This window comes from Strigops habroptila, chromosome Z, assembly GCF_004027225.2.
Source record: "Strigops habroptila isolate Jane chromosome Z, bStrHab1.2.pri, whole genome shotgun sequence".
Classification (NCBI taxonomy): domain Eukaryota; kingdom Metazoa; phylum Chordata; class Aves; order Psittaciformes; family Psittacidae; genus Strigops; species Strigops habroptila.
Genome location: NC_044302.2, coordinates 22,735,069 through 22,804,985, shown reverse-complemented (window position 1 = coordinate 22,804,985; position 69,917 = coordinate 22,735,069). Strand labels below are relative to the sequence as shown.

General features: G+C 42.4%; 4 protein-coding genes and 3 long non-coding RNA genes across 8 annotated transcripts; 4 read left to right on the top strand and 3 right to left on the bottom strand.

The window, feature by feature from the left end:
- Nucleotides 1-3,884: 3,884 nt before the first annotated feature.
- TOMM5 (translocase of outer mitochondrial membrane 5) lies at nt 3,885-5,264 on the top strand. The gene is made up of 2 exons (XM_030511646.1): nt 3,885-4,254; nt 4,778-5,264. The coding sequence occupies exons 1-2, from the start codon at nt 4,134-4,136 to the stop codon at nt 4,810-4,812; spliced, it is 156 nt and encodes a 51-aa protein (XP_030367506.1). The 5' UTR covers nt 3,885-4,133; the 3' UTR covers nt 4,813-5,264.
- A 7,782-nt stretch (nt 5,265-13,046) lies between these two features.
- EMC4 (ER membrane protein complex subunit 4) lies at nt 13,047-14,931 on the bottom strand. Its single transcript, XM_030512084.1, has 5 exons — nt 14,720-14,931; nt 14,530-14,629; nt 14,245-14,398; nt 13,239-13,399; nt 13,047-13,126 (listed from the first exon to the last, which is right to left on the bottom strand). Exons 1-5 carry the CDS (start codon nt 14,887-14,889, stop codon nt 13,091-13,093), a joined length of 621 nt encoding a protein of 206 aa, XP_030367944.1. The 5' UTR covers nt 14,890-14,931; the 3' UTR covers nt 13,047-13,090.
- A 3,778-nt stretch (nt 14,932-18,709) lies between these two features.
- On the bottom strand, nt 18,710-30,870 carry RIOK2 (RIO kinase 2). The gene is made up of 10 exons (XM_030512083.1): nt 30,693-30,870; nt 29,908-30,046; nt 29,157-29,273; nt 26,674-26,849; nt 25,685-25,773; nt 21,947-22,138; nt 21,439-21,531; nt 19,953-20,489; nt 19,475-19,571; nt 18,710-19,018 (listed from the first exon to the last, which is right to left on the bottom strand). Exons 1-10 carry the CDS (start codon nt 30,756-30,758, stop codon nt 18,857-18,859), a joined length of 1,668 nt encoding a protein of 555 aa, XP_030367943.1. The 5' UTR covers nt 30,759-30,870; the 3' UTR covers nt 18,710-18,856.
- LOC115619592 lies at nt 24,171-24,895 on the top strand. Its single transcript, XR_003995059.1, has 2 exons — nt 24,171-24,569; nt 24,805-24,895. It is a non-coding gene; the product is annotated as an uncharacterized LOC115619592 (long non-coding RNA).
- Nucleotides 30,871-30,884: 14 nt separating the features above from the next.
- Nucleotides 30,885-41,677, top strand: LOC115619589. Its single transcript, XR_003995056.1, has 4 exons — nt 30,885-31,106; nt 31,602-31,715; nt 34,465-34,523; nt 36,829-41,677. It is a non-coding gene; the product is annotated as an uncharacterized LOC115619589 (long non-coding RNA).
- On the bottom strand, nt 40,901-48,920 carry LOC115619590. Its single transcript, XR_003995057.1, has 2 exons — nt 48,761-48,920; nt 40,901-45,553 (listed from the first exon to the last, which is right to left on the bottom strand). It is a non-coding gene; the product is annotated as an uncharacterized LOC115619590 (long non-coding RNA).
- Nucleotides 48,921-49,142: 222 nt separating this feature from the next.
- Nucleotides 49,143-66,932, top strand: RGMB (repulsive guidance molecule BMP co-receptor b). 2 transcript variants are annotated; one of them, XM_030470365.1, is made up of 3 exons: nt 49,143-49,567; nt 52,087-52,598; nt 61,085-66,932. In XM_030470365.1, exons 1-3 carry the CDS (start codon nt 49,462-49,464, stop codon nt 61,751-61,753), a joined length of 1,287 nt encoding a protein of 428 aa, XP_030326225.1. In that variant the 5' UTR covers nt 49,143-49,461; the 3' UTR covers nt 61,754-66,932. The 2 variants fall into 2 exon arrangements, with proteins under 2 accessions (XP_030326225.1, XP_030326226.1); XM_030470366.1 differs by lacking the exon at nt 49,143-49,567 and adding an exon at nt 51,108-51,247 and having other exon boundaries at nt 61,085-64,280.
- Nucleotides 66,933-69,917: the final 2,985 nt, after the last annotated feature.

The following is a 69,917-nucleotide window of genomic DNA, read 5'->3' as shown; positions in this document are numbered from 1 at the left end:
ATGAACTATCGTCATTATACTCTCATTATAATACTAAAAAACACACCCACAGATCAAGAAGACCCTTGCCCAGGTGAAGACCCTTCCACACAAGCGTAGTAGCAGAAGAGAATGACACAGCAGATGCTATAATTATGTGCAAATCACTAATCAATCATTGTAACTGGAGTGTACTACCTTGTAATTTTTGTGTATAAATGTAATGATGAGATCAGCATGGGGTGTTCTTGATTTGTGGAAATCCCACCTAGCACCCAGCACTGCAATAAAGAAGTGCCTGCTTCTTAATGCTACATTGGTATTAAGGAGTTTTATTCTCCCAGCTTTTGGTGACAGCACTGAAAGGCAGGAAAGCTCTCCCAGACACTGACACAATGAAAGCAGCTGCTCTGTAACTGGCTTTGCCTCAGATCATAGGCAGTTTAGCTGAGAGAAATCCATTTTTTGAATTATCTGCCTACAGTGCATTGCCTGATCCCAAGAAGCATAGGCAGAGCAGGGTGGGCTAAGGAACCCAGACATTGTGTCGGGGTGGTGTGTAGAGCCACAAGACTCTGAGTGCTTGCTTCATTGCCTCCAGGCATTAATAGCACCTGTGGCCATCTCTGACAGTATTTCTGGCATGTGAGGAGGAGTTCTGAAAGTGTTGCTTCTTCTGAAAGTATTGCTGGCTGCCTGCCACGGGAAGGAAGTAAAGGGCTTGGCTGGCTGAAACCTGTCTGCTACGGATGGAGCTCAGAGGGAGGTAATTCGAGTCAGCATTCAGGGTGATCCATTATCCTGACTGAAACTCACACACAGCTCAGCTTCCCATGACCTTTTGCTCCCAGAGAGGATGCTCTGTGGTTCGTAAGGGGCGCCTCCAAAATCAAGATCTCTGTCCCTCTTTGTCTCTTTGTACCTGTTGAGTATTACTGCCCTTGGATGGTCTCCCTGCACTTGTTTGGGAACAGGGGTTGCCTTTGCACAAGCCCTTGCACGAAGGGGTTCTGTGCTGAGGTGAAGGCTCCTCTGTCCTAAATGAAGCAGCACAGATAGTCAGTTAGTAGCTGAAGCAGTAACAAACTCTATAGATCAGCAGTGGTACCAAAGACAGTGGTGTGTAATTCAGGAGACAGTGCACGACTCAGGAAAGCTAGCACAGCCAGATGCACATTGACTCACAGCCACATTAATTCTTTATTGCAATTAGAGAAAAAACAGGTATCTATGAAGTCCTATTGTTAATAGATTACTCAGAATGAAGACACTTGGAAGAGTTCAGAGAGGCCAGCAAGGCAACCTCCACTCCTGCCTGGTGCACTATAACCCTCTCCCCCCAGTGATCAAGCACATTGAGACTAGTCTGCTCTTCAGGACTGTGTCCTCATGCACACAGAGTAGTGCCACAGAGACTGGGAAGCCAGTGGGGTTTGCAGCAGGGGATGCGATAACACGGCCAGAGCTGCTGAGTTTGAGGCTGTCGTGCTGTGACATGCTTTGAAGTGTCATGAGGCATAATCCACAAAGGAGGCTCTGCTCTATCTGTGTCCATCACTTCTAGACAGAGCCATATAATGCATTCCCATCCCCAAGGCAAGCTCAGACATAATACCAGCTCCTTGGGACCATTATCCATTACAGACCTTGTTGGTAACAGACATCCCAAGAACTATTAATTGCAACAGAGTTACAGAATCACAGAACTATTAGGGGTGGAAGGCACCTCTGGACATCATCCAGTCCAACCCCCTGTCAAGGCAGGGCCACCCAGAGCAGGTTACACAGGAACACATCTAGGTGGGTTTTGAATGTCTCCAGACAGGGAGACTTCACAACTCCCCTGGGCAGCCTGTTCCAGGGCTCTGCCCACCTCAATGTAAAGAAGTTCTTCCTCATGTTGAAATGAAACTTGTGTTTTAGTTTATGGCCATTGCTCCTTGTGCTGTCGCTGGGCACCGCTGAAGAGTCTGGCACTATCCTGCTGGCACCCACCTTTGAGATATTAATCTGCATTAATGAGATCCCCTCTCAGTTTGCTCTTCTCTAGACTAAACAGGCCCAGCTTCCATAATCTCTCCTCCTAAGAAAGGTGCTCCAAACCCTTGATCATCCTTGTGGCCCTCCCCTGGACCCTTTCCAGTAGCTCCTTGCCTTTCTTGTACCAAAAGGCCCAGAACTGGGTGCAGTGCTCCAGATGTGGCCTCACCAGGATCAAGTAGTGAGGGAGGATCACCTCCCTCGACCTGCTGCCACACTCCTCCCAATGAACCCCAGGACACTCTTGTCCCTCCTGGCTCAAGGGCTAGCTCAAAGTCAATTTGTCATCCACCAACACTCCCAGGTCCTTCTCAGCTGAACTGCTCTCTTGTAGGTCAGCCCCCAGCCTGTGCTGGAACTTGGGGTTCTTCCCCCCCAAGTGTTCCCCTCCCTACACTTGCCCTTGTTGAACCTCATTAGGTTTCTCTCTGCCCAATTCTCCAGCCTATCAAGGTCCTGCTGAATTGCAGCACAGCTTCAGGTGTATCAGACAGTCTCCCCAGTTCCGTACCATCAGCAAACTTGCTAAGGGGACACTCTAACCTTTCATCCAGGTCACTGAACAGCACTGTACAATTTCTGTGTGCCTTATTATGGAGGGCTGTTTTATGTCTATTCCCTATTCTCTGCCATCTAAGAGAAAGCATTGGGCTGAGAGAGGTTCGTTATATATACATGACTCTCCTCCACGACAGCTACACCTATCCAGAACTTCTGTTCCATGCCCCCCATGCAAGTATACTGTGCCACAGCTCCCCAGGTTCACACCCAGAGGTCAACCAGACCGGGCAGCTTCTACACTGCTCTGCTGTAGTCTTAACCCCAGAGTGGAGAGAGCTGCCTTCCAGCCCTTGAGGAGCAGAAACTCACGTGGCACTGATTCTGTATTTGCAGCAGGAAGACTTACACCAGAAGAAACTGTGTAAATATGTGTCAAGGTTTAGACGAAGAACTGTCTTGTTCTCAGTAGATGACAGAATGAACAAAGGCCAAAGGGCACTAGAGGAAGAGGAGAACATCCTTGGACCAAGAACATTTATCTCGTTAGCAAGAAGTTGGCAATGAAATTAACTTTTATGGTGTCCTGAAGTGGACTGCCTTCATTGATATTAAAAAATCACACCCCTTTGAGATGAGACCCTTGCCCACAGTGACCCTTACTCACAGAACACGCATGGTGAAATAAATCAATACCATGCCTTTACATAGAGACGGGAAAACAGAAGAGCCAATGATTGTAGATTACTGACCAATCATTGTAACTGGAGTGTACTTCCTTATAACTTTTGTGTAACCTAGAAGCCGGCATTGGGTGTGCCTGATTTGTGGAAATGCAGCAAGCACCCTGCGCAGAATGAACGATGTCTCCTCTCTGAACAGACCTGGAGTGTGTTTTGAGACTTCACTTTCAAACAGGCAGCAGCACAGATCCTCTGTAGAGAGGAGCACAGAGACCCATCTCTGCCGTAAGAAACAGCACGCTACTGTCTGCAACCTGGCAGGAGCAAAAGAAACACGCACTGCTCGTAGCAGGACCATGGAATCACCGACTGGTTTGGGTTGGAAGGGGCCCTACAGACCACACAGTTCCAACCAGCGGAACCCACCCTGCGGAGACCTCTTGAGTTCGCTCCCCCTCCCTACTGGGACCCCGTTTCCCAGCTTTCAGCCTGGCACGAGAGGAGGAACCACGGCCCCGGAAGAGGCAGGACGCGAGCGCACACGAAGCGGAACCAGGGCACCCATAAGAGGCAGAACGCGAGCGCAGAGGAGGCGGAAGCATGGCTCCGGAAGAGGCAGGACGCGAGCGCAGGAGAGGCGGAAGCACGGCCCCGGAAGAGGCAGGACGCGAGCGCACGAGAGGCGGAAGCACGGCCCCGGAAGAGGCAGGACGCGAGCGCACGAAAGGCGGAAGCACGGCCCCGGAAGAGGCAGGACGCGAGCGCGCGGCGCGCTCCGGGCCCCGCGGGGGGCAGCTCCCACACCGCACCTTCCTTCCGGCCCATCCCCGCGCCTCTTCGCGCGCGCGCTGCCGCCCGCCCTGGTCACGTGAGGGTGCTGCGCGTGGATTTTCGCGCCAGCCGCAGCGGCGCGTGGGGACGCCGGTGGTGGGCATGTTTCGCATCGAGGGCCTGGGGCCCAAAATGGACCCGGAGGAGCTGAAGCGGAAGATGCGCCGCGACGTCCTCACCTCCGTCCGCAACTTCCTCATCTACGTCGCGCTGCTGCGGATCAGTGAGTGCGCGGTGGGGTCGGGTCGGGTGGCAGCCGGGGGCCTGCGTGTGCCGGTGGCTGGGCACGTTCCCGGGGGAGCGGGAGAGGCTCAGCATGCCGGTGGGGCCTGGGCGAACGCATTGCTTCTGGACTTCCCTAGAGCATGAAACAACATGGCCATGCTGCCTGTCTTGCAGGCAGTGCTGTAACGTGTTGCATCAGAGGCTCGCAGCTTTCCTTCAGGGTGCCCTTCACTCCGTTTGGGTGATTTCACCCCGCGCCTGGTGGTGTCGAGCGCAGGCCCAAGGCGCTGACCTGCAGCACAAGCGGGCATACCCTGTTCCCCCTTGAATCACGCTGCCTCACCCGTTAAAGCAGTCATGCAGAGAGAGAAGGGACGATATGGGAGGCGGAGGGTGATATCTCACCCAGAGTCTTAATATTTTAGATGCTACATAAACGTGTTGTAGTTTCATCACAGACTGCAGACTTCATGTTATCTTCAGCTGAGTTAAGTTCATGCGGCTTTATTTTCTTTTTTCAGCTCCTTTCATCCTGAAGAAGCTGGACAGTATATGAACATTTAAGACTCAGTATATGAAAACATAAAATGGACTGTAGCTGCTTTTCTGTTTGCTAATTAAGCATTGTGCTAGAGGCAGACATCCAATACTAAATGGTTCTAAAATGTTTCACTTAAGCATATCTGACCTGAGAACGATAGCCTATTTGGGAGTATGGGGAAGATGCCTGTTGTTCCTGCAGGTGAATTCTGGTCACAGAATACTCCCTAGTATCATCAAACAACGACTTGTCATGGAACATTTCTTGTACTGTTTTAAAGAACCCTCCACCTCCATTTTGTATGAAGTGTTAAGTGTTAGCAAGTTCTTTTTATTATGCAGCTACCTCTAAATTGCCACATGCTATCAATCTTACTGAACCTGTCTGTATGAAAAATGAAGTCGTTAATGAATCCAGCTCACAGCAGCTTGATTTGAAATAAATGGAAGAGCAATTGTGTAACTTAACTCTGGTAGTGATTTGTTTTTAATAATAATCACTTAAACTAGAGGTCATCTGGTATTATTTCTCTGGCTCTTACCTTAACTTTGCTCTCTCCTCCACCTTAAAAATCAATTTGTATTGAGGAAAAGCAAGAGAGAGTGAGAAAGACAAGGTAATGGTGTGTTGTTCAGGTTGCTAAATGTGTAGCAACTTGGCTGAGAAATATGAACATATAGTCAAGATTCAGAGAAGTAAAAGGGTGAAAGGTGCTTCAGCTTTATCGAGCAGGTCTGTGCCAGTTTTCCCTTCAATTAGAACCTTCTGGATCTTGAATTTACACAAAGAAAAGCAGGAACAACACCGTATTTCTTCTTTGAAAGGTAACTGAATTTTAGTCACAGCAGTCTTTTTACAATGCCTGTTACTGCCTCTTGCCAGTACTTGAAGTAGTTTGGGTGTTTTGTTGGTTTTTTGGTTTTTTTGTTTGGTTGGTTGTGTTTTTTTGTCATGAATCAAGCTCATTTTACCGTGAGAAATTGCTGTATTCTGGTAGTTCAAGAGTGTTGCTTTTCTCCAAGGCTGCCTGCAGTATTCTTGCCTTGCGCTGCTTACGCTGATGTCAAAATGGGGGGTATTTCCTGAGAGAAGGAGCTTGCTTTACGAAGACGGTTGTGATTGTCCTCTCTGAAAGGGGTTAAGTAAACTCTGGGCTGATGCTTATTAGTATTGACCCTGTACTGAGTTGCTAAAGCAGGAGTTGGATTTTCAGCTGTTTTGGTTTGCCTAAGTCTTAAAAGATACATTTAGGATTTGACTTGATATCCTTAGATCAGCTGCACACTAAATCTCCAGAGAGGCTTAAATGCTTCTCAGACTTGCACTTAATGCCTGGAAATAACTTAAGGGAGTGCCGGCAAAGCCACTTGTAAAAAGGCACCCTGAGTACTTGCCCCTGAGACCGGTAGGGGTTGAAAGTGCAGTTCATGAATGGCAGGCTTGGAAACTGGGTATTAATTTGGAAGCATAACAAATTAATTTGGAGACTTCTAACCAGAGCTAATGCATGGCCCTGAAGCCTTGGATGCCCACTGCAGTAAAATAATACAGTCTTATTTAATTCTCTGGATTTTTGTGAGAAACAAAAGCAAGGATATTCCTGAGCTCATTGTTCTGATATCTTTGTAAAATGGAGCAAGCAAAACTGAATAAATTGTGGGATTATATTATCCAGTTAATAATTAAAATTAAGTTAATGCAGCAGGTAACTGCATTGGAGTTACAATGTTGATGGTGGGAGTAATGAGATACATTAAAGAGTTTGGCTCTGCCTGTGGTGGCCAGAATCTTCAGGCACCCTATCCTCTTCCCAGCTATGGAGAATGAAACACTGGAATCCCTTTTGGTCTTGGGTCTTCATGCAAGGTCAAGAGGTTGAGGAGTGGAGTCCTCAAGCAGTGTAAGGATGTGAAGGTTTCTAGCAAGCCACTTCACTTTATCCCTAAAATCACGTGTATGGCACTTCATCCACTTGCAAGCACGTTTCAAGGCATAACACATCTGTCATGTGAGCAGTTCTTCAAACTGGCTGTTGGGAACTATTAAAGACTTTTCTAGGAAGTTGCTTTCAGGCACATTGAGAGATGAAGCCATCTCTTTATTAAAATAGGAGAAAATAAATGGCTGGTATTTTTCTGATGACTCTGGTTTTCTGCAATCTCTCATATGCCAGGCAATTGCGTTATCAGCAACCTCCTCTCCCAGAAAGAGAGAGATCTGCAGCAGGAGGGTGAGTGGGGTGTCAGACTGAAGTCTGGCTGATGACTCTCATTTGTTGCCTTTTCACTTCTATGGCCTGTTCTGCTAAAGTGTAAGATGTGCTGCTGTGCGGTCTCAGATCCTACAGAAACATCTCATCACAAGCAGAGCGCCTATGTCAAGTATAGGATTGGGATAGCAAGACAAGTAAAACATAAGGCCTTGTGAAGCTCAGAGCTCAGGTTATCCTGTAGGTACCTTTTTTCAGGTGATGTTATGACTGTTGGCAGTAGGAGGAAAACATTCTGGTTTTTCCTCACATCCTACACTTTAGTAACAGAATTTTCTTTCTGCTGTGTCTCAGGGACCTCTATCACCCACCTGTGATGGAAGTCCTAGTGATGAATCCTCCACTCTTAGTGTGGAGTCCTCATCTGTTTGACTACAGTTAACTTGATGCAAGCAGGTTGCAAGCTTACCTTAGATAAAGGACGTAAGACTGAAAGCACAGATGTTCCTAAGTCCAGCATGAGACCATATCAACATGACATTTCCATGCACTTATGCTTCTCAGAGCAGCTTTTTTGGCATTTTCTAAAATAACCTTACCATCATAATACTTTTGGACCTGAAGATCTGTGCATCACCCATTGTGTGAAAGGATAACACTAGTGATCTATGCTACTCAGTATTCAAATAACAGTTCTAAAGCAGAACATTAAATAGCTTAATTCAGCTAACTACAGCTTTGCATCTGAAACTGAATAGTCTGTGTGGCTCTCACGCATGAAGACCTTTTGCATTTTTTACAAAGTGGTATTCTGGGCCTCCGTTAATTACTAAATGTGTCACAAACATGAAGCAACATGCAGCTAGAGAAGTCCTTTCTCCAATGCTTTCCCCATTTACAACCAGCCTTTTCAATGACAAGGTGGTGTAGCAGGCTTTTTCTGGGGCTGCTTGGTTCAGAATCCGAAGAAATTGGTAATATTTTTTGTCTGAACAGAGCTGATATATTTACTGACAAGAACCTATTAGGCATGTGCAAGTATTCATTTAAATTGCATTAATCTTCTGCTTGGGGTTATCTGATGCAGGCACAGAGGACAGAGGCATCCTGGGATGGGCTGTGTTCAGCAATTAACAAGTTACTGTCCTGGTGCTTGTGAGAAAATAATTCCCAAATAAATAGCAACTGTCTCTAGTTGGCCCCCTCCCTGAGAAAGACAGATGCTATTCAGTAGAGATAAAAGTGCTTCTCTCTTTACATGCTGTCAGAATACCTCTCTTCACTTGTGTTTCTCCAGCACACAGCTCTACACCTCAGGTACGTGGCTCTGACCATGTGCTTTGGAGTGAAATCATCCAGCCATGACACAGCAGCTGGAGAAGACATAGGCAGGTGACCTAGCAGCCAGCATATTGGGAAGTACTGCCCAGCCTACCCTGGGTGCAGACAGTCTCACTGTCATCTCAGTTAGCTGGTAACCTGCTGAGGGCTGCTGACATAAATGGTACAACAATCCAGGCAAATTGAAGGATTTACAATTTTAAATTTACAGTTTACTGCAGTGCAGTTGACAACGGCTGACACTTCCAGAGCTGACTGCCACAAGCAGGAAAAATCACCTTGTGTGTTTTTTTCGTTGGTGGAACCTGGTAGGAAATAGTAATATTCCTGACTTTTAAGCACTACCCTTACAGCATTGCCCTCTAGTTTATGTGTGGCTTTTGCTCACTGTGGTGGGATATCAAGGGCTTGATCCAGTTGCTCACTGGTGGTTGCCAAAGTCTCTTGCAGCTGCTTTGAGGGGGCAGGTCTCCATGTGTCCTTTGTCATACTTGCAGACAATATTCCAGCCCCTCAGGCTCAACGTCAAACTACAGAGAAGTACAGAAAGAAACAAACCCCTCTATTTCTTTAAAGTTTTTTATAACTCCACCAACTTGAATACATCACACAAGGTCACTGCTGCTGCTCTGCTGTCACAGTAGCAAAACCTTAATGCAGTTTTCTGCTCTTGGCAACCAGTGCAAGGTGTGACAAACAAAGGAAGAGCTCCTATGCTACGGCCACTGATTAAGACTTCCAAACTGAAGGGCCTAGGCTTTACAGCAGGACTGTGTTTACATGCAGTGCTCTGCTTTAGGTTTTAGCCCTGTCTTTTGGAGGTATCCCCATCCTGGAAAGTCATCTGGGTAGATGAGAAGTTCCCCATGCCCCAGCAGTGTACACTTGCAGCCCAGAACCCCGCTGTGTGGTGGGCTGCATCCCCCGAGTGTGAGCAGCAGGTTGAGGGAGGGGATTCTCCCCCTCTGCTGCGCTCTGGGGAGGCCCACCCTGCAGTCCTGCATCCAGCTCGGGCCACAACACAAGAGGAATGTGGAGCTGTTGGAGTGAGTCCAGAGGAGGCCACAGAGATGCTGCGAGGGCTGCAGCAGCTCTGCTGTGGAGACAGGCTAAGAGAGCTGGGCTTGCTCACTACACAGAGAAGTTGCATAGCTATTTTGCCAGCTTGCCCCATTTCTGTCCCAATCAACTAATTTCCAGTTACTTTTATTCATTTTTACCAATGCAGCTTCAATTTCATACTCACTTTCAGTTTTCTACAGCCATAATGTTCAAGAACTTTTAGCATAAAACCATGTCAGGTTTTGAAACAGTCAAATCATGTGTTGCCTCTCTCCCATATCCCCCACTGTACAAGCACAAAGTGGTTTTAAGTTCAGTTTTAGCAATGCAATTAAGTTTGAAAATGTCTATTTATCACACATGCTAGAATAAAATTTCTCTCCACTTAAAGCCTCTGTTCTGGAGGTGTTTTATAGCCAGCAACTGGCACTGCAATGGCAAATGCCAGGTATTTATTATCCAATCTACTTACAAAGCGGGTGGCTTAATGGAAGCTTATTGACTGGTGCCTGAAGATGGAAAGCAATGCTTTCAAATACTGGTACTAACCAATTTCTCATGATTGGAAGTAATGTGTGACAAAATTAATTCACAGAACTTGAAAATTTTGGGAAAAACTGAAAATATCAGTGTCTAAAAACCAGTGTCACATGCTGAAGTTTAAAATACAGAGAGGCCAAAACGTGTTGTTTAACCAGCCTAATGACCCTGAGGGGAGGTTGCAGGTCAGAGGTCAATCCAGGGTCACGCTTGGTGGTAGAAGGGAAGTGTCAGGGGTCACATCCCCCCTCCAGGTTGTGCTGCCATCATGTCCCTGAGCGCCATAGCCACCAACGACCTTGACCGTGGTGAGTACAGGGGTACTGGCCTCGGGGTAATGGGGGGGGCAGGGGGCTGTCGCTGGGGCTGTGGTCAGGGGCGGTGGGCCCTGAGACAGCGGACGCGGTGAGGTCTCTAACACCTCCCTCAGTCCCGCTTCGGCCACCAGCGCTGCGCCGGTGGCAGCGAAAACCCGTCCTGGTGAGTCACTGCCCTGTAACTGGGCGGGCTGGGCAGCGGCGGGGCGGGGCGCGGCGCGGAACCTGGAGGCCGGAGGGGATGGGGCGTGGCCACGGGGAGGTGTGCCGAGGTGATTGGCGTGTCTAAGAGGCGGCATGGCCACGGCTGCTTGAGGAAGGGGGTGTGGCATAGGGGGTGCGCAGTGCCTCATGGGAGAGGAGCGGGGCGGAGCAGCAGTCAGGGAGCTGGCTGTGGCGTGAGGGGGCCAGCTAGAGAGGGCTTGAGCCGTTTGGCTGAAGGCAGGGCCAAGGAAGTGCCCCGGGGATGGCCGGCTTGGAATGACCTCTGGGGCCAGGGCGACTGGGAGAGGGAGGACCAGGCGGGAAGGGTCATCCGCCCGAGCGTGGGAGAAGGGTGTCCCCTGCCGGCGCCCCGGCCTACGAGTGCCACTGGGAGGCGGCAGGATGTTCTGGAAAGCACTGCGAGGGCAGTGGGGTGTACTGGCGCGGGGCTCTGGATCACACTGGGAGTCCTGAAGAGGGCGCTAAGGCATACTAGGATTTACTGGTGCCTACTGGAAGGCAAGGGTCTGAACCGTCTGGAGGTCATGATGAGGCTCTGAGCCATACTTGGGGAGAATGTTGGGGAGGGGGAGGCACTGGTTGTGTACTGGCACTTACTGGTGGTTGTTGGGGAGGGGGCACATATGCCACATACAGGTGGCACAAATGGGCAAAAAGCAGGGAGAAAACCAGATGACTCAGGGGAAGTAGGGAAAAAAAAACCCCAGGGTAAAATGGGAGAATAGAGCAGAAACAGGCACAAGCCAAGGGAAAACATGAGATGGGGAAACTGGGAAAATGGTGAAAAACACTGGGACATGGGTCAGGAATGGGGAGAGCGGGGAGAAAGGGTGGAAATGGAGCAAAATGAGGAAAAAAATGGTAGAAGTGAGGAGAAAAGGAGGAAGATTACGGAAAACAGAGAAGTGGAAGAATTGAGGAGATTGGGGAAAGAAGAGGAAGGAAACGGAGTACAAATGAGGAAAAATGGGTCAAAACCGGGGGACAAAAAGGCAAAAAAGAGGCAACATGGGGCAAAACCAGCCAGTTACAGTGGTTGGGGCAAGAACAGCAGAAATAGGCCAATATGGGGCACATGGGACAATAACACAGAAAAATGGGGGGAAAACCATGGAAAAGTGAGATAACACCAAGAAGAAATAGGAGGAAACAGGGTGAAAATGGGCAAAACAGGGCAAAAAGAGCAAAACTGGGGCAAACCCAGTGAAAACTGAGGCAAACTTGGGACAAAAATGGGAAAAAACCCAAAAATGGGATAGTTGGGGAAATCTGGGGGTGGTTATGGGGCAGGGATGGCAGCTATGGGCCACGTGGGCAGAATCTGGAGCTATTATGGAATACCTGGAGAGGTGTAGGTCAGTTTTGGGGCAGTTGGGAGAATTGCAGGGCAGTTATGGGACAGTGGAGGGTAGTTGGGGGGCAGCCATGGTTCAAGCTTTTGGTGTGGGTTAGACATGGAGTTCTTGGAGGTGCTGACAGAGGGGCTGGGTCTTCTGGTGTGGACAATAGGGTCTCCCCAAGGCCCTGGGTACACCAGTATGGCCTCATAGTTCCTAGTACTGCATACGCACCACCCTGACTCACTCACCACCATCCCAATATGGGCCCAGTGCTCCCAGTATGATGCCAGTGTGAGCCCCAGGTCTTCAAGCATGATACCAGTACGTGCTCAGTGTTCTAGTATGAGCTCAAATGTTCCCAGTACAATGCCAGTCTGGGAGTATGATCCCAGTATACTACCGGTGCTCCCAATACGATGCCAACCTGAGTCACAGGTCTTCAAGCATGATCCCAGTATGGGCCCAGTACTTCCAGTATAGCAGCAATGCTCTCAGTACAATGCCAGTTTAGGTCACAGCTCTTCATCTAGAGCCCAGTATAGCCCCAACACTCCCAGTGTGGGCCCAGTGCTCTGAGTATGATGCCAGTGTGAGCTACAGTTAAACTAAGATCCTAGTATGAGCCCAAATGTTCCCAGTATGGACCGAGTGTTCCCAGTACAGTGCCAGCCTGGGCTGCAGCTCTCCAAGTACGATCCCAGTATGGGCCCAAACAGTCCCTGTCTGCTCCTAGTGTTCTCAGTATGCACCCTAATATGGGCTCTGAAGCTCTGAGTGCAGCTCCAGGGTAGTCCCAGTGTGGACCCCAAGGCTCCCAGTGCTCCAGTATGGATCCCAAGGCTCCAAGTGCAGCTCCAGTGCACCCCCAGTGTGGCCCCCAAAGCTTCCAGTGCTCCCAGAACAGGCCCTGAGGCTTCCAGTGTGGGTCCCAGGTTCCGAGTGCAGCTCCAGTACACTCCAGCATGGCCCCCAAGACTCCCAGTATGGGCCACAAGGCTCTGAGTGCAGCTCCAGTGCACTCTCAGTGCGGATCCCAAGCCCCCCAGTACAGGCCCCAAGGCTCACAGGGCACTCCCAGCACAGGCTTTAGTGCTGCTCCGGTGCACTCCCAGTGCTCCCAGCAGATGCCACAGACAAACAGTTTTTGCTCTGACCTGTCCCAGTGCCTCTTTGGGCTGCACCCCTAAACCCTCATAATTCTCCCCAAAAACAATATTACCAGCCTGCCATCACCTTTATTGGTGGGTGGGTGCATTGGGTCACAGGATGAGGCCCCCACCAGTGAACTCCATCCGCTGCAGAAGGGAGACAGAGAAAGTGGGTAAGTGTGGGGACCCCAGTATCCAGGCCAGGGGGAACCCCGCCATCAGGAAGATTGGGTGGGTGGATCTCGACATCTGGGCATACCTGTGGGGGGGCAACGAAGGCCAGCCAGTCGGAGGGGCGGGTGGGCAGCAGCCCCATGGCTTGGCACTTGTAGAGGGCCAGTGCCAGCCCTAGCCCATTGCCCACCAGGAACACCAGACCCTGCAGTGCCCGCCGGCTTGAGCTCTCCAGTGCCTTTAGTGCTGCAGGGGTGACAGGGAGGGATGGGGAAGATGGGGGACCTGTCACCACTGGGAACCAGGGATAATGATAGGTGGGGAGCTATAGGGGAGAGCAGCGGGGGGCGCTGGGTGGATTGCACAGGGGTGGCTCTTGGGGAACACACAGGAGTGACCAACATGGGTGCAACTGTCACAGGGACAACTGTAGGGGAAAGTATGGTGGCAAATGAAGATTGGTGTGTCCGCTGGGGGACACATGGGATGGGGCAACTGCTCAGGGACATGTCAAGAAACTGATGAGGTGTGATATCATAGGGATGACTGCTGGGGGATCTGTGGGTTAAGTGACACAGGGCCAACTGTTGCAGGGGGACATAGAATTCCAGACTGGTTTGGGTTGGAAGAGACCTTAAAGCTTATCCAGTTCCAAGCCCCTGCCATGGGCAGGGACACCTTCCACTAGATAAGGTTGCTCCAAGCCCCTGTGTTCAACCTGGCCTTGAACACTGCCAGGGATGGGGCAGCCACAGCTTCTCTGGGCACCCTCTGCCAGGGCCTCACCACCCTCACAGGGAAGAACTTCTGCCTAACATCTAATCTAAATCTCTCCTCTGTCACTTTAAAGTCATTCCCCCTTGTCCTGTCCTGACATGCCCTTGTAAAAACCTCTGTCCAGGTTTCAATGTCCCGCATGTGGAGCAGGGGCTGTTGTAGGGACAAGGGTTGGGGGATATGTGGGGATGACTTTTGCAGGGGAAGAGGTAGGGCAGGGGACCACAGGAGGTAAGTGGGGCAAGCGTGGTGTGACAGGGGCTGGCTGTGTGGGGACACCCGGGGAGCCATCACCCACACGGGGCTGTACTTACTGGCAGACAGGGACATGAGGGCCTGCAGTGGGCGCCAGCCCATCATACAAACCATCATGGCAGGGAAGATGGAGATGGTGTTGCCGGCCATATACATGATGAACAGGTTCATGGGGATCTGCTTTAGCGGTGCCAGTGCCACATCCCAGCAGCGCTGCAGGGAAAGAGAGACGTCCGCGATGCAGGCGGGACAGCCCTCGTACGGCACCTGGGACGTACGGTACCGCCACGGGACACCCAGACGTCCGGTGGGTGGCCCTCCTCCGCCCCCTCCCCCCCTCCTACCTTCTCCATGAGGATTTTGTCGCTCTCGTGGACGCCTCCCTCCCCTAGCTGCCGCTCGGCGAAACCCAGCGGCCCGCGGCCCTCGGCGGCTCCGCGGGGCCTGGATAGGGATAGAGGGGAGCAGGTGAGGACAGGGAGACCCCTGACCTCCCCAAATTCGTGTGTGTGTCGTCGTCGCCCCAGGCCTCACCGCCCCCCTGGCGCCGCTGCCAGCTCCAACGACCACTTAAAGCGCCGGCCCCGGACTGCCGCCGCCATCTTGAGAGCGTCCGAATGGGGACAAGGGGGTGTCACGTGAAGAGTCACGTGAGGGGACCGGGCCCAGGCTTCCGGCGCCCCCCGCAGGGCTGCGTGCCCCATAGCAACGGCACAGCTCCGCGGTGGCACTGCGCGTTCCGCGGCAGCGTCCTTCCGAACCGCGACCCGTCCCCGAGCGCGACCACTGCGACGGCGGGGCACGACCGCGGCATCCACGCCTTAGTTTTTAACCCTTTCTGTCGGCTAACACGTCACGTCAGAATTCTCTTTTATGTCTGTTTTTATCCACTGCTCTGTCTTTATTTTTTATTATTTTGTGCATTCTTTAGAGCTCTCGGTTTTTGCATTTTCTTAGTCTTCGTTTATTTGGTTCCCTCACCCTATTTTTGAATTCACTCATTCCTCTCTTATAATTTGGATTTGCAGATTTTGTTGCTATGTCTGCTTTTTTAATTTGTGCCCTATCGGTCATGTATGTTTGTTTTTTTCCTGTCTTAAGATGGCTGTTAATTTTTGTGTGTGTCCACTTTATTTAGTTTTCTATCTCTATTTTTTAATCTTTTCCTCTCTTAATCCCCATCACTTTTGGAATTTACTATGTTTCTGTTTATTTAATTTTCTGTTCTTATTTTTATATTTTTCCTTTACTTTCCTAGTCCCCATCAATTTTAATATTTTCTATGTTTCCTTTTTCTAGTCCACTGTCTGTATTTTTAAACTTTATTCTTGTGTGTCCTTTACCTTTGGTTTTCCAATTTTCTTTCTTTCTTTGTGTTTTACTGCACTGGCTTCTTACTCAATTTCTTTTCCCTTACTTTCTTAATCCTTTTTTTAAACACCACTTCTGTGTCTACTTTTATCCCGTTCACTGTTTTTATTTTTTTGTTTCTTGTCTTTCCTTAGTGCTGTCACTTTTTAAATTGCCTTTCCATGTCTGCTTTTATCAAGCTTTCATCCCTATTTTTTACTTCTTTTTTGTCTGTTGTGTACCATGCTGTTTTTAAGTTTGCTTTTTTGGTCTCTGCATTAGTTTACTGTCCATTATTTTTTATTTTTTCCTTTATCACCCTAATTGTATCACTTTCACATATATATGTATACACACATACACTTTTATTCACTCCTGTTTCTATTTTAAATCATTTCCTGTCTGTCATGGACCGCATAGCTTTTAAAATTTTCTTTCTTTGTCTGATTTTATCTAGTTATTATGGCAACATAAGGGTGAATTATTTTTAGCCTGCTGGGCCCCTGACACCTCAGGCCATCAAGGCAGAGATGGAACATGTAGATGGGCTGTGATCGAGAGGTGGACTTGGCCATGGACACTATTGCCCAGGTTATTAATGAATGTGAAACATGCACATTCAAGCTCAAGTCTGATAGAAAAAAAACCCCACCACACCCCCTTTCCTTTACTTGTAGGAAAACATCTTATGCTCAAGAAGCAGCATACTAAATTGCATCCATGTAAACATAACCGTTAAGATTTTGATACTTTGAAGCTTTACAGAAACTGTAAAGTAGACTGAACAAAATACTAGGAGAAGCGATGTCGAATTTCCAAGGCTGTCTAGAAGTTTTTACCGCCAGATGAATGTTACAAAGAATGTCATTAAGTATCTTAAGAAAAAAGATCTGAATCAGTCTTCAGACATGAAAACTTAAAACCCAACCAGCAACACTATTTAGATAGGTGATGTGAGTTAAAATAGTATTATGGTTTATGATATGCATGCAAAAATAGTATTATGGTTTATGATATGCATGCAAATACAAGTCACCTGGCTACCTGGATTTGGAGAAGGCTGAGGTTCTTAATTACTTCTTTGCCTCAGTGTTCACTGGCAAGTGCTCTGACCAGGCCGCCCAAGTCTTGGAAGGTCGATGCAGGGACTGAGAATGAAGACCTTAGGCCCACTATAGGAGAGGATCAGGTTCAAGATCATCTTAGGAACCTGAATGTGCACAAGTCCATGGAACCTGATAAAATCCATCTGCGGGTCCTGAAGGAACTGGCAAATGAAGTTGCTAAGCCAGTGTCCATCATATTTGAAAAATCATGGCAGTCAGGTGAAGTTCCCGATGACTGGAAAAAGGGAAATATAACCCCATTTTCAAGAAGGGGAAAACGGAAGACCCAAGAAACTACAGACCAGTCAGTCTCACCTCTGTGCCTGGCAAAATCTTGGAGCAGATTCTCCTGCAAAGCATGCTAAGGCACATGAAAAATGATGCGGTGGTTGGTGACAACCAACGTGGCTTCACTAAGGGGAAATCCTGTCTGACCAATTTGGTGGCTTTCTGTGATGGGGCTACGGAACTGAAGAATAGGGGCAGAGCAGTTGACGTCATCTACCTGTATTTACCTGCAAAGTATTTGACACCGTCTCACATGACATCCTTGTCTCTAAACTGGAGAGACCTCAATGTGATGGATGGACCACTTGGTGGATAAAGAATTAGCTGGATAGCTGCACGCAGAGTTGCAGTCAAGGGCTCAATGTCCAACTGGAGGCTGGTAATGAGCAAGTCCAGAGGAGACCACGAGGATGGTAAGGGGGCTGGAACACCTCCCATACAATGACAGGCTAAAAGAAAGTTGGGGCTGTTCAGCCTGGAGAAGAGAAGGCTGCATGGAGACCTCTGGCATCTGAAGGGGACCTACAAGGGTACTGGAGAGGGTCTCTTCATCAGGGACTGTAGTGATAGGAGAAGGGGTAATGGGTTTAAACTTAAACAGAGGAAGTTCAGGTTAGAGATAAGGAAGAAGTTCTTTACTGTGATAGTGGTGAGGCACTGGCACAGGTTGCCCAAAGAAGAGGTAAATGCTCCACCCCAGCAGTGTTCAAGGCCACGTTGGACAGAGCCTTGGGCAACATGGTCTAGTGTGAGGTGTCCCTGCCTGTGGCAGAGGGGTTGGAACTAGATGACCTTAAGGTCCTTTACAACCCTAACCATTCCATGATTCTGTAATTAATTACTTCTATGTCTTAATATCTTGACCGTAGCAGACATTTGAATTAAATAAAGCAATTGAATTGTAAGGGAAGTCAGATAGTTACCTTTGGTATTCAGTGTCTTTAAATACGAGGGCAGGAGGTACTTCTATGAGGAAGAACTTGAGCAATTACAAGTTGCAAAGACTCCAAGGTTCAGTACATCTTCAGTTTGCTTTTCCAGACGGTTTGCTTATCCACGAACTATCCACATATCAGAATTAGTTGAATCTTGTGCTGGATTTTTGCAGTTCATTGATGCACTTGATTCCTAAAGAATTGCCCCACTTCTGCCAAACAGACAACTGCCCCTAACTCCAAAATCCTTCATAGGGTCCACCTCCCTGGATTGCTTATTTTTGCTATGTGCTAACTAGCTTTAAACGCAGATGGCTGGGTTCATTCCTATTGCTTCCTTCTGCTATACACCCCCACATACAGGTGGAGAAAGAGAGAAAGTGTTTGATCAGGATCATAGAATCATGAAATTGTTAGGGTTGGAAAGGACCTTAAGATCATCTCGTTCCAAACCCCCTCCAGGGAAGGTTGTGAGGTAGGGATGCCTCACACTAGACCATGTCACCCAATGCCCCATCCACCTGGCCTTGAGCACTTCCAGAGATGGGGCAGCCACAACTTCCTTGGCAACCTGTGCTAGTGATGTTAGTGATGTGCTGAAGCAAAGGTTGTTCTGGTTTCTGCCAAATGGACAAAGAGTCCCTTGCTCCCCAGGACTTTTGAATTCTAAAACACAGTACAACTGATTTAAAAAAACAAAAACAAAACACACAAAAAAAAAAAAAAAAAAAAAAAACACCAAACTGTTGGAAATTGCTGTAGTTAAATTATCTTGGCAGTACTACTGGTATGATTTAAATTACAGTCACCAGTTTCAACCAGAAACACAAAACAAAATCCCCCAATCAAAATCACAGGAACCACAATAAGGTTTATTAACTTCCAGAGAAACATTTGGTTGTGTATATATAAAAGGATTCTTGGTTATTAACATAATTCTTTCAACTGTAGACATTATGAGTTTTCTCATGTTCTATGGGAGCTTTAATGAATTATTCCCAGAAACAAGCTGCATCCAAGCTTGACTTAATGTTTTGCATGTTTTCTCGACGTTGCTTGGTATAAATATTTGCCTCTCCTTTTTGCAACCGTTGCCTTAGAGCAGACTTTTGCTGTTTGGTCAGTTGATGTTTTATCTTCCGTTTCACCAGTTCCTACAAATAAACAAACAATTCAGTATCAGAACTTTCTGAAGATCATTTAGGACTAAGACATGACATGACGATAATGCATTTTCAGTACCAAGAGGTGAAAAAGCCCGAATTAAATCTTGACTCAAGCATCCAATTTTAAATTAAAGATATTAATCGTGGCTAGCAATAGAAATTAATGAACTGTTTGTACGTTAGTTCATTAACATACATTAACCTCTTATTGGGTAAATGAGAGTTGTTAATGCTGATATAGAGCTTTGGTAAAAGATTACAGAAGTATCGGTCCTGGTTTTCTGTGGGCATGGAAATGCAAACCAGAGAGGTACATGGTTAACAGTCTTCTTTAAAGATAATTAATGCGGGAGAACATCTTTACACACAGATACTAACAGCTACATGCATTTTAACATGGTCTGAGAGGAAACTAGATAGTAACATAATAACAATAGTACTCACTGCTGGTATGGTTGAGCAGCCCCCAGCACTTCTGACTGATGTGATACTTTCAGTCCTTATTCTGTGCTCAGCAGTGTAAGCGATACTCTCTTCATTTCTAAAAACATATTTATTCCAGTAGCAAGATAAACATGCTTTGCCTTTATGAGCACAATTTAAGTCTTAACTTTTTGAGATATAATCTGAGAACTCTCAACAGAACATGCAAGTACTACAAAACACATTTTAAATATTAAGACTAGTTCTTCAAAACAGGCATTTTATGAAAGGAAGAATTTGTATCAATCAACAGGTTACCTATCATGAGACCAATAGGAAAGATACTCATTGCAATGTTTTCAATAATAAACTGAATTATTAGTCTTCAGTTTAAACAAGGGTAGCCAAAGAGTAGTCCTTTTTGAGCTACTTGAAAGATTTACATTTACTGGGTAGAGAGGAAGAACCACACTCCTAGATAGTAAATATGAATCTTTACCTGTAATGCCCAAATTTCTCATTTAAAGTTGACAAGTCAACCAGATCAGGGCATTTATCTTCATCTTCGTTATCATCAGAGCACGCTCTTTCACCTGTCTGATTTTTTACTTCAGCAGCATTTTCAGTTTTGCTTTTTCCCTTAAAAAAAGCAACTGCAGAACTCTCTGCGCTTTCATCGGACTTCCAAAGCATGGTTTGCTCTTCAACTTTTTCTAAGGCTGAACTCAACATTGACATATCCAGCCTTTGTGTATTTTCACTACTTTCAGTTGTGTCGGCCTCTTCATTGATATACATGAAGTAGTCAGAGGTTCTGCTTCCAGAGAAATCACCCACTTCAGACATGAAGTCTGCATTGGTGTCTTTATATTTGCTGAAGAAGTTGAGTTTATTCTCACCATCTTCTACAAATTCTGATACCTCTGTTGTATTATCACCTTCATCAGAACTTGCTGGGTAAAGCAGTTCATCATCTTCCTGTATTTCTTTTGTATAACCGCTGGCAGCAACCTCTCTATCAAGGGAACACTCTCTCCTGTGAAAGAAGTATGTTTTCTTTTAATATGCTGAATCATCAAGCTACCAATATCATACATTTTGGATTAAAATTACTGATCAAGCTAGACTGTAATTACACATACTACTAACAAAGAGCGTGTACTCTGTTGAAACATACAAAACACCAGATGATACTGCTAAGCTTTACTTAGATCACGTATTAACAGAATGTGACTTGAGAGAAACAAACAGAAAATTACTCCATCTTCAAAACCAGCATTTATTTGTTTATTTATTTATAGGAAATGATTTTATGTTAGCAGGAATACAACTTGGCTTTAAGTTCAGATTATGTTTAAGTAAACAGAAAAATAAGGGGTACACTGATAAATAGACACTGATTCAAGTGTGGTACCACATTGAAAAAGTGCTCCGAATGAAATAAAACCCTTTTAATTGCAACAGTTTCAGTCTTAAAATAAGTTGAAAATTATTTTTCAAAAGCGACAAAAGACATTAGGATGCAACTTTGAACATAATAATGTTTGACGAGGCAATCACTATTTAGTAGCATTTTAAAAATAAATTTAAAATTGAAAACCAAGTTAACCCTCTAAATACTGGAACTGTCAAATAGGCTTTGAGAAATGGGAGAAACTGATTCTGCATCACTGGTAACATTTCCCAGATCCTTTACCATTTGGATCAAGCTTTTGGATTGATCTCTCTTCCTTATCTGGAAAAGGAAAGACAAAGGAGGCAGTAGCTGATTTTAAAGCATGCCTTGGCTTTCTGCAAACCACTTACAGTAACTTTGGTTGAAGAAAACACAACAGGAATGACAAAACTATCATTTAAAAATGCATAGTTGGGCATAATTTTTTTTTTTTTTTTTTTAATTTCTTCTACAGGCATCTCACAGGCACCCATTTTTCTCACAAAACCAATACAAATAGGAAAACTCAAATTCATCTGGAACTTTATACCTGACATCTTTGAATTCTGGGAAGACCTCACTCTCGTAGTTGAAGCGTTTCTTAAAGAACTCCTTAATACAGTTCACATCTCTGTCAAAATACCTGAAAAAAAAAATTTACAGAATTGTACAAGCACAAAATCAAGGTAATGAAGTCTACTGCAATGACAAACTTTTACCATGTATTTCTAGCCTTTTACTGAGTTCATTTGAAAATTATTTCTGTTAGTGATCCCAAGACAAAAGGATAGTGAAAAAAACTGCATGCAGTTTATTTCTAAGCATTTGTTAACTGAAAAACATCATTCTATCTGAGAAGCAGTGAATTACATATTTATCCTAAAGAGACATTTCTACTCATTCATAAATCAAACTGTGTGTGGAATGTTATTTGTGCTGCAGAATGACAGAAAAAGCATCAGAGACAGGATGTGTATGTAAACAAGTCACAGTTCACTATTTACTGCCATGAGCACTTGCCAGATTTACTTAGAAAGCATCTTTAGATTTGAACCTACCATTCAGCATTTGTATGTGATGTTGATATCATCTGAGGGAAATCAATCATAGTGACATGGTCATCATTATCCAATATGAGATTAAATTCATTGAAATCACCATGAATCAAACCATGATTGGCAAGTTTTACAATCAGATCCATTAAGTCACTGTAGACAGAGGCAGGATCTTCCATGTGGTGCACCTGGCACCTGAAAAGTTAAATACAATAAAATACTGTGAACTTTGAAAGACTTAGTTTTAAAATATTGGCAAAGTATGTGAAATACATCAGACAGAATTCCAGGGTAATTCAAGTTAAAAGGACTCTTGGGTCTCTAGCCTAATACCCTCCCTCCTCAAAGCCGAATCACCTGTGAGATCAGACCAGATTGTTAAGGGCTTTGCCTAGTTGCGGCTTGAAAAATTCCGTGCAATCTCCCCAAGCACCCTGTGGCACTGCCTCACTCTCTGCAAGGGGAGAAAATGTCTATCCAGACTAAATCTCATTTCAGCTTATGCTCACTGTCTTCCCTCTCAGGCACTACTGTCATGATGCATTATTTAAATAATGGACCTGTAAATGTTTATGTGTCTCCTGTTTTAGGTACCATCTTATGGTCTCAGTAGAAAATAGGTCTTGTATTGAAATTCAAAACCTCCACGACGTTTTCTTTTGCAAAAATGTATTTTTTACAAGGTATGGGGAAAAAAGAAAAAAAATAAAAAAAGCTGAAAGTATTGCTGAGCATATACCTGACAAAGCAAAGTACCTTCAGCATCACCTGGTCTTTAGAAACAAACCAAGTAAAATGGCAATTATCTTCTTGTACCACAAACTGTCAGGATTTACAGCTGTCGTGAATTATTTTGGTCTAAATGCAGCACTACAGTATTACAAGAATGGATCATTTGTACAGTACAAAGAATGAATAATGGAAATCTAGCAGCTCTTGAAGAGGCTTCTGTTGAACCCTTTCATATTTGTACCAAAACTGGTGACTCTTCTCACAGCCACAGGTCTGTATTATAACATATCCCACCTGCTCTTTGAATTTGGAAGTCATGTTAACAGGTATCTTGCAAGATAGGAATCTCAGGTCCCAGTGACCAGGCGGAAGGGTTGGAGCAAGGAAGATCTACCCTTGGAGTTCACTAAATACTTATGCAAATGCAACATACACAAGTCCATGGACCCTTGTGGGATGCACCCCTGAGTGTTAAGGAAGCTGGCAGGTGGCATTGCAAGGCCATTCTTGATAATCGTTACCAATTATGGCAACTGGGAGATGCATCTGAAGACTGGAGAAAGGCAAATGACACTCTGATGTTCAAGGGCAAGAAGAAGGACCCAGCGAACTATAAGCTGGTCAGCCCCACCTTGAGCCCTGGAAAGATGAAGGAACTGCTAACACTGGAAACCACTGCCAGGCACATTAAGGACATGAAAATCATCCAGAGTAGTCAACCTCATGAATTTCTGTGATGAAGTGACTGGTCTGCTAGATGGCATGGACAGCAGTGAGTATTATCTACCTGGACTTTAGTAAGGCCTTTACAGTGCCTCACATATGATCCTCATAGAAAAGCTGTTGATGCACAGTCTAGATATGCAGTGAGGTGGACTGAAAACTGTTTGAAAGGCTGGGCACAAAGTCTGCTTGGAGACCAGTGATTCACGCAGTGTGCTCCAGCAGCTGAAAGTGGTTTTAGTCCTCTTTAACATCTTCATTAATGAGCTGGATGACTGGGCAGAATTTGCAGACACCACCCCACTGGGTTTGGCTGATATGCCAGAGGATTGTGCTGCCATCCAAAGGGACCTCAACAGGCTTGAGAAATGGGCCAGCATGAACCTCATGAAGTTCAATGATCAGTGCAAAGTTCTGCACATAGGAACAACCTCATGCACCAGTACACACTGTGTGTCACTCAGCTGGAAAGCAGTTTGGCAGAAAAGGACCTGGGGGTCCTTGGTGGACACCATGTTGAATATGAGCCAGCAATGTGCCCTTACTGCAAAGGTGGCTAGTGGTATCCTTGGCTGCATTAGACAAAGCATTGCCAGCAAGTCAGGGGAGGTGATGCTTCCGCTTTATTCACTGGTGAGGGCACATCTGGAGCACTGCATCCTGTGCGGGGCTCCCCAGTACAAGAGAGACATGGACATATTGGAGATACTCCAGCTAAAGGCCACAAGGATGATTAAGGGACTGGAGCATCTCTCCTGTGTGAAAAGGCTGAGAGCTGGGACTGTTTAGCCTGGAAAAGAGAAGCCTCAGGGGGATCCCATCAATGTATATAAACACCTGAAGGGAGGGTGCAAAGAGGACAAAGCCAGGCTTTTTTCAGTGATGCTCAGTGACAGGACAAGAGCAATGGGCACACACTGAAACACAGGAGAATCTGTATGAACACAGGAAACACTTTTTCCACTGTGGGTGTGACTGAGCACTGGCACCAGGATGCCCAAAGAAGTTGTGGAGTCTCCCTCCTTAATGATACTCAAGAGTCATCTGGGCATGGTCCTTGACAACCAGCTCTGGGTGGCCCTGCTAAACCAGGGAGGTTGGACTACATGACCTCCAGAAGCCCCTTCCAACCTCCAACACTCTCTGGTTCTGTGAGGTGTGAAATAAAGAGGTAGGCTAGGAAAAACTGAGACAAATTTGTCAGAACTTTGAATAAGCTTGTACTTGTCAAAGACAGCATATCAATTGTTTACCACAGGTCATCAACTCTGCACTAGTTTTTCAACACAGGCAATGGACGATAGAAAAACTAGCAATTGGCTGTAATCCTTCCAACTATTTGGAGATAATCTGATCTTGGCATATTTGAAATAATTCTCATCCAATCCTTATGTCCTTCAAGTTAGAATCACAAAACAGGAAAAGCGTGGTAAACTTCCATCGCAGATGTCAACATGGAACTTGAAGTGCTCTACGTATATGATGGTTGTGGAATTATTTGAAAAAATGAAGGTGGGGAGAAAATATAATGAAGTCTCTTCCACGTTACTCTTCAACTGTTATACTTTGGGATTAATTTCCTTTTGATTAAACTGCCCACTTTAGATCTTGATTACTATACAAGAGCATGGATTAGTTAGTTCTAGAATTACACTTTAAGCCTCTGGGTAAGTACCTAAGTTATTCTACATTATATCAACTATACAGGCATTTTGCATTCTGCTTTGCAAACGAACAAACCATCCCCTTACACTCAAACATCAAGGATATTTAGTTTTCCTAGATGTTGAACAACTGGCGCAAAGCAATCTTTTTCGGAGGAGCAGAAGCAGATTATACATAAACAGAGGAGAAGTTCTAAACCAGTAAGTTATAATCTTACCTGAATTACCAGAGCAAGGACCACAAACTGGAACTCAGAATTTGAAGGATATTATATTCAATATTGTACATATCCAATAAAATACAGAATATGTGGTTTCTGTGCAGGGAAACAGTTGGAATACTACTGTGTCACGCTACTCTTTTACTGTATTCCTTAAAAAATTAGTAAATTTCACTAGTTTCTTTTGACTAAGAAAAAAGCAATTTCTCTTTATAAAAAGATAAGAGAAAAAAGACCACAAATTAAGTAGAATGCTAGTAAATGTGTGTTAGAGAACATTATTCTGCATGGTGAAGTCAGAATTCACTCACATGACAAGGAAAAACCCTACCCCTGTTACTTTATTGAATCTAACACTGTTAGGGTTTAATAAGACAGAGAATTCAAGTGTCAGTACTTACAAAGGATAGCCATCAATAAGTTCCATAACAACTGCATGCCTGTTGTAGTCTATGGGTTTTGGAACAGGAAAGTTTCTGTCATGTAAAGCCTGGAAAGAGACAAGACATTGAAAACTTAAAACCAAATAGTTAAGAAAACATTATATATATTGACAAACTCCCACCTAAGATAAATGTTACTGTGGAAGCAGCATATATTACTCAAATATTAATGGATACATCATGACACACTTAAGAGGGAAGACTCTGTAACAGCCATTTCAGCTTTTCCTGCCAAAAAAAAAAAAAAAAAAAATTCCTAAGTTTCGAAGCTTAGTGTGCTTATTAAGAGAAACAAGAAAATATATATAGACCTGTTGAATAGGACAAAAGGAGGAGAGAAAACTAGTTTTTTATAAATAATCAGGTTTTTCACTATTAACTTTCAAACACTATAGAACATCTGTATTTTTTTAAAGCAGGTCAAAAAATGTGGAGTAGCAACATATGCTTGGAAATGCAATCTCTTCCCATAGTATACAACAAAGCGTGCTTTTTCAGATCAAAACACCAGTCTAGAGTGAAAGATTTTCCATAATAGCACAGCAACAACTGTAAACATAGTAAATTAGGAAAAAAAAAAAAGATGAAAAAACCTCCCAATAATTCTGCCAAATAACTGTAAATTTACTTACTTTTCGAGGTGTTAAAGGAAAAAAGGCAGAACTGGTGATATATAAATTATCTATCCCAAAGTAACAATTGTTGAATTTTTTTCATGATGCCTGCTTCTGTTCCACATGATTTCCATGACAAAGCTTCATTTTGTCATTGGAAAGTATACAAAACATACAGCACTGAAATTCTGGGATGTATACTTTAAGTCCATTGAGGACAAAAAAAAAAGTAAATCTTACCAGCACTGCAAATACGAAGTGATCAAAAGACAGCTAGAAAAGTATCTTCCAGTCTATTACACCACTGCTGATATTGTGTGAGTGGTCACCTACCTTCATATAGGCAAACTCCTTCATTGCTGCCAGCCGGGATAAATACAGCCATGACATTTTATGTCTCTGCTTGTGGTAGTCGCGTTTATTTTTCAGACTGCGAAAGGAAGTTCTTCCAAGCCTATGTAATTTCAATGCAAACTGTTGTTCCTCTTCATTTGCAACAATATAAATATCTACAAGACACATAATGGCATAGATCTAAGAAATAAATGATATCTAACAAGCTAGTATCTGATAAAAAAGTGCAGTGATAGTTTGCTACTTCACCTTTCACAATTACTCTTTCTGGCATGGCCAGTTCTACTACGGTTAGTAAAGACAGCTACATGGTACTCCATTAGAAGAAATATCAATGTGATCTGAAACATAGAATCATAGAATCATAGAATCGTAAGGGTTGGAAAGGACCTTAAGATCATCTAGTTCCAACCCCCCTGCCACGGGCAGGGACACCTTGCCCTAAACCACGTGGCTCAAGGCTCTGTCCAACCTGGCCTTGAACACCGCCAGGGATGGAGCATCCACAACCTCCCTGGGCAACCCATTCCAGTGCTTCACCACCCTCACTGTAAAGAACTTCTTCCTTATATCTAGTTTAAACTTCCCCTGTTTAAGTTTGAACCCATTACCCCTTGTCCTACCACTACAGTCCCTAAGGAAGAGTCCCTCCCCAGCATCCTTGTAGACCCCCTTCAGATACTGGAAGGCTGCTATGAGGTCTCCACGCAGCCTTCTCTTCTCCAGGCTGAACAGCCCCAACTCTCTCAGCCTGTCTTCATACGGGAGGTGCTCCAGCCCTCTTATCATCCTCGTGGCCCTCCTCTGGACTCGCTCCAACAGCTCCATGTCCTTTTTGTGTTGAAGACACCAGAACTGTACACAGTACTCCAAGTGAGGTCTCACGAGAGCAGAGTAGAGGGGCAGGATCACCTCCTTCGACCTGCTGGTCACGCTTCTTTTGATGCAGCCCAGGATACGGTTGGCTTTCTGGGCCGCAAGCGCACACTGCCGACTCATGTTAAGCTTCTCGTCAACCAACACCCCCAAGTCCTTCTCTGCAGGGCTGCTCTGAATCTCTTCTCTGCCCAGCCTGTAGCAGTGCCTGGGATTGCCCCGACCCAGGTGTAGGACCTTACACTTGGCTTGGTTAAACTTCATAAGGTTGGCATCGGCCCACCTCACAAGCGTGTCAAGGTCCCTCTGGATGGCATACCTTCCCTCCAGCGTATCAACCGAACCACACAGCTTGGTGTCGTCGGCAAACTTATATAGCAGTAGATCCTACAGTTCCTATACTCATGTTAACATCCCCAGGCTATCTGCACAGCAAATAACAAATATAAGCAATCCTTGAGAGAAACCTAGGGCAGATGCTGCTGTTCTTAATCACACTGTCAAAGAGCCACCTTCTTTCTACTGAGTTGACAGACAACCCAAGGGACCAGCCTCTTAATTTAAACATGGTTAACAAATACCCTATGTTTTATTTCTACCATTTGCCCCAAATAATCACCTTCTCATTCTTCAATTACACAAGTTATGTGCTCTATCAAATTACCATCCACATGAACATAAGAGGAACCAATATAGTACTGCAATAGTTTTGAGATAGTAAAGTAAGACAGACTCAAGTAGGATGAAAAAGATTATCTTTTTGCTAAAATGGTTCAAAACTCTTCACAAACCATGAGACTATCGTGGTTTAAACCCAGCTGGCAACTAAGCACCAGGGAGCACCTTGCTCACCCCTCTCTTTCCCCTCCCCGGGCAGGATGGGGAGGAGAATCAAAAGAATTTAAAATCAATGGGTTGAGATAAGAACAGCTTAATAATTGAAATACAGTAAAATACAATACTGATACTACTAATAGTAATAATAAGAGAAATAACAAGGAGAGATATGTCAAACTAAAAGGGGAAAACAAAACAAAACAAAAAAACCCCCAATGAACACAAGTGATGCCCAATACAATTGCTTACCATCCACTGACCAATACCCAGCCTCACCCGAGCAACGATCAGTCCCTTTCAGGTAACCCCCCAGATTCTATACCAAGCATGACGTGCTGTGGTATGGAAAAACCCTTCGGCTAGTATGGGCCAGGTGTCCTGTCTCTGCTCCCTCCCAGCTTCTTGTGCCCCTTCTCTCTGGTAGAACATGAGAGGAAGAAAAATAATTCTATCCCAGCCAAACCAGGACAGAGACAAACAGCATCTGCATGCAAAGTACCTTTTACAGGATGAACTAAGAATCAGATAAAATGGTGAAAGTAGAACAACACTCTTGTGAAGAAATATTCAAATGCAGCCAGAAGCCTCATATAGCACTTCAACTAGTGAACCACAAATGTTGGTATTTGACAGATTGACTGATGTGACTCTCCAGAGTAAAACTCATCTAGTTTCTAGCAAAATATTTGCAACATTACAGGTGTGTTTACTCAGAAAAAAATATTACCCTTTTTTTTTTTTTTAATTACCTGATTCTTTGCCAACACCCATCTGGTTTCCTACAGAATTTATGACTTGTCGGGAAGACAGAGTTTTCAAAGCAAGGTAATCATATCCTGCATTAGTAAGCCGATAACCCTGGACAGCTGGGTAAGAATAAAATACAACACATTTAATTTCTCATTATGTATACATTACAATTAAAGTAAGTCTCAATTTAGTCTTCTTTTAGCTTACAGTGCACTACACCCAAGTAATATTGCACCCATAGACTAATATCAGTCCACTCTGACAAAATGGTAAAGACATTTAAATTCCTGCAGGTTTATGAAAATTGACAAATGGGCAAAAGACACACATGCCACTAGCTTCCTCTAATAGAGGCAATGGCAGTATTTTAAATAGCCTGGGAAAACCCAAGGAGCATTTCGGAAGATATGCATATACGAGAAACAGCAGGGATCTGGGATTTGGGTTGATTATTGTGCACATCTGAATATTGCCTTAACTGATGATTCTTCTGTTTTTCATGACTTTGCAAAAAATGAAGTTAACTGTTCATCTTTTTCTGTTTGTCACCTTTACAGGCATGAGCAGCTCAGCAGACAGCTACAACATTTAGTGCTGCACAAATCCATTTTTCCAAGGTAGGTCCAGAAGGTAAGGCTAGCAAATGCTCTGGATGCTCACACATGCCAAGCTGTGGTACTTCTGCAATTACCACTGTGAGACATTGGGGACAGAACGAGAGAGGGAACCCAATACAAAATTCAAACTCACTTTTAGTTCGTTCATAAGCTAGAAGTTTGTGTTTCACCAACTCTCTCAAAATTTTGTTGCAGCCACCATGTTTAAGGCTGGCAATGGAAGCAATTAAGCTAGCAGGAACTATTTCATGGTTCTTCATGCCCATTTCCACCTAAAAGAATAAATAAAAATAGATTTGTTAGATCCTGTGTTCAACAATGGAGTAATAACAGATCCTACTTGAGACTAAAATAGTTTTTCATGGATAAATTGTTACTTTTTTAATCTCTGGAGTGGATGAAGGAGTTGTTCTGCGTTTCTGAAATGAGACTCTTTTCCCATACTTACACAGTCATGGCTCAGTTTCCCTTTCCACTAATACTCCTGCTGTCCGTACAGTTTGGCAGGCCAATTGGTGCAGCCTGCACTTACCATGCAACTAGCCAAGGCAGCATGCCGCGCACTGGTAAACTTTTGCTCGCTCCTCATTAGACAAGGTGCCAAAAGCAATCAGCACGACTGGAGAAACTGTCGACAGTACCTTATACCACCTGGGCAGCCCCACTGTTAATATTCCCTTCACGGTGGTCAGATGAATGAAAGAAGAGCACGACCTGGGCCCTCCTCACCGGGAAACGCCAAACCGGACCCTAGGCAAAGCGGCAAGAACCATTCCCGTGCAGCCTTTCATCCGTGCACGAATCCCGCCCAACCCTGCTTAACTGGCCACGCGGAACCCCGTGAGCAGGACTGGGCTAGGCGCGGCAGGCCTCACCTCCTCCCGCTGCCTCCTCGGCCAGGCCTCCCCACCGACTCACCGCTATCAGCACTCTGAAGTGCTCCCTGGAGAGGTACCGGAGCATCACCACGTTCAGCTTCCCCATGACCGCTGCAGCCGGTACTCGCTAGCAGCGAGTACAGCCCGTCCACACCGAAAACGAAAACAGCCCAAACCACCCACGCCGAAGGAAACAGCGCGCCGCGCATGCGTAGAGCACTCGACACGCCGCAACAAGCACCGCCCAAGCCGCGGGGGTTGGGTCCTGGGAGCTGTGTATGTCCGCGGTGCGGGAGCGGTTCCAGGGAAGGGCCACGGAGCTGGTGAAGGGCTTGGATCACAAGTGTGATGAGGAGCAGCTGGAGGAACTGGTGGTATTAGTCTGGAGAAGAGAAGGCTCAGGGGGGACTTTATCGTTCTCTACAACTGCCTGAAAGGAGGATGGAGCCAGGAGGTGGCTGGTTTTTTCTTCCAAAGAACAAGTGATGGGACAAGAGGAAATGGCCTCAAGCTGCACCAGGGGAGGTTTAGACTGGAGATTAGAAAAAATTTCTTCACCAACAGGGTGTTCAGGCATTGGAACAGGCTGCCCAGGGCAGTGGTGGAGTCACTGTCCCTTGAAGTGTTCAAAACCCATGTATACGAGGCCCTAAGTGACTGGTTTAGTGGCCTTGGCAGTGCTGGGGGAACAAGTTGGACTTGATGGTTGTAAGGGTCTTTTCCAACCTAAATGATTCTATGATGTGTTGGCCAGATAATGTATGTCAGTAATGCACTTGACTTTAGTGTGTCGGGTTTTTGGTTGGTTTGGTGGTGTTTTTTTCTTTTTTGAGGGAGGGAGCGGGGGTTGGTGGTTTTTTTGTTTGTTTTGGGGGGAGGGACTGTGCGTTTTTGTTTGGGGTGGGTTTTTTTAATTAATATTATTTTCATTTCATTCATGTTCTCACAGTGGTCTATCCTGATTTGCTGTCTGGAATCTCTTCTGCAAGGTTTGCTGGGAAGCCTTGGAAGATGTGGTGCTTCTATAACATCTTTATGCTAGAAACACAAGGAGCATGTGACTGTAAGATGAGTTTCCAAATGTATCTCAAGGCAAAAAAATTAAGACATTAACCCACGGTACAATTACTGAATTAAGAGACTGGCTGATAGTTAAGAGACTGAATATACCTCTTCAATAATAATACTTCTTTCCAGAGCTTTATTTCCATTGCCCTTAACAAGGAATAGTAGCTTTAAAGATTTCCCTCCAGTCTGTCTCTAGTATGAGCTACTGCTATTGTGCTTCAGATACTTCGCATATGCTAGGATGCTGGGGAGGGACTCTTCCTTAGGGACTTGTAGTGGTAGGACAAGGGGTAATGGGTTCAAACTTAAACAGGGGAAGTTTAGATTAGATATAAGGAAGAAGTTCTTTACAGTGAGGGTGGTGAAGCACTGGGATGGGTTGCCCAGGGAGGTTGTGGATGCTCCATCCCTGGCGGTGTTCAAGGCCAGGTTGGACAGAGCCTTGGACCACGTGGTTTAGGGCAAGGTGTCCCTGCCCATGGCAGGGGGGTTGGAACTAGATGGTCTTAAGGTCCTTTCCAACCCTTACAATTCTATGATTCTATGATTCTATATTCTTAGTATAGAATCACTTCCTTACAGCACAAATACATTCTGAACTTACAAGGAGGTCCCTTGAAAGTTTAACTTGTAAACCAAAATGTTAAATTCCCAGTACAAACAGTTAAAAAGTTGAATCTTTCTTAAAAATTGCTTGTGAGCTTAAGGTTATAACCATGGGGAAAAAAAAAAAAAGGTTCTCTAGAAGTCTGCGCTCATATAAGAAAAATAATGAGGACTGCAAAAATATGGTTATTTTGGGCTGGTCCGCACACTTCTAAGGTCATATTGCCTTTATAATGAAGAATATGAATAGCAAAATAGCATTTTTGATATTTTTAAACTTTGACTCATATGTGCTTGTGTGTGTGAACAGAAAAACTCCCTGGTATTTGTAAAAACTGTTCTAAGGATTAGCAAAGACTATGCCAGGTGTACAAATGCTGCACATTTGTTTCTGAAGGTAGTTTTATAAATCCACAGAAGCTCTAGTTGGATATAAGTTTTGAACAGCGCAGTTCATATAGTATACTCTTTCATAGCGGTTTTGGAAAACTACTGTTCTCAAGGCAGATATGAATGTTTATGAGTTTATTGCATTAGGAGTCCCTTTTAAAATGCAAATTAGTAATAATTCTTTAGGGCATAGTTTGTGGTAGTGTTACAGTTTCTGGTTTAGGTAACTGCTAATATGTCTGAATTACTAAAAAGGGAAAAAGCGATTACTGTATGTATAAGGAGCCCACAGTGATTGCTGTATTTTGCCTACATGTTTGTGCCTGGAATTCTAGGTCAGCATTTGGCACTTGTTGAGGAGGTGTTTGGTCACTTTATGAATGTTAGTTGGTGGTCAGACAGCTCACTTTGCATCAAAGTTGTAGCTCATCCAGTATATGTGAGGTCTAGCTGTGATCCATTCCCATGTTATGTCTGAAAATAGCCTCCTGGAAGACTGTTAAAGCAGGGTGGTTTTCAGAGTAGATAACATGGGAACTTTTCCATTCTAATTAAATGACACTCTTAAATCTTTCTCAGAATAGCTATTTAGTCAGCTATTCAGACTCTTGTTAAAACCACAAACCACACCATTATTGCTTGGTTATGGCAAGCAGTGTGTGAAGTTTAGTGGTCATGAAGTATATTAGTAAGGGTTTCTTTCCATGAGTTCAAACTTCCCTGCTTTGCCTTATTATGGTGATATTGATCTAAGTAGCAGGGATAAGCTTATGAATGTTATAATTCTAAGCCTTAAGCTACTATTTAGGCATGCTAGTAATCCTAAAGCATGTTTATAGAAGTTCAACTTTCCTGTTATATAAGTTTATCTATTTTAAAGAATCTTAAAATTTGCATTTAGTTGTCTGGTTTCAGTAGTGTATAGTGAAAAGTCCTGTTCACAATATGAGATGCACTGGTAAAGAACTTGGAAGGATTATACCAGGTAGATGTGAACTGATAAATGTGATTTTTATTGTAAAGGCGATTTTGAAGTTTGTTATTAAGAATGGCATATATAACTAGCACAGATTAGTCTAAAAATGTATTTATTCATTTGGTCTGTAAATGAGCACACTGATAATGTTTACACTGTAAAATACTTGGATTTGTTTGCAAACACATAGGACTTACATTAATCATATCAGAAGAAGCATGGTAAATAGATGTCACAATTTGCTTTACTTTGGTTAGAGTAACTAAACAATTAAATCAGAAGTGTACAGACACCTGCAGACAGGTATACCTGCAAAAGTAATGAGCTTGTATTTGGAGAAGTTGTTCACAAAATCATTTAAAAATGTATTGGCTGAATTTTCAAGGTTGAAAGCACCACACTGCTGAGGTACTTCAAGGAAAAAAGCAAAAAAAACCAAAATCAAACCCACAAAACTCCCTTTTTAAAATACACACAGTATTTAGTAGTGGAACATCATGAGCGGAATGCTGAAAATATTCCACAACTTTATTGTCGCAATACTTGACAATTCTTTGGCATTCTTATTTTAAAATTAAGCGAGAGACAGGAGAGACTTGCCCAATAACCTTCAAATTAGTGCAGTTCTGATCGAAACATTCCTAAAAATAGTTGCATTTTCTATTAATATCACTTGTAATTGTTCTGCCAGACAGGAAAGTCGTGTGAATAAACAGATTTCAGATTCAGGTTTGCATTGTGAATTACTAACTGACTATCTTTCTAAATTCAGAGAAGTGGTATTCTTTGCTGCTTAGCTGAAGAAGAAAGGATGTTACAGACTGTGTCTAGGTAATTTCTGCTTCCCCCCCCTCTCCTCCCACCTTTTTACTTCAAAGAGAAATTAAAAACTTTATCCAAACAAACAGTTGTTCCCATGTTGGTTATTATTCACCTATTGAATAGACAAGCTTGAGTAGAAAATGCAAATGTACCTTAAATATACCTCTGTGCCCTATTGGTGGGGACCTTTCCAAGGAATGATAGAATAGTTTATTCTCTGCAGCATTGATTCTACAAGGAAACATGCTCTCAGTCCTGGTAATGTGCATATAAACTTGATTAAACAAAAGTGGTTGTTGGATATTGTAACTGCATATCCTGTGAATCAATCTGTGCATTTCTTTAAAATCAATTTAAGAGTTTAATAAGAATCATAGGGTCATGCTTCCCCTCCCTCCCCCTAAATAATGTCTTAAATCAATGTGTCAGAAGTCTTAGTGGCAACAAAAGTATTCTTATGGAAGCTGATTCTAGAACTAACTTACAATACCTGCCATCAAACTGAGACATATTTAGTGTTACTCAGTTGTTCAGGTTTCTTTTATACTTGTATATAGTTCTGAAGTCAAAAACAAAACTGAATTTGGGTTTGTTCTCCTTCCTTTACATGGGAGAGTTGGGTTTTGTTGTTTGGGTTTTTTTTAGTATACATAGATTAATTTGCCTTACTGATACGGCCATTTTTTTTCACTCATGTTTTCCTTTTTCCTTGATGTACATTCACGTATGCACTTTTGTTTTACCTATATCCATGTAGGATATAGGTAAAACAAGGTCAAGATAGTTTTTAAAAATGAGACTATGATACGGGAGTTTGAAGAATGCTGCTTCCTCATGCAATCCCTCTTGCAGTATGTTACAAAACCATTTATAATCCTGTGTCTTTAGTACCACAGGGGCTTGAGGTACTTAGGCCAAAAGGTACGAGGGGAAAAACATACTTCATATTTGCTGAAAAGCACTGTTAGAAGACACCAATGCAGAGAATTGCAGTAGATCAGCCAGAGCAGTGGTTGCAGTTGGTGGATGTAATCATCTAAACTGTCTAAAGTGATTTCATGTAACCCAGGCTATACTTAGAGTCTTTTTTAAATATTAGTATTTAGGAAATTGTTTTTTTCCCTTCCATACCTGACAGTCCTCTGGCTGAAGAGGTGATTTTTTTAATCCTAATTTATGATCTGGATTAATTTTTTAAAAGCATTACTGCAACAAAGCATTGCACTGTTTTTCCCCTTTTGATCATCTGAATGCCTTCACAGATTTTAAGCAGAAAGGAGTATTTGCCTCTGTCAAATTTTTGTTTGCTTCTGTCAAAGCCTGTTTCCTTCCCTGTCCCTTTGATGTAATTGACTCGTATGTTAAGTATGTTAAAGCCCTTCAAAACAGACTGTAAAGCCAGTCTGAATTAATCAGTGCATGGTGTACTTGAAAAAAAACCCAAACAACCCAAAACCAAACGTTTTTTTATAACAATAAAATTTCATTTGTGTAGTTTACGTGTTTTGGTAGGGGATGTAGAAACTGGGGAAGATCTTGAATGGGAGCTTTTGTAATGAGCTGAAGATAAAGAGAATTTGGAGGATGAGGCCTAGACCTTCCTCTGCTGTAACAGAGTTTCCAGAGAGTAATAATTTCCTCTAGAGGGCAATGCTTCCCTTCTTTCTTGAAGGAGGATAGGTGGATAGGTGAATAGGAATTTAAACGGGGAATTGCTTTCAGTTGTCTGTCTCGTGAATACTGCTTTTAGTTCATGGACTTAGGCAAGAGAACTTTTCAAAAGCCAAGTAAATAAAAGCCTTTGAAGGCCAAAGTCTGTTGTAATTCTAGACATTTTAAAGTATGCATCTGTCTGGGCTAAATGATTTTTTTTTTTTCCTCACAGCTGTCAGTAAACAGTTCAGGGAGGCCCTGTAATTCAAAGTATGCTGGTTGTGGCCTTTGATCACTCCCCCATACTTCTTTCTCTTGGCCTTGATGAGAACAGGGTGCCTCTAGAAATCTGTATGCTTAGGTTCACTTGGGGTCTGGAGGCAGTTATGCTTTTCTGCTGCCATTGAAATCAGGAGGAGTGACATTCCCCATGTGTTTTTTCCCCTTAGTTCTCCTTGTGGTTGAATGTGGTCTAGAATGGATTCATAGTAGTTGGTGTCCTGGCCAAAAAAATGACCAAATTTGACCTGTCCAAAAATATTTGTAAAGGCACATGTGATGTGTTTTACTTATAGTCTTGTTGAGTTAGTTTCTGAGTAGGTTGAATAGGTCAGACCCCATGACTACTTCACAGACTTTTTGCTGTTGCTTTTTCCTGTAGATGCAGTTCTATTCAACCTGACGGATGAGATACCTATATTCCCTGATGTGAACAAAACCAACTTGAATTCCAGTGATTCTTCAGACACTTTCTTACAGGGATCAATGTATGCTTTCCTTCTGTTAGCAATGCAAACTAAAGGGATCAGTTTTAATAGGACATACTTTCAAATATTTATTTTCCCATATTTTTTTAAAGAATCCAGCTTGGCATGCTAGAGTGGCAACTTATCAGAAGCATCCAGGTCATAAATCACTGTTGCTATTTCATGTTGCATTTCAGACTGTAATTTTTCTTTTCTTCCTTCAAATCTTTCATGACTCAAAAAAGAAAAAAAAAAAAAAAAAAAGAAGGAAAAAAGAAATTATTGACAGAAAAAAACAACAATCACATGGAAGAAAATGAGAAAGTAATGAAATTGTGTTTGGGTTGGGATTGTGGGCATATGTATCCAATGTTTACTTCCAAATTTTTCTACTACTAAGATGTCAATTCCTGTCAAAGTATGGATTGCTGCAAATAATTCTGGAGTATAGATTAGTGTTACATTTGACTAGAGTGGAAAAAAGAGATCATCCTGAATGTGCTACATTTTCTTAAATTTTGAGTGTTTTCTTATTTGTCAACTAGCATAGTTATTGTTTAGGCAAAATTTTCATTATTTTCAATGGGATTTCAGGCTTGGGCTGGCAATCTGATAAGGAAGTTACCTTTATATCCCTATGGACCATTCTTGCATGCTGAAATTGATCTTTGTGTTTGCAGGCTCCTTCTGTCTTCTATAGCACACTAGTTTCTTGAGCTTTTTAGGTTTTTTTAACTGAAGAGTCATGGAGCTTTTTATGATGTGCAGCTGTATGGGTAGTATGGAAGGCTCTTTGAAGCCTTTTGGACTTGATGGCTGTTGCTTTCCTGCTTGTTCTAGATTGAGAGTCTAAATACTGATGAATATTGTTATTTCTAGAACTGCTGTGGGTTTTCTCCTTTTAATTTTTTTTTTTTTTTTAAGGTGGTGAGGTTTCAAAAGGCAGCAGTGCTAATCAGGAGACCTAATGCTAGTGATAATGCACTTCCCCTTGACTAGATGCTTTTGCCAGTGTCCTCTTCCCATGGCATGCCAGTTCAGCTCTCTGGGCTGGTCAGCAGGGCTTGAGGGGAAAAGGGCTTTCTTGTGTGTATTCAACCCAGGAACAAGAGCAGCCATGAGGGATATCTGAGGCCATACCACTAAGCAGGGAGTGAGGAGGGGACTATCTGCCTCTTGTGAGAGCAAGGAGGCAGTAGGAGTTGACATCTCTTTCATGAAATTTTACCCGAAATGAGCCCTGATGCTCTGTTCTCTGTAACACCTCTACAGCTTCTTTCCCTTGACATTCTTGTTTGGCGTCTATTGACCATGACAAGTCCACATTTAATAAAAATACTAGTATTTGCTGGATTTGAGTACTTTGTGTCTACATACTTTCTTAGAGAGAGATGTCTGAATATGGGTGAGTTTCTAAGAAAGCCATTTGTAGGATTTATTTATGCATTTTAAGTTTTATCCTTAATTCTACTCTGCATGGATTTGGAGAAAAGAAGAGCAGTATTGTAAGTGTATTTTTGTCCTGAGTTCTAATAATGCTTTTGTGGCTCTGTGGTTTTATTTCCTTAGACCACTCCATGTACTATTGCAACTAAGGTAGAGGGTTTTTTAATATAAACATAATTCCTGATACACTTACTTTCTTCTGGATTTTTTTTAATATCTCTTAATTGTTTTAGAATAGATTTATAGCAATATTGCTGCTAAGAGAAACATAGTAGACTCTTAAGCTAGTAAGAATAATCAGTTCTAAACAAAATGCAGAAAACTTGACTATCAGAAACCAGTTTGAAATTATTAATGTTTTTTCATAAATAGTTTTCTTACGTCTCTTCAAGAATTAGCTTGAAATAGTATTTGTTGGATTTTTGCTTGGGTTGTTTGTTTTGGTGTTTTTTTCCCCAAATAATTTTCTTACATCTCTTCAAGAACGAAGGATACTTATGGAAAGCAAGTAGTTAAAATTAACATCAACTTGACACTGAAAATGAAACATACATCACAAAGACCAAACATTTTCCTGTCAAAAGGACAACTGCAATTTGGGAATCAGTATAATACAAATTTAAATGTCTGCTTTTCTTAGTTTCTGTTTATCCTTTTAATATTTCATTTTTAGAATTTGCATTTTGTTTAAAAATAATGTATTTTCAGAAGTCTCTTGAAAAGTTTTAACAGGAGGAATTTGTTTTAGGAATGTCTTAACACATATTCGGCATACATATTATGTAGAATGCGTATAGTATTTGGATTTTTTTTTTTCTGTTCAAGCTTTGCACATCTCATAACATTCACAGTTAATGTATGATTGCCTGATTGTTATAAATTTTTTTTGCCACTGTAAACTTCTAAGAAGTCTAAGCTCTTTTATGCATTTCATGTAATTATATGTAAAGTATTTTAAAATGAGATTTTTGTGATTGTCAGAACTCTAAAGTGGCGATGTGAGGAAAGAAGTAAAGCTATCCAAGGTAACTTACATAACAAAATCTAGATGTAGGTCTCACATGTATGTATAAGTGCTTATGCAGTGTTTAATATGAAAGGACTTTCTATGTAGGTTTATTCTTTAGATAGATTTCTTTAGAAATTGATATACTTAAAAGTATGTGACTTGATTTGATAACAGTCTTAAGTTACACATGGTGCTGAACAATTCTACTTCTCAAAGGCTGATACTGCTCGTGAGTTTTTAATTATTCTGTTAAGATAAAATTTTATGTAGTATTGTCAAGAAGCATTGTCTTTGAATAGAAGTAATTGCTTAAGTTTGGAGGTACTAAAAACTATTTAAACAAATCCCTTGTTTTGTTTTAAATAGTTGTAATAACCAATATAATCCTTTGAATTCTGTTGATAATCCAGACAAAGAAGGGAAACCAAAGACTGAATGATGCCTATGTATAGCAGGCATTTGGCTGCTGATTGCCAAGTGCACAGTTCACCGTTCGGTCACCTCTGTCTGTCAGTTTAGTCCCTTTAATGCAGTTCTCTGCAATCTCCCTGTTCTCTAAAGCTTATCTGGGGGCTTCAGACATTGCCTAGCTCATTATTCCCCAAGGAAGGTTAAGGCCTTTATTGTCTGACCAGAACTGCTCGCTAATTAGAGCCCTTGTTTTGGCACTGAATGTGTCAGGCCTGCAAGACTTCCTACTGGAATCAGTGGCATTCATGTTTGCTTTCATAAATGCACAATAGACAGGAATCTTGGCAAAGACCTGCATACTTAGCTTGTGCAAAGAAACAGGTTTGAGTCTTTTTTTGAAATAATGATAAGTAGAAAGAGAGCTATTGGAATATGTGCTGACTATTCCACTGAAAAAAAGAGTGCTCTGCCTAAGGAGAGCCCAGTGTGCAGTTCAAACCCATCATGTATTTGTACCCATGTAGAAATTTGGAGTCAGTAGTCTTTGTCAGTAGTCTTTTGTGATGGTAATTATTCTCAGAATTTAGGAATTTTTGCAGTAAATGCAAGGTCTGTAAGCAATATGATTAATTCAGGATATGTATGTCATGTTGCAATTAATAAATAATGATTATTGGCAAATATTTCAATTATTTCTTTTGTCCTCCTTCCCTTAAAAGATAGATATGTTTCCACGTATGAGGTAAGATTTTTCAAATGAGCTTCTTTTGGCACATGGTTTTCATGGAAATACAGACTTGGGTCTATATTCTGGTGCGGCTCTTTGGAGATCACCCAAATATACTCTGAATATTCTTTCCCAGTAAAGGAATTAAAAGCATTGGACCTTTCTCATCCTTTTTTTTTTCTTTTTTCATTTTTTTTCTCCCTTTATTCTTTTTTTTCCCTCCCTGTGCTCATATGCAAGTGCTTTCGTGGAGTCCAAACCTGGTACGGTGGGTTGGCCATGGCTGGCTGCCAGACACCTACTCAGCTGCTCTCTCACACCCCCTCTTCAACAGGACTGGGGGATTGAAATTCAATTATTTACAAATTATTGTCATTGGCAAAACAGACTCTACTTGGAGAAATAAATAATTTATTGCCGATTTAAAATACAGTAGGATGGTGACATAACTTAAAAATACCTTCTGTCCCACTCCCAGCCTTCTTCCCAGGTTCAACTTCATTCCTTTATTCCTGATTTGTCCACCCTCTTGTCCACTCTGAGTGGCATAGGGAGGATGGGGAAATGGGAGTTGTGGACGGGTCCGTAAGAGTTCCTCTCTGCCACTCTTCCCTGCTCACAATGTTCCTCTGCTCCAGCGTGGGGTCCCTCCCAGATGTTACAGTCCTTTGTGAACTGCTCCGACTTGGGTCATTCTTGGAGTAGAGTCCTTCAGGAACAGACTGCTTCAGCATGGGTCTCCCACAGGCCACAGTTCCTTCCAGAAAACCTTCTCTGGTGTGGGCCCCTCTCCACAGGCTGCAGCACTGATGTGGGCCCTCTAAGGGCTGCAGCTTCCTTCAGAGCATCTCCACCTGCTGCAGCATAGTGTCCTCCATGCGCTGAAGTGTGGAATCTTTCCTCTGCTCCAACATGGTCCTCTATGAGTGGCAGGGGCACATCTGCTTCAGTGCTTGGAGTACCTCCTTCTGCTCCTTCTTCGTTGACTTTGGTGGCTGCAGGATCATTGTTTCCATGTTTTTTTCTCTTTCACAGTCACTGGGCAGCATTTTTTATCCTTTCTTAATTACATTTTTCACAGAGGCACCACCAGCTTCACTGGTGCAGCCCCTGGTCTCATCCACCCGTGCAGTTCTTCCACTGCCAAAACCTTGCCTCATAAAATCAAAACTGTGTGATAAACTTGGATCTCTTCACTGTACTTTTATATTCTTTTATAATTAAAAATACTGATTTTGGTTTTTTGGTGGTTTTTTTTTTTTTGTTTGTTTGTTTATTTGGTTTTTTTTTGTTTTGGTTTTTTAGGAGGGTATATTTCGTAGTCAACTCCTGTAGTACCCGGACAAAGTTATCTTCCACGTGCTTCAGGAAATTCCTGGACCTATTTGTGTCCACTGTGCAGTATTCCCAGTTGATGTTTTTGTGTATTATTACTGCACTGCAACTAGTATTTCATGGTAACTTCAATGTAAAGAGACACCTTTCATTTACTGTAGAGTGATTAGGTGCCCTGTTGCACACTTAAAATTGCCTTGATGTAATAAATAAAATACATACTCTACAGTTGCTCCTTGAAATGATGCATAACTGATTTCTTCCTGTCATTTTTTACTTACTATACTTTTTCAGTTATCTGCAACTCTTACTGACACTGTTTTTGTACTTGCTTTGTTTAATGGATCACAATTTGTAATACATTCATTACTGCATAGAGAACAGTTTATCTAGGAACTTTGCTAACTGTGACTGCACTGTTAAAAGGCTGTGTTTGCTCAGCGATTTTTTTAATGTGACAATCAGATTCTAATCCAATTAATGTTGGCTATGTTGGGGTTGGGTGTGGGGGTTTTAGTAAATAAATCAGGTCAGAATATTAGTGGAGACAAGACAGTGGGAAGACATAGCATGTACAGCATGAAATCTGTGCTGATCTCTTCTCCCTGGTATCCAGTAGCAGGATGCATCAGGATGGTTTGAAGTGGCATCAAGGGAGGCTCAGACTATATATTAAGTAACATTTCTTTACCAACGGGGTGGTCAAACACTGGAACAGGCTTAATAGGGAGTGGTCAATGCCCCATGCTGTTGGTGTTTAAGAGGCATTTGGACAATAACTTGAGTAAAACGCGCTTGAGTAAAATGTGTAAAAGTTAGGTGCATAACTTTTGGTCAGTCCTAAATTTCTCTGGCAGTTGGACTAAATGATTGTTGTAGGTCCTTTCCAGCTGAACTAATCTATTAATGGAAGACCAGCAAGTATGAATAATGTACTAGAGATAGAACAGTTGTGGTTTATGGAGAAAGAGTAGGATCATAGAACAGAAAAGAACAGAACAGAAGTCTTCTACAGGCCTCATTTTTTCTTCCGCTTCCCATCTTTGCCATCTGAGGTTCTCCTGCTTTGGCTCTTGGGCAGTTTGGAATACCCAAATATTATCTTTTTCTACTACAAAGTATGTTGTCTGTCTGAATTACATTTCCTGTAATTAAATGGTGGTCTTTCCTTCTAATGACCAAGGCACATGGTTCAGATGATTTCAGAAACAATCTATGCTGGCCAAGAAGTTACTACAAAATAAAGAAGTTGATACCTTTCTTAGTGGCCCAGGAGACTTTGTACCATTACAAGAAGATGTGTATTATTACTGAACTGAGTCAATGCTTAGTATTTCTGGTTTATTTAGAAAATGACATTGTAATATTTGTTATAAAATGTTACTATTTAGTAAGAATATATTTCACTAAAGTCAAATATATTCTGTTTCCACATTCCATTCACTGGAAAAAAAACTTAAAATTTCAAACTTCATTGGCTTCATGTTGATAAATAAAACCAAAGTATCAATTTCTGACAATATGATTTTTATGTTTCCTTAACTTTGTTCTTAAGCATATTGCATGGCAATCTTGCAGTTCGTTCAGTGTCAACAAGTTGCAACAACTGAGTAATCACATTTTATTATCTTCCCCAAGAGAATGTTGATATGACTGGGTTTCAAAGAATTTGGCTTGTTGACCAAATTGTAAGTTTCTACCACAATGATAAATATCAAAGTGTTAATGGTGATCTGTATCTTCCCACCCCTGAGGTATTGAAATAAATTCCTGCATCGCTCATATTACTATTACTGATCTCATTAGGTGCATAAATCCATATTTGAAGTTTGCCTTTTATTAGTTAACTGCCACCATAAAACCATTTGATCACCAAGACTTATTAATGTATTTGAGCTGCTTGAAATATAAAGTGTAATTGAATAAAACCCAAAGAATATGTCACAGTAGTCTTATCACATTCTGTGCGCTAGTCTGTTAAAGATATTAATTGAATTTCCTTTTTGAAATTTTAAGCCGTTTTCATTCATTGTTCCCTTAAGCAAAATACATCATTGACTAAACTCAGTGACATGACATCTTCTTGTTAAAGCAGAAATACATGCTTATCTTAGTCCAGCTAATCTTTGATATGATATAATTGGCTCTATTGTCCCTTTGGTATTTGACATAGTGAAAGTAACAACAGTAATCGTGGCTGAAGAGACACTCTGCTTTTTCATAGATCTGGAAGGCCTCTGGTTACTTGCGCCAACATAACCCACTCTATACCAAATGTCTTAACTTAGCTTTACTAGCACATTCACAGAGCTTGAGAAACAGAGGGATAAGTGGTAACATCTAGAACTCATTAATCCTGAGGCATGACACCAAGAATAAAAAGAAAAACTGGAAAGGCAGTGATAAGGGTGAAGAGCCTAGGTTAGAACAACTTGTGTGATGCCATCTACATCTAGTAATGTTTTTCTTCAGTTGTGTGGTTTTCTTCTCTGCTGGCCTGCTTTTAAAGACTTACTATATTTTTATTTTAAGAAATTTTCTTTATAGGTTTTGTTGTCTGCATCAAATCAGTAACTCGAGCTGTTAATATACTCTAAGTAATCCTATTAGGTGTAGAACCATTATCTACATATCGCTCAAGACCACTTTCTTTGGTTTTTTTTATGAGACCCCAGAATGTATCCAACCACAATAATTGACCTGGGTGAGATTCACATTACTTAATTTTGCCTAGCCAGGGGTTATTTATCTAATGTTGTCAACTAAACAATCTTTATTGTTGACACAGAGAGGCAATTCCAGAATACAAACTATCTCATACTAGATGGAGTGGGATAAATCACCTAAGATTGCGAGAACAATAAACTTCTTGATTTGGCAGAACATCACTCCTGTGTTCCAGAAATTCTACTAATCTTCTTCAAAAGCCTTACCTAGTGACTGAAACAGTTGACACTTTTCTGGCAACAGTGCTGAATGGATCTTTCAGTGTTAAATGGAATTCTTGGGAGAGACTTAGTTCAGGATGTCTGCATACTGATAATGAGGTGACGTAAACCAACATTTTGCATAGAACCAATTAGAAAATTAAACTAAGTTCAGATGTTGGTAACGTTAAAAAAATAAAAATTTACAATTCTTTCTAGTGTAGATTTATTTCATAATGCAACATTTCTTGTGTATGCTTTCCATTAAAAAATCAGTAGAATATGAACATATGCCACAGAAATGGGATGTCAAAGACTAAAGAAAGTAAAAATGCATTGCTAAAAACCAACTGTGGAACCTGAGCTCCAATGAAATGCTGCAGCCAGAAAGGCTTGTTATGGCTTTGAATAATGAACAGGAAAGATTAGAAAAGTGGATGTTATTTTGCATCTGTAAGCATGTCTGGTGTCACCAAACCTTCAGTGCTATAAGCAAATTTGATTTCAAGGACTCAGGATGAATACTGGTCAATTGGAGTAGACTCTGGGAAGGGACACACTTTTCTTTACTGTAATATGTCCTTACACAGGATAAAAGTATTCAACAGTCTATTTATGTCAGTAGATTCATCACCTCAAGTGCTCCAGGAGCCTGTAAAAACTTAACCTTCAAGAGTTTCAGCTCAGTTACATCCTCTTTCTGTAGGCCAAGAGCAGTGTGTTGTTAGTATCAGACTTGAATGGACAGCACAGCATCAGGGTCTTGTCAGATAGCTATATGATGTCTGCAAAACAGAAGGTCTATGTAGGTAATAGGTAAAGATTTAGCAATATGCATCGTTTTTGTAAAAAAATATACAATAGAAGGGTAAGATAACATCTTTACCTGCAGCTAATCATAAGAATATTTTAACAAGGATTATGATCGATATCTCCTTACCCAAAAAGAAGGTTGGTTGCTTTTCTAAAAAAATCAAGTTCTTTTTTAGCTGCTACTGTTTCATTTCAACCTGTACTTAATGCTGGAAAGATCTGCATGTTATTAAGAAAGTAATAGGTCTGTATGATCTATCTGACCTTACAATAAGAATCTCTGAAGTGGGTAAATAGTTTCTAGATAAATGACAAAGATAGTGATAGTGAGAAATCTGTTCATGCAGCTCTCAAAAATAAAATATTCAGTTCATTATTCAGTATATATAATCATTACCTTCCTTAAATAGTGTACACTTCTAAACACTGCTTCGCCATAAACTATCTAAAACCTTGTGGGTTAGGCCCAAATAGGCAGCTAAGCCCCATTCAGCTGCCTGCTTACTCCCACCCCAGTGGGATGGGTAAAAGAATCAAAAGGGTGAAAGTGCAAAAACTCATGGAATGAGATAAAGACAATTTAATAGGGAAAGCAAAATCTGTGTGTGCAAGCAAAGCAAAATACTGAATTCAGTTTCCATTGGCACGCAGGTATTCAGCCTTCTCCAGGAAAGCAGGGGTCCATCACACACAACAGTTACATGGGAGAACAAATGCCATAATGTAAATGCACACCTACGCCCTCCCCCTCCACCTACCCCCCACCCCTCCTTTCTTTTTCCCAGCTTTTATTGCCAAGCATAAGGCCATATGGATGGTATATCCCTTTGGTTGGTGTCAGCTCTCTGCTTCTTCTCCCAGGTTTTGCACACCCCCAGCCACCCACTGAGGGAGCAGCGTAAGCAGCAGAGAAAGCTTTGATGCTGCATAAGCACTGCTTAGAAACAGCCAAAACATCCATGTGTTGTCAACACTGTTTTGGTCACAAATCCAAAGCACAGCACCATATGAGCTGTTATGAAGAAAATTAACTCCACCCCAACCAAAACCCATGTAAACATTAAAAAACAAAACAAAACCAAAACCAAACAAAAACAAAACCAAAAAAACCTAACAAAACCAACCAACAAAAACCCAAAACCCAAAAACCAGCACACAAAATGACCCCTACCAAATTAAGCAATTTATTACTTCAAGGTGGAATAAATGCTTTAAGAGCAGTTATTTTGATGAAAAGGTAGAAAAGATACTGGTAAAATCTTCAGAATGTAGCAGCCATCCATTCAACACATACTGGGGCATGTGCATAACTGTGTTTCTGTGCAGTAAAAGGTATAAAGCAACCCAGTGATTTATAAAGCTGATGAAGACAAACAGTACCTCAGATTGAATTTCATTAGAGCCCAAATTTGACAGGAAACTGACAGGATGGTCTTTTAACTCAGCTTACACTGTCTTATTGCTGGCTTAGATCAGCTGCTCTAAAAGATAATAGCCAAATTCCTGCTGATTACAAGGGGAACAGAACAGAACTCTTTTAAGCTCTCTGGGAGTTACAATACTTGTACCATTTTGCACAGCTGCAGATATAGCTTGCTGTCAGCGTGATTTGTGTCTGTGCAACACTGAGAGTCTGCTTAGTAAACTAGGGTAATTAACCCTCCTTCAGTGCAGTCATACACTTGTAAACCTGTACAGATATCCTTCCCCTGTTTTGGCAGACTTTTGGTACATCTTCTCTGGATTTACCAAACCTTCATGGTTCTCTGTGCCACTGGGTTTTCTAGAACACAACCTGAAGTTTTCCAGTGACACCGGAGTAGCTTGAGTTCTTGGGACACAATCCCCTTTGGCAGTGAAGCAGAGCTAGTTGTATGTGGCTGGGTAGTGTGATTTCAGTGGCAGAAAAACTACTGCCATATGACTACTGTACTGATATACAACTTGAACCATGTGTCTATAGCTCATTATAGCAATCACTTGGTGAGCTACTCCAAAGTTTGTGATGAAAAGGAGAAGTGGAAAGGTGCAAAACTGTCTAAATTTAAACTGTCTAAATAAAGATTTAAATTTTTGTTTTCCTCAAAAATTGGATTAGTGAGGAAGCTTTACATTATAATTCAATATTTTGTCAACTTCAAAAGTGTTACTGCTATATAAACTTCAAGAATCTTTTAGAATCCGCAGAGTAGTCAGAGCCTGGACAGCAGTGTTGCAAGTTTTCCCACCATTTTGTCAGTGCCTCTGGAGCTTAAGTGGGAAAATTAGAGCTGAGAAAGGAGTTTGGACTACATCTCTCTTACGTTCCTTGCTAAGGCACAAAACTGCCAGTGCAAAGGCTGGCATGGCAATTCAGGCTGATACCCAGAGAGTTGTGAAAAGAAACTATACCCCTCTAGTTCCAAGACTGCAAATGGCCATTGAATAGCAAAGAGTTGCAACTACAGGTTCTGTAAGATATATTGTGTATGTTTATTTCCTTCATTTGTCTTACGGCTTTCCTGGTGAGCCTGAAGGTGTTGACATGAAATAACTGGTCTACTTTTTGTGCTATGGGCTGTTTTTAGGAACAATAAAAAAAGAGCTTGCCTTGAGCGAGAAAATGGGTATGTCTTTTGTCCAAAAGCAAGACTCATAATTTCTTATTCTAAAGTGGCACCATATGCTCATATGGTGAATTACCTGTGAGGGAAAAAAAGTATGCCCTGAGTAGCACTCTATGTCAGGATACTTTTGGTGTTGTGTGACAGCCAAATGATGAATGAATAATTAAGCTGTGATGAGGTACTACAAAGAATTTGTGACTGCCATGAAATTAACCCTTCCCAGGGGCTTTAAGAGATCAGCTGCAGATGAGCCCCCAAATCAATCAGATGTGATTGCATCATGTGAACAACACTCAAGAGACTTGCCTTATTTGATTTTGTGAAAATCCTGTCAGTTTTTGCCCATAAATAATTCAGGTAAATGGCTTTAGCCATTGAGGTTGGACGGGGCTTAGAGCAACCTGGCCTAGTGGAAGGCGTCCCTGCCCGTGGCAGGGGGTTGGAACTAGATGAGCTTTAAGGGCCCTTCCAGCCCAAACCATTCTGCGAGGTGTGCATGGGCGAGTGACCACTGACTGGTAGCGTTGGGACTTCTGCCCTATGCGTGGCCGGACACGGAGGAAGACAGTGTACCTGCAGGTATGGCTTGTGCTGGGACGGGTCCGTCTACAGGAGGTTTTATCCGTGCGCCGCTCCAGCTGCGGTTCTACCGGTGCGGCCTGGGCTTGTCACTGAGACATCCCCCCACCTGCATCGGCCCGGGCTACCCAAGACCGGCGGCGGCTGCACGTAGCACGGCGGCCCCTCCCGCTACCCGTGTGGCCGGCGCAGCCAATCCAGGCCGCGAGGACCGCCCCTGGGCACCGCCGCGATTGGTCGTGGGCGGGGCCGCGTCCGGCTGGACGGCGCGGAAGGTGGCTTATTGCGCAGCGCGTCTCAGGGCAGAAGGCAAGGCGCGAGGGGGCGGGCTGTCGTGGGGCTTGTCGGACAGGCCGGACAGCCAATGGGAGGCGGCGGTCTGGGCGGGGTGGAGAGTCGGGGTGGCGATCACAGTACGCGGGAGGCCGGTGGGCTGCTCGGGTCTGCGGCAGCCGCCGCCTGCCTTTCCCTCCTCCCCCCTCCTTCGCCCCCTCACCGGCTCCTTCCCTTTGTGCGCGTCTCTTCCTGCAGCCATGCCGTGCCTTTCCGCGCACGCCCCACTGTGTCCCGGCAGACACTCCTCGTCGCCGCGCCGCTGAAGGAAGAAGAGGAAGCCGCAAGGAGGAGGTTGTCCGCCTGCCGCCTCATGCCGCGGTCCCGTCCCGCCGCCAGTCCGGGGACCTGCATGGACTGGCATGGGGAGAGCTGGGCCTTCCCGCGCCGCCAGGGCTGAGCCGCCGCGCCGCACATCGCTCGCCGCCCTCGGCCTCCTCGCCGCCCTGGGGCTGCTGCTGGACTCAGGTACCGGGGCGACGAGGAGCCTGCGGGTGGGAAGGGGAAAGCAGCGCTGGAAGTGATGGGAGCGAAGCCGGGCTGTGCGGCGGCCTGCCTCAGGACGCGGGGAACCGCTGTTGCTCTTTGCTTCAGGCGGAGCCAGCGTTTGCCTGGCAGACCGTAAACCTTGGGGAGGAGGTGGAAGTTGCCCCGCACACTGCAGATACTTGCTAAAGTGGTCTCTGCTTTCAACTCGGAAGTGATCTGGGAAGTTGTAGTTCTGTGAAAATGTTTTTCTCCAGCTTGAGCGCTTTTATATATTTATAGTTTTAGTGAAATAAGTTCTAGGGAGAAGTCATCCCATTTAATCAAGTCGCTGCTCGTTCACCCTTCTCTGTACCAAAAACGCACTGAAAGCAGCAAGCAGATTTCCTAAAGTTGCAAGGAGTCTGCAGGAACAGATTTATTAGACTATTTAATAACTTGACTGACTTGCTCAGCTAGACGAATTTATATGTGATTAAAATAATATCACAAATCATAACTGAAAGGAAATGCACGAAGTTTTGATGCTTTGAAAATCAGGCTCTTGACCAGTGTTGCCTGTGTCATTTTGCTTGGCACAGTTTTTGTTTTTTTTTTTTGTTTGTGTATCTGAAAACCAGAATTTGATTATTCCCGCCCTCCCCCCTCCCCGTTCTTTTGCAAAGCTACATGTCACTTAAACAAAGATGAAGTGAGAAATGTATTGCTGCTCATTCATGGTCATGCTTGGCTTAGGTTAGAGACTTCCTCCTTCTACTCTGTGTTGTTTTGGGATTTTGACAGGAGATTTGTGTTAGCTACGCATGACTGGCAAAACATGTTGCCCTTAAATTCATGGTTTAGATATTCAGAGTAAGTCATGTGAGTGCTGACTCACAGGAGGGTCAGCTAAGGGGCAAGCAAAGAAATTGCTAGTATCTATCCTCTCATTACTGTGAACTGCATAAAGTAACTGTGTTTAAAAATGAGAAGTGCTACATTACTATTCAGTCCATTTTCCACTCCTGGTGTCTCAAGAGTTCAGGAATATTTTAAGTAGGCCGCCGAAGTCAGAAGTCAGACTGGACCCATGCCTGTTTTACCTAGAGGACACACAAATCAAGTGGAAAATGTAAAAAGGGATTTGAGGGGAGGGAAAAGAGTACCTGTTAGGTATTTTCCCTATTAAGTATCCCAAGAATACCAAAGATATTTTCTTGTATCTTTGTAAGCATTTTTGTGGTGTTCAGAATCTGCTTTATGACAGTTTGAAATGAATTTGAAATTAATGTATGCACAGCTGAATTTTATAGATTGTAAAAATAACAAATAAGCTCAGCATTTTTCTGGTAGATAGTTTTGGGTTTGGACAGCTATTGGATGAAGTCTTGCACATATTCTTTATGAAGGTCCATTTTCTGTTATGGCTGTTCTTAGGTCTTTGGATGGGAGGGAACACGATCTCTCCTTTGACTGGGGTCCTCCTAATTCTAACCCCTGTGAAACGTGTGGCTGTTGTTTCCTTAGTGCAGGGTGCAGTCTCATTTGTTTCTGCTCCTTCTTGTGTAGAAGTTACCTGCAGAAGACTGTTAACTGCCAATGAAAATCTGGAAGGATTTCAGTTCATGACAGTGAGAGCTGTGGAGGAGAGGGCTATAAAACTCCAGTTTGCTTGCTGGGATGGTAATTATGCTTTCTTTGTGGGAATCAGCTGACCAGATAAGCTATAACTGGTTTGTTCATGTAAACTGAACTGTGTACCTGTTGTGCACATCTGATAAGTACTAAGGATTTTCGTGGGGAGAGAGTTTCTTTGCCCCTAATCTTATTAAATTACTCTGTAAGACATACTGCTATTGCAGTGTATGGATTCCTTAGCTGGCAATATGCACTTCAGTCAGCTGTGGGTTTTCTCATTCATAAGTTGCAGAAAGTAAGCAGTGAAGCTTATAGCTATGGCAATGCCAGGGAAATAAAGCAAACTTAATTTATGGCCTGCCTACTTCCCTGCCATCCTTCCCTCCCACTTTGCTTTGTAGAAGAGAAACTTTGATTCATTCAGTCTTTGTCTAAATATGTATCACTTGCTGCCCTTTACCACATTCTTCAGAGGAGCAGGATTCTGTTTAAAAGTTGAGTAACTTGTGTAAAGCATTGAAAGACAAAATGGAGGCTTTCTTATTGACTAAGCCATTATCTTAAGCACAGAATTGCATCATTACCTTGATATCTGGAAAGAAATGCTGGGCTCTTACTTGGCAGGAGCTAATGCTCTTAATTTCCATCTAGACAATATCAAGTAACAGCTAAGTCATGCATGGGTCTTCTCAGCCATTGAGATGGTCTATATTGCTATCTTTCTGCCTCTCAACCCCTTTTTCTCTATTATATGGTGTTTCATTAATGGATGAGCACTGTAAGTTGTTTTCAGGTTGTTTTCTACAGTACCTGTGGGTATGTAATGAGGTATTGCAGTCTAAGAGATTTGCTTGATTTCTTTCTGCCATCTGTTTTCTGGTTAGGTGATGGCCAGCTGCAAACACCTTGTCGAATCCAGAAGTGCACCACTGATTTTGTATCCTTAACTTCACATCTAAACTCGGCTCTTGAGAGCTTTGATTTGGAGTTCTGCAAGGCCCTAAGAGCATACTCTTCCTGTACCTATCGCAATTCCAAAGTATGCCGTGGAAACCTAGTCTACCATTCTGCAGTGCTTGGGATCAGTGACCTCATGAACCAGAGAAACTGTTCCAAAGATGGACCCACATCATCCAGCAACCCTGAAGTAACCCATGATCCCTGCAATTACGGTGGCCACACAGAAGCCAGAGAACATCAGGGTGGGGAGAAGACTCCTCCCCCTACTTACTTATTTTGTGGCTTGTTTGGTGATCCTCATCTGAGGACTTTTAAGGATCACTTCCAGACATGCAAAGTGGAAGGTGCTTGGCCCCTCATAGACAATAACTACTTATCAGTGCAAGTGACCAATGTGCCTGTGGTAGCAGGATCCAGCGCTACTGCTACAAATAAGGTATGAATTGTTCTTAAGCACTGTGTATGCATGCTGAAGTAAAAGACCAAGGCAGTAGAGTAAGTCGCTTAGCCCTTAACAGTTGAGAAGTGTAGTAGCTCGAGAATCTTCTATGCAGTAGTCTAAGAAAGTAAAACTATTAGTCCTTTCTGAGAATCAAAACTGAAATCAAGTCCCTTTCTTCCTTATGCTCCTCCCCAGCACAAGCAAATCCTGTACATATCACCACAGAAGCCTGTAATATTCACATTTAAGCCTTTACATTTAGTACTGTAATGCTTTAAAACAGCTATTGGATTGCAGCATCTGTGACTGCCTCTGCAGTATGTAGAAATATCAGGCAAGGAGGAAGGAAAGAGTGTAAGTCTTTGCTTTTCATTAATTCTCTAAATTGTGTAGCCATAAAGGTAGAAAACAAAAAATACTGAGTGGCACAACGCATGAGTTACCAAGACACTGATGGCTCAGAGAAGAGACAAGAAGGGGAACTGCTGAGAATTGAGAGGGGGTAACAAAAAAATTACGTTGATGCCAAATGGCTGACAGAACATTTAGTATCCTGGGTTTACTGAAGAAGCAGCAGCTTGAAAATTATGCTCAGAGTGTAAGTCCCTGTTCAAACAGGCAAGACTTAACATTACTCCTCTCAGCCACTTGAGGTGGCTAGAGGAGGAATACATATTCGTAGTATTGATAACTTATACCATTTACTTACCTTAAGAAAAGTACTTGTCTCTTTCTGCTGAAGGCAGATGGCAAGTGTGCCTGTTAGGAAAAAATAAGGCGGTGTAAAGCATGTGCCTGGCTAAGATGTCCTTAGATTTTTCCTCCAGGGGTGAAAAATGCTCTGAACTTTTGGGGACATCTTTCTGTAAGTAGAAGAAATTACTTGGACGTACAGTTGAAGCTGATGTTGTCATATATCTTATTCCCTTTTTGGAGTGAAATGGGCTTTTTTAAACTGTGGTAGTATAGCTCTTGCATTCGCAAGGTAGGTCATGTTATGTGTACACAGTTTCAAGACAATCAATATTTGAGAATTTTCACTGTTTTGTTAAGCTCAGAAGTAGGCTGGTTTGTTTGGGTTTGTTTTTTTTTTTAGCTGGGTCAGGAACAGAGGGTGCTGCTCACAGTAGATTAGAGCCTGCAGATCTTCCATGGAGATGACTGTGCAGTGTTAAGTGAAAAATTAGTTTTGTTGTTTCATTCATGCTGGCTTCTGAGGTACTGACTAATGTCAGTGCTTGTATGAGTGAGGTAAATTTTTGCATTTGCCAGAAGCCAGAGGCTGGACTGCTAGATTACTGAAATTCAGAATCGCCTTTTCCCAACTTGTGCCTGTTCCAAGAACAGTCTGCATTGTGAATGACACCTGAAGGAATACCAAATGAAGGGAATGAGGCTAACTTGAGTAAGCTGTGCAAAAGAGACTTGGGTCCATTGAAATCTGCTCCAGTGGCCGCTTAAATAAGCAGAAGAAAAAGCTGCATTTCATAACCTGCAGTAAGCTTTTATTCTCAGTTTTGCTAAAGTCTTGCAGAATGTTCTTCATTTCCTGTTACTGCTAGTACTGGAGGGAAGTTGAGAATTCTTTTGTGTATGAATTGTGTGAGTGGCTGGTGTCTGATTGTAATAGATAGGTAATGATCTCACCCTTTAGCCACATTCTGAAAATGATTGACTATGGTAGCATGTTATGCTGGCGTATATCTCCTCAAACACATAACCAAGAGGAGAACTTCAGGAGATGAATGTCTGTACGTACATTTAAAGGGCATATCTTCTGTCTTTATTTTCAGTGTTTTTGCGTCTGTCTTTGACTTTTCGTTCTTGAAAAAGTTGCTGTTGCACAAGTACAGCTAAGTGTGCAGAAGCAATTAAATAAGATATGTGGTTTAGGGTATTAGAAATGTCTCTGATGTTAATACCTGTTAGATGTTGTAGAGTCCTTGAGTTTTTTCTTTCTTTGCCAGGTAATCAAACTTATCAGCACACCTGTTTGTAGGAAAGGAAGGTTGTTTGAATATGCAAGTAACTTAGCAAGATAAGTTTTAATCTCTCTAATGCATCCTCTTAACTCCTTTATTTCTTTATGGAGCAGCCTGCTATAAAAAGATGCAGAAAAGTCTTGTTAAACTACACTGCTACTTATAGTTTCATTCTGTAACATTTTTCTCTGCAAGTATTCCATTTTGGTTTTGGTGGTGGACTGCCTACTGCTGGGTGTACTTTCCAAATTTCAGCCACAGGTTAGCTTAAGGCACTTTCAACTGCTACTAAGAGAAGTTTAGTGACTTTTACCAAAGTAGTATTTTTTCCCTAGCTGAGAACATGATAATAGTTTCCAGAACATTACCCATTGTTAATCTCACAGCTTTTGCATTGTGGATATTTGACATAGGTGCTTAGTGAGAAATAATGACAAAGGTTTATAAAGAACTTAAGTTGTGCAGAAGCCGAAGCAAATACTGGCCTACGTTAATCCACTCTAAAGCAGACCTAATAAAAGCAAAGACGAGTAGAAAATTCAGATGCTCCTGAATGCACTTTTTAAGGGGAAGTGATTTAACAAGCTATAGGAACAGAATATTTAATCTTCAACCCATATGCAGTTGTGCTTTTGAAAGGGGCATACCATCACTTGCCCTTGTAGGTAGTTACTACCTTCAAATTTATCATAGCTTTCTGGTGTATGAAGCTTTAAGGGAATCAGCAATGAAGGGAGCATTATGTGTAAAGTAAGTTGCCTTCTATCCAAAACTTACAAGACTGAATAACCCCTACAGTCTGAGGGCAATCCAGTAAGTTCGTAAAGGACAAGAGAGAAGGAGACTTTTAAGAAAGAATGTGAAGAATAAGAGTATGTTTCCTGCTATGTCCCACCCCATCTGGCAGGAAAGTAGGAAGAGCAGGAAAACTCTTCCTTTAATTCCTTGATGGGAAGGATACATCCTCTTGCGGGAGTTGTGTATTTATTCACAAAATACTCTTGGCAATTTGTAGGTGTTTTGCATATTTGTGATGGTACCAAGATCTCTTTATTCATAGTGAACAAAGTTACTCAGTTTTGTGGTGTAGCTGAAAATTGAAACTCCGTTGTTTTATTTTTGACCTTGTCTGATGTGCTTATGCCCCTTGGCGTAGGATCGTACGCTCTTTCAGGTGCAGAATGAAGGATCATCACCAAGTAGCAGGGAAACTGAGTTAATCTTTTTTATTTTTCTTTCTGATGGATTTTCTGTATGAGTTTTGTGTAGGTCACTGGAATCTTTGTCTTATTCCTTCAGCTATGAAGAGCTACCCTCTCCTGAGAGCAGTTTGCGGATTTCCTGAGGATAAATGACTATTACAAGGGGTGGTATAGGGAGCAGGTAGGAAGAGTATTGTATAATGTGTTAAATAGCAGTGGCTTTTTTTATTTATTGTTGTGTGCGTTACGTGGAGGGGTATGAAATCTTTATTGGGTTTCATTGCTGTGGCAGGTGTTCTGGATATCACTGCTGTAGTATCCCTGAATAGCAAATGAGGCAGAGATGCTTCGGCTTGCCTGTGGAAAACTTTCCTTCTTGTTTGCAGTATTTGGAAATGGAGTTTTTCCTATCTGAGTGTTTCACAGTGGATAGCTTAAGGGTGACAGTGAATGGAAGGACAGAGAAGTGAAAACCCACAGGACTTCTACTGTAGTGGCTTTTAGTAATACTGTAGCTTTGAACCTGGGAATTGGTGATATTATCAGGGGAGGGGAACATTGGGTCTAATGTTCTTTTTCCTGGAGTCAAAACCTCTCTTGCAGCATGGTTTCTATTTTTGCAGAAGATCACTGCAGACTGAGCACAGTGTACTTAGTCTCCTTTAGGGAATATTAAAACATTCGTCTTGCAGTTGCCATTTGGTTGTTCTGAGTAGGATCATCAGATAACTGATCATGTATGATTTATTTTTTTTCATCTCGATGGACATCCTGCCTAAGCTAAAGATGAATTTGTCTTTATTTCTCAGGAGTAGTACATACTACAGTTTTGTTGGAGGACTGTCATAGTTTAAGCCCAGCCAGTAACTCAGAACCACACAGCCACTTGCTCACTATCCCCTTTCCTTCTCCCCACACTCTGTGGATATGTGGATGAGGGGGTTGAGTGCACTCTCAGTAAGTTTGCAGACCACACTAAGTTGGATGAGAGTGTAGATCTGCTTGAAGGTAAAAAGCCTCTACAGGGGGATCTGGACAGGCTGGATCAATGGGCTGAGGCCAACTATACGAAATCCAACAGGGCGAAGTGCTGGGCCCTGCATGCGGGTCACAACAACCCCATGCAACACTACAGTCTTGGGGAAGTCTGAATTCTGAAGTCCGAAGAACAACAGTGAAGCTGGTGAAGGGATTAGAGAACAAGTTTTAAAAGGAACAACTGAGGGAACTGGGATTGTTCAGCCTGGAAGAAAAGAGGCTGAGAGGAGACCCTATCACTCTCTACAACTACCTGAAAGGAGGTTGTAGCAAGTTGGGTGTCAGTCTCTTTTCCCAAGTAACAACTGGCAGGACAAGAAGTGATGGCCTCAAGCTGTGCCAGGGAATGTTTAAGCTAGATATTGGTAAAAATTTCTTCACCGAAAGGATTGTCAAACATTGGAACAGGCTGCCTGGGCAGTGTTTGATACATCATCTCTGGAGGTGTTTAAAAGACGGGTAGATGTGGCACGGTTTAGTGGTGGACTTTGTAGTGTTAGGTTAATGGTTGGACTTGGTGATCGTAAGGTCTTTTTCAGCCTAAATGATTTTGATTCTACAAAATGCATAGAAAAATGCTAACATATAGTCATACAAACAGAACCGTAATTACGTTATGGTGGTAGTGAAGACTGGTATGAGAAACCAGAGTTGAAGGTGTTGTTATAATGCATGCAAGCCAGGCATCTTCTACAAATACATGAAAGTTTTCTAGAAACTTCACTTTAGCACCTCAGTAACGCCATCCTTGTATGTGCAGTGGGATTGAAGTAATCTCTGTTCAGTGAGAATGATGTTAATGACATCAGTAGGAGTGGGATGATGAAGTCCAAAATTAAATATTTCAAGTGCAAGGGGTTTGTTTTGTTTCAGGACTCTTAGTATAGCTAGTGTTTGTTTATTGTTCCAGAGAATTAACTGAAGATTCAACCTTATTTTCATCTTTTAAGGTGCCTCACTGCAGTAGCTTAAGAGCTTTATATGTGCCCAGAGAACAAGGCTCAGATGCTGATACTTTAAAAAAACCCCAACCTTTCTTCATCTGAAGATTCTGGCATTTGGATTTACCTGCGCTAGGTTTAGAAAGGCTCGGTTCTAGTCCATAAACAGTGATGGATGAGCAGCTTTGTGGGGTTGTTCTTAAAACCCAGCCAGAGAAGAACACTACCGAAAGCACTATAGGTACATGTACACATATTAGACATGTTAAACTTGTTTGAAATAACCTTTTTCACTATTCAATGTTTTCTTTTACCATGAGAACTTAAACAGTGAAAGCTTTGCTGTGAAATTTGCTTCATATCCTTTTGCAGCAATCTCTTGAGTATCCCTCAGTACCAGGGTGCAAGATACAGGTAGGAGTGGGTAGCAAAAGGACCTTACAGAACTCTGCTTTTACTCATCTGGCCTTAGATGCATTAGATGGATGTCACATAACAGAAAACATAATATCCAAATCTAGTGTCTTGAGTGGCAGTGTTTAAATACGAATATGTTCTTGGAAAGTCTTAATGGTCTCCGTTGATTCTCTGGAGCATCTTGCAAAGTATGTGGAGGCCTTTATTCGCCTAAGTCATTCAGCCCTCATTCAGCATGCAGTGTTATTGCTATTCTTGTTTTAAGGTGAAGGCTTCTGTTCTCCCTCTCTGTCTCTGAAATTGTGTGCATTTCATTCTTGCAGAGGAGGGAGCTTTGGAGAGAATAGTTTGGTGGCTGCTTCCTGATGAATTTTGCTATGTGCTTTGTTTAACTGTTTTATGAAGTAGCCAGTACTGTGTCTTGTTAAAACCATTACCTCTTATTGACTCCAGAGTTGCTCAGGTGCTGAGCAGACTTAGAGCTTTACTTCTGTTGAAATTTGAATCATTCTTTCCTTGCAGAGCAATGCAAATGTGCTTGAGGAAGCAGGAATGCTTCTTTGAGCAGGCTGAGATAAAAGTCTGTTTCATAAAAACTGTCCTGATTTACTGCATCAGGGTTTGGATTATATGCAGGAATAGTAATCACTTGACAGATCTCAGGTTTCTCTTCTCTGGGTTGCTGAGCTTACATCACTAAGCATAGAGTTGTGAGGTGGTCTTTACAGGAATGAGGGCACTTGTGTATTTTCTCGATTTTGGGCATAGACATTTAAGCTTAGCTGTAGTCCGCAGAGATCAGTTTACCATGTTGCTTGAGTACAGGTGATCTCAAGCTAGCTGTATACTGATTAAAACAAAGAAAAAAAAATTGTCAGAAAGAAATTCCAGTCAGACAGCACAAGTGGGAACATATTACATCAAAATAGCATGGGGCGTGTGTTTGTGAGAGACAGAAAAACTGACAGCATCAAACAACTGGGACAAACCAAACATTGAAAGCTAACAATATACTGTTTAGAGTATGTCTGTGTATTCCAAAGGAATACTGTTGAAGTGGAAGGAGGGAGATAGGAAGACTTTTGACTTACACAACTGATATGGAGATGTGAGGCTAATGAGGGTACAGGTTTTATTCAAATTGTCTATAATCAGCTGTTTGTTTAACCTCCAGCATCTACTTCAGAGCAGAGGGGCAGGAAACAAAAGTTGTGCAGAAGTGTGCTGGTTAACTGAAATGAAAATGTAAGGTTGCTATAGAGTAGATATTAAGGCAAAAGTTTAATGTTAGATTGAAAATGCCTTCTAATATGTTTTGGAGTACTCTGAATCTTTTAGCAGACTGCTTAAATCATATACCATAAGTAATTTTCATCAGTCAGTGATGAAAATAATGATTAAAACACCTATTCCTGGTGCAAAATTCCTTTTGACCATTTCAAGGAGTCACTCCCTTCTGAAACTGTAAAGAAAGTAGCATATCTGTTTCTGGTATTTATATGTGATTCCTCATTATACTTTTTATTTTAGAAAAAGCCATTAGACACTACAAACTTTGTCTGCCAAGCAGCTTAATGATTTCCTTCAAGCAAGACTGGAGGACCTACTCTTTCTGTTGTGTCTTATTCAAATAAATGTAAAGGTTTAAAAGGCCAGTCATAATCTTAAAAGAATGAGTAATCGCTTTATGCTTCTGATTTCTGTATTGGAAGTCAGTCTTCAAAGGCATGTCTTTCAGTCTTGCTTTGTTTCTCCATGGGCATATTTTCTAGTAACAGTGGGCTGGAAGTGTCATATCTCCCAGTTCCTGGGACTAACGGATTCAGGAGCCTTAAGCAATTATTTGACTAGTTGTTCTTCTTGGTCGTGTATCTCGCATCTCACTGCTTGCTTGTTCATGGCTGATAAAGCACTAAATACATCAGTGCCTTTAAAGTAGTCTCACACAGCTAATCCTGCAATACATGCAACAAGTGTGCCACAACATGTGTACCCAATAAGGGTGATACAGTCACTGTAAATGGAGTGATGAGAATATTGTGAGTGTGGGAAGCTGAGTTCGCTTGTACCTTTCTGTGATTTCACAGAGTCTCATTCTGATTTTGTCATAGTGGCTAGCTAGCATTGTGGGAATTACTTAGCAGTTACACTTCTCTGTGACTGCAGGATGCATTCCAAAACATTAAGAAACCATCAGGCAGGAGAGAATTGTGATGCTTAATTAAATAGAAAGCCTTTTCCTTTCCTGACCTTGTGGCTGTTGCCACATGCGAATAGTCTTGCTTCCAAGCCAGCCTAAGACCAATGGGTTCAGCCTGTAGAAGAGAAGGCTCAGGGACACCCTATAGTAGCTGTCCAATACCTAAAGGGGGCCTACAAGAAACCTGGAGAAGGACTTTTTACAAGGTCCTGTAGGGACAGGACAAAGGGGAATGGCTTTAACCTGATAGACGGGAGATTGAGATGAGCTCTTAGGCAGAAGTTCTTCCCTGCGAGGGTGCTGAGGCCCTGGCACAGGTTGCCCAGAGAAGCTGTGGCTGCCCCATCCCTGGCAGTGTTCAAGGCCAGGTTGGATGGGGCTTGGAGCAACCTGGTCTAGTGGAAAGTGTCTCTGCCCATGGCAGTGGAACTAGGTGATCTTTAAGGTCCCTTCCAACCCAAACTGTTCTATGATTCTATGATTTAACAATTGCTATCTTGTAAAACATTGCTTTAAGCGTGTGTACTAACTATTTTCCTTTAGGTATGAGTTGGGGACAATTATCAAGCTCTGAGGCAGTGGGTGGTCCCAGATATGTTTGGTTGCAAAATGGAAAAGGGATTGAAACCATTTTTTTTTTTTTCCTACTAACTTTGCCTTTTTTTTTCCCTCTACCTCCCCTCCTACCCTCACCCCCCAGATAACTATTATCTTTAAATCACACCAAGACTGTACAGATCAGAAAGTATATCAAGCAGTGACTGATGACTTGCCTGCAGCTTTTGTTGATGGTACAACAAGTGGAGGTGATGGGAACACCAAGAGCTTGCGAATTGTGGAGAAAGTCAGTGGCAAATACGTCGAAATGCATGCCAGGTACATTGGGACCACAGTGTATATACGCCAGCTTGGGCACTACCTAACACTGGCCATTCGCATGCCTCAAGAGTTGGTCATGGCCTATGAGGAGAACCAGGATCTGCAGCTGTGTGTGAATGGTTGCCCTTCAAGTGAACGTATTGATAATAGTGGCCACTTACCGTTACCTGTGATGGGCCACTTGCTCCCTCAGCGTGGTTCTGCTCATCCCCAGTCAGTGTACACACTGGAAACTGCCACCACCAAGTGCCATGAGAAGATGCTGCTGAAGGACATATATTTTTACTCGTGTGTATTTGACCTGCTCACCACTGGCGATGCTAACTTCACAGCTGCTGCTCACAGTGCCTTGCAGGATGTGGAGTCACTGCACCCTAGAAAAGAGCACTGGCATATCTTTCCCAGCAGTGAAGGTGGTGGTGTGGGCAAGGGTAGCAAAATCTTTGTTGGTCTTGGACTAGTGTGCTTGATCCTTGTTGGGTTTTTGTAGGGCTTTTTTGTCTATAACAAAGTTTTGAAATATATATTGTCGTAATATATTGACTAAATATAAGTATATATGTATATACCATGTATATGAAGGGATGTTTTGTCTTGGGACACCCACCAGATTGTACATACTGTGTTAAATGTTTTCATGTATGATTGCTGTAGTATTCTTTGTATCTGTTTTGCAATTGGTGAAATATTTTCTAATGTCCCTGTATTGGGCCCTGATAGAAAGCACTTTATTTTTTTATATATTAAATATTTATGTGTGTATCTGAGTAACTACGTATTATACATATAAACATGTTCATACAACACTCAGTGCTCCCTCTAAGTACTACTTAGTTTACACAATTTATTAACGGGATTGATTTGTGGGGATTTCCTATCATTTCTCTTACTCCAGAGACAGTACATCTCTTGTTCTGTAATGGCATTGGGGATTTGCTGAGCTTACTAGTTAAAATCATTAAGAATGGAATTATATTCTGTCCCTCAAACAAATGTGTGTCTTTGGAGGGAGAGAGTAAAGTGCTTCCCATTAGCTCAGATGGCAGTCTTGGATAACCTGAATTACAGAACCTTCTTTCTAATTCTCACATTTCCTAGTTTCATGGCATGAGTTTCAAAAGAAGAAAAGGAAGTGAAGCTTGTAACTGTTGCAGCTGCCTCTAACCTCAAGAGTTGTTATTCTCCAAGATGGACTGGAGAAATCACAAGCCTGAAATCTGCCCCTTGCTTAGGTGCTCATTCTATCTATACATTCAGAAGAAGGAGGGCAGTGAGACTACAGGCTCTGACTAATTTTACTGAAGAGCTAAGAGGAGAATGGTTTGGTGTCCTGAATGCCTTGATCTGCTGCAAGAAGTGGAAGTTTTAATACATTCTTTAGTAAACCCGTCTCCAAGACATGTTTATTTCACTCTTTGAAAACTGTTCATCAGAGACTGGACAGATATATTAGAAGTGCTATCTGAATAAGACTCAAATAGCACTTGCCTTTGTTTAGTGAACTTGATCTAGTGTTTGCCTTGGTTGGAGGGAGACGGAGTTTGTTTGCAGAATTAAAGCTCCTAGTTTTTATGAAAACTTGCTAGGTTAGGGGCTGTTGACTGTTAAGGCTAGCAGTAGTCTTCTCAATGAAACTAACTAATTCCCTGTCTGGATGGGTAACTGCATACAGGTGTTACTCTGGGAATACGTGAGATGAAAGTAATCAAACTGAGAGAAGGTTGAAGGTAAAACTTTATTTTAGACTTTTATTATATTTGGAGCTTGTTATGTCTGATGATGCTGTTTCAGATGAGTTAGACTTGTGGATAACGTGGCCCCTGCAGCTTCACTTGATGCTGACAGGCTTCTCCCTATTTTGTGTGGCTGAACTTCCTCATCAGTATTCTGAATTTAGAGTTCTCATGGCTGAAAGTTAATGGATGAACCTAGTGTTGCTTGCAGTGGCGCACATACTTAGTGGGCAGGCATCATATACTAGTTAACTTCCTCTGTCCCTGGATCCTGTATGTATATACGTATGTATGCTATATATATATTTACACTAGCATTGAGTTATGAGCTTCTCAGATAAATAATATTTCAGAACTGTAGTAATCCCCAGAACGAGTTCTCAGTTTTCTTGTTCTTGCTGTGGGATTTCTTGGGAAAATGTTATTTGCACATGTTCATTCTTGAAGTCTTTAAGAGAGCTTTAGTTAATGCCAAATGTGGGTATTTTGGAGCTAGTGAATGGTCTCTGGAGATAGCTTAAGCTCAGAGGGACCTTTTTCTTTTCCCACAGGTCCTCCAAATGTCTGTGTTTTAGAAGGCTACACATACTTTTCATGTTTGGAAACCGCACAATGTGTCAGTCTTTGCCAAACCTTTTAGATCTTGGTTCATGAATATACCAGTAAGTATATGCTTGTGTAAAAGAGTGGCTGTGCAGTGTGTAAATACTTCAAATTATTATGGCAGAAGAATAAAGTTGCCTACTCTGTTGAGGAACATCTATAATGAGGTGTTAGTGACCCCTGGTGGGCTGCAGAGAAATGTGGGATGTGGTCTACATACTGGACTGGGAATCTATAAATAAAGTCCCAATTTGTCTCTTTAGCCATCACTTGTTGGATAGGAATGTGCTGAGCACAGTCATTACACTTCCTTGCAGATGCTTGTTTCCCCTCTGCTATATAAGCTGTATAGTGAAATTTGTGACCAGCAGCTGCAAACCAGGCCAGTACACTGGAGATAGTGTCTGGGAAAAAAATAGCAGGAACCATCTCCTCAGGATCCCACTTGCACAGTTCCTTCACAGTGTTTGCAGAGATACTTGAAAGAGCTTTAACACAGTGATCTGATATTGCTGCATCCATCTTGAGAGGTGTTGTGAAAATCCTCCTTTAAAGTTACTGATGTTACTGAGAACTCTCAGACCAGAAGAACCCAGGAAGAGAAAATTACCTGCTGTAATTTTAATTATAATAACCAAAGAAGAGCTGATGTATTAAAAGAATAAATGATATTGAAGAGTCCAAAAGATTACATAACTTTGTATAACAAGATGATCTCCTAAGTGTATATGGAAGTTGTAGTATTTCAGCTGCAGGTCTAATCCAACAGTATGAATTAAAAGTGCCCTAACTTAAAACCAGTTCTGTCAGGTACATACCCAGAAAAATAGACCTAATAAACACAATTTTGAATATTGTTTTTCTAAGCTTGTGTTGCAGCTAGAATTTGAGGTATATACGGAGCAATCTCATGTGGTAGATGCCATCACTAAATGCTTTGTGGAAATGACTATAGGAAGCAAAAGGAGCTTTAAATACATATATGTTTCGTGTATGCAGGAGTCGCTCTTCATATCTGTAAGAACTTACTTTCAAAGGTGGTGATCTATGACCACAAGCTCTGCAGAAGGCAATATAGCATGATCCAACAGTATTTTAATGCAACACTAGTAAGCTATTACTGATACTATTACTTGTCTCTAAAGTGGAGAGACATAAATTTGATAAATGGACCACCTGGTATTTTACCTGGTAGGTAAAGAGTTGGCTGGGTGGCTGCACAGGGAAGGTTGTGGTCAATGGCTCAGTGTTCACGCAGACTGGTGACAAGAGGTGTTCCTCAGGGATTGCTATTGAGACCAGTCCTGTTCAACATCTTTGTTGGCGATATGGACGGTGGGATTGAGTGTGCCCTCAGCAAGTTTGCTGATTGCACTAATCTATGTGGTTTGGTTGATACACTGGAGGGAAGGGATGCCATCCAGAGAGACCTGGGCTCGCTTGAGAGGTGGCCTATGCCAACCTCATGAAGTTCAACCAAGCCAAGTGCAGGATCCTGCACCTGGGTTGGGGCAATCTCAGGCATAGCTACAGGCTGGGCAGAGGAGAGATTCAGAGTAGCACTGTGGAGAAGGACTTGGGTGTGGGGTTGTATTTGGAGGACAGCAGACATGTGATGAGCCAGCTGTATGAGGGCCTCTTCTAAGCATGCAGCTGCATACCAAGAAGAAGATAAGAGGATGTGAACCAGCCATCAGAGAGCTGCTTCTAAACACATAGCCGCATAGCAAGAAGAAGATAAGAGGAAGAAAACATCTGCAGTCGGATACATGGGAAGAACACCAGGAATTAGGTGATCCAATAAGGGCACTTAGCGAGCCGCGTGATTGCCTCGTGCAAGAGGGCTTTTACCAATCAAAAGGCGCGTGACCGCATGTAGAGAGAGAAAACTCTGTATATAAAGGGATCGTGGGAACAATAAAGTGGCTTCTGCTTGATTCACATTGAATTGTTTAGGGTCCATTGTCGTCTCTCCTCACTTGGGAGTGTTGGTTAATGAGAAACAGAACATGCTCCGGCTTCAGTGTGCGCTCGCAGCCCCGAAAGCCAACTGTATCCTGGGCTGCATCAAAAGGAGCGTGACCAGCAGGTCGAAGGAGATGATTCTGCTCCTCTACTCTACTTGGAACTATATGCAGTTCTGGTGTCCTCAAGATAAGAAGGACATGGAGCTGTTGGAGCAAGTCCAGAGGAGGTCACGAGGATGATCAGGGGCTGGAGCACTTGCCGTGTGAAGACAGGCTGAGAAAATTGGGGGTGTTCAGCCTGGCAAAGAGAAGGCTGCATGCAGACCTCATAGCAGCCTTCCAGTAACTTAAAGTGCCTACAGGGATGCTCTTCATCAGGGACTGCAGTGATAGGACAAGGGGTCATGGGTTTATATTTAAACAGGGGAAGTTCAGGTTAGGTGTAAGGAAGAAGTTTTTTACTGTGAGGGTGATGAGGCACTGGAACAGGCTGCCCAAAGAAGTGGTAAATGCCCCATCCCTGGCAGTGTTCAAGGCCAGGTTGGACAGAGCCTCAGGCAGCATGGTCTAGTGTGAGGCGTCCCTGCACATGCAAGGGGTTGGAACTAGATGACCTTAAGGTCCTTTCTAACCCTGACCATTCTATGATGCTATGATGCTACGCTATCTGTTATTGGCCTCTGTCTTAAAGTTAGCTGATGCGCTAGATATTAGTGGCTTATTTAAAAGGTGATTTTAAGTATCATTAAGCACTTTGAACCAGATTATTTCCTAATGCTGGTGACAGAGTTGTTAACATTAGCTGAGGATAGTTCTCTGTAATTGTGGAATCTGACAGCTTCCCTAGGAAGCATGTCACAAAACTGAGCAAAGAACTGGGTGCTTAATCATTCATCTTGTATGTACATAGGCTCCTAAACAAGGGTATTATAAAAGGAAATAGTATGTTCATATCAAACCAAAATATTTCTCTCTTCCTGGAAAACCTGGCCAGAAGAGTAATCTGCATAGAGCGCCTCTTAAATGGAACACAGCAGGAGAGAACGCAGGGCCGGAGAACAACCTGACTTTTGTTCTAAAGGTCAACTTAGGACCTTTCAGTAGTTCATTTCCTCTCAAACTGCTGCTGTGCTGCCATAAAATAGATCACCTAGTGTTTGCATTCTCTTACTTTAGCATTATGGGTACCATGCATTTGTTTTATGATATTGAGGATGTTTAAGTGGCTATTTGTTTACATACACCCTGAAGTGAAGCAAGCAGTGTTGCAAGCTTTGCACAGCCTAATGAGAGTTTCATTAGTGGACATGTTCTGAAAAAACACAGTTTGCTTTTGGCTTTCTTCTATTTTGACAAAGTTATAGCACAGTTTCAAATGTTGCATTATTTTTTTTTTTTTTCCATGTGAGTACAGCTGCAGTGTTCTATGCCAAAATTTTCGTGTTTTAGGCTGTTTTAATTCCCATCTGTGTCTTGACTGGTATAAACTGTATTCCTTTCTGTCATTTTAACTGTTCCAGCTAGTAAAGACTGCTATCTATACAATGCCTAGACACTGCTAATAATGACTCCCTTTTTTAGAAGGTATTCTTTGTCGTTTTCAACATAGGCATTCTCTGTGTCATGCTGCTAGTTCTCTCTATATTAAAAACAAACAAAGATTGTGTGGGTCAGTGTTGTTCATTAGATTTTACCATTCTTAGATTTATATTTTCAGATTTTATCATTCTTATTAATTTGCTTGTTTTGGAGAGAAACATAGCCACATATCAAGCATGCAGTTAAGTTTATTGCAATGTTGATGTAAAACAATTCCATCTGATCTGATTCACAATTCTTTTAATCTGTCTATGTTTGTAAATTTCACTTCACTGAAATTGAAAGCTGCTGTTCATAAGTCAACTGTGAACAGGAAATTTAAATAAATAAAAAGATTGATTACAGACTTCGGATACCTGCAGAGTTATGTATCAGAACTGATAACTAGATATAAAAAGGACTTAATGTGTTGTATGTGGAGTGCCAGTAACTTTTATAGGAATTATTTTAATGACTACTACGGATTTGAAGCTTAATTTCCACTTTTTTTCTACAACATAACAGGAGAAGAATAATCCATTACATGCACAATCAATGACAGAACATGTAATTGATTCTAGAATGTGCTGAAGGCTGGGTCTACAACAGGTTTTACATATCTAGTTGGTGTTTGAAGTGTTTAAATCTAAAATTGAGATGCACAGTAGAACCGCCTCAGCTTGAACCTAGGCATTTCTTTAGGATCTGTATTTCTTTCTTCTTAGTCCAGTAAAGTCCCTGAAGGAACCTGCATTTTTGCTGCTAGGCAGAGAAAACAAGCGCAGTCTTAGGGGTTCTACATGCTCCCTAGCCAGATTCACATGTTGTTCCTCTGCCTAGTTTACTTGCAGGACTTTTTTGGCAGATACTTGTCCTGCTCACTCATGTTTTGCAAATGATGGTGAGTTGTTTCTAGCGTAGTGGTGGTAAGCATCCTGCTGGAGTATGGGAGAGGCAAAGTTAAAATTCCTTCTCTGCTTCAATTTTTCACATCTTGCAAGAATGCCAGTGCCCTAACTGCTGGGAGCTATAGTCAAATAAATACTATTCTGTGTTGTTATAAAGCGATAGCTTTATACAAACAAGGTCTTAGGTGCCTTGAAAGAGATTGGAGGCACACTTTGTGCTGGAGAATTATTTCATCTAAATTCTGTAAACTAAGCTTGTAGGCCTTCTCCATAGTCAGCAGAGTAAATGGCAGTATTATAGGTTGGGTTGAATTGTCTTCTGGAGGTGCCTACTGATACACTTCAGTACAGAGGAAACCCAGGCAGCTAATTTTTAGATAGCTGAAGTCAGATGAAATTAGTCCAACCCTGAGCGGTACATTTTAAATTCCAGCCTAGGCTCCTATTCAGGGACTACCTATATTTGCTAGATGCAAGCCAGCTGACCCAGCATTTCCTGCACAGAATCACATCTATCTCCCAGGCCTTACTGATGGATACACTTTGGCCACTGAAATCCCAAACCTGACCTTCTTGGCGTTGTCTGTACACTGAAACTTTCAACATTGAATTTCTTTTGAAAGCATACATAAAGAAGGCAACAGAACCACCCCATCTTTTCTGTACTGGTTTCTTCCCAAAGCTGCTGTGGGGCAGAAGGGGAATGGCACAAAGAAGAAGCAGAAGTCAGAGAACAAAGAGAAAAGAAGAGATGGAGTGGAATCACAGTGGGTAAGGCTTCTAATCTTAATTTTGGTCTTTAATTCCCAGACTATTTACATTTTCCAATGAATGACACAAAATATATAACATAAATCTGCATAGGAACAGGTGCTGTGTTTTCTAATTAATGTGTTTTATCTTTTAGGCTGTCTTTAGGTGTGTCCCTTGCTGCCATTAAGAAAAATTCTGTATTTCATTGTGAAGTTAACAGCGCTTTGTGTTCTCACTTTCCTACACTTCAAGATTTTCTACCTAGATTGAAGAAATCCACAGTTCGGCCGCCTACACATGGATAATAGCTATCCTGTTTCTGGGGTTATGTCAAGAAAACCCTTGCCAAAGCCACAGAGGAAAATAAAAGCAACAACCTTGAGATGTGACAATCTAGGGGCAATGAAAATGCCCATAAGATTGAATCCTGAAGGAAGACAAGTATAGAAATGTATCCTCTTGGATGTAGGCAGGAGATAGCACTGAGCTGCTCAGACCTTTGAAGCCAGGGGATATGGTGGGCATATGATCAAAAGCAAAAATTCAGAAAAGCAGTAAATTTTAATATAGAAAATTGAGGCCCTTCATGTACTACCAGATTAAGCAACAGCTGTGTGCAGGCTCTGAGTATTGAATCTAGGTGTCTAAACTCTTTAGTGATTAAAGGCTGTAATCCTTGTAAATTAACAAACCCCTGTTTCTGCAGGTGAGCTAGATTTTGAACAGCCACAAATCATCAGACCTGACAAGATGCATGCCAAGATTCTGAGGGATCTGGAAAATGTAGTCACTAAGTTGCTCTCTATTGTATTTGAAAAATCATGACAGTCAGGTGAAGTCCCTAGTGACTACATGCTACATGCATGTAGAGGTACCCAGTCACAGTGATTTTCCAGAAAGGGTCTGAAGAGCTTTTGCCATCATGCAGTCCTCTCTGCACATCCTTATTTGTGTGCCTACAGTTGGGGTAGGCCCCTTCTGGCCAGACTTAACAAGCCTGTCAAGATGTTTAATTAATTAAGAGTTTAATTAAGATCAACCCTAGGGGTTGCACAGTGCTATCATGGTATTATCCAAATCCGTGGTGAAAGTTTAACTTTCTTTATACATCA

What these genes read in the sequence shown, in the direction of transcription:
- TOMM5 (XM_030511646.1), top strand. Translation starts at nt 4,134, where the DNA reads ATGTTTCGCATCGAGGGCCTGGGGCCCAAAATGGACCCGGAGGAGCTG. An exon ending in CGTCGCGCTGCTGCGGATCA is followed by an intron (nt 4,255 to 4,777) that starts GTGAGTGCGCGG and finishes TTCTTTTTTCAG; the next exon opens with CTCCTTTCATCCTGAAGAAG.
- EMC4 (XM_030512084.1), bottom strand. Translation starts at nt 14,889, where the DNA reads ATGGGGCACGCAGCCCTGCGGGGGGCGCCGGAAGCCTGGGCCCGGTCC. An exon ending in GCAGCGGCGCCAGGGGGGCG is followed by an intron (nt 14,630 to 14,719) that starts GTGAGGCCTGGG and finishes ATCCCTATCCAG; the next exon opens with GCCCCGCGGAGCCGCCGAGG. An exon ending in ACAAAATCCTCATGGAGAAG is followed by an intron (nt 14,399 to 14,529) that starts GTAGGAGGGGGG and finishes CTTTCCCTGCAG; the next exon opens with CGCTGCTGGGATGTGGCACT.
- RIOK2 (XM_030512083.1), bottom strand. Translation starts at nt 30,758, where the DNA reads ATGGGGAAGCTGAACGTGGTGATGCTCCGGTACCTCTCCAGGGAGCAC. An exon ending in GGGTGTTGGCAAAGAATCAG is followed by an intron (nt 26,850 to 29,156) that starts GTAATTAAAAAA and finishes TGTGTCTTGTAG; the next exon opens with ATATTTATATTGTTGCAAAT. An exon ending in AGGAGTTTGCCTATATGAAG is followed by an intron (nt 25,774 to 26,673) that starts GTAGGTGACCAC and finishes GTCTCTTTCCAG; the next exon opens with GCTTTACATGACAGAAACTT.
- RGMB (XM_030470365.1), top strand. Translation starts at nt 49,462, where the DNA reads ATGGGGAGAGCTGGGCCTTCCCGCGCCGCCAGGGCTGAGCCGCCGCGC. An exon ending in GGGGCTGCTGCTGGACTCAG is followed by an intron (nt 49,568 to 52,086) that starts GTACCGGGGCGA and finishes TTTTCTGGTTAG; the next exon opens with GTGATGGCCAGCTGCAAACA. An exon ending in GCGCTACTGCTACAAATAAG is followed by an intron (nt 52,599 to 61,084) that starts GTATGAATTGTT and finishes CTCACCCCCCAG; the next exon opens with ATAACTATTATCTTTAAATC.